This window comes from Sarcophilus harrisii, chromosome 2 (assembly GCF_902635505.1).
Source record: "Sarcophilus harrisii chromosome 2, mSarHar1.11, whole genome shotgun sequence".
NCBI lineage: Eukaryota > Metazoa > Chordata > Mammalia > Dasyuromorphia > Dasyuridae > Sarcophilus > Sarcophilus harrisii.
In genome coordinates, this window is record NC_045427.1 from 242,070,799 (window position 1) to 242,142,887 (window position 72,089).

At 38.1% G+C, this 72,089-nt stretch overlaps 1 protein-coding gene and 1 long non-coding RNA gene across 3 annotated transcripts; one reads left to right on the forward strand and one right to left on the reverse strand.

Moving 5' to 3' along the window:
• Positions 1 to 9,588: 9,588 nt before the first annotated feature.
• On the forward strand, positions 9,589 to 16,235 carry LOC116421525. Its single transcript, XR_004231913.1, has 2 exons — positions 9,589 to 10,393; positions 14,019 to 16,235. It is a non-coding gene; the product is annotated as an uncharacterized LOC116421525 (long non-coding RNA).
• A 4,038-nt stretch (positions 16,236 to 20,273) lies between these two features.
• LOC116421524 lies at positions 20,274 to 36,764 on the reverse strand. Of its 2 annotated transcripts, XR_004231912.1 has the most exons (3): positions 36,524 to 36,764; positions 25,344 to 25,492; positions 20,274 to 21,386 (listed from the first exon to the last, which is right to left on the reverse strand). XR_004231912.1 is itself a non-coding variant. In XM_031951728.1 (2 exons), exon 2 carries the CDS (start codon positions 21,054 to 21,056, stop codon positions 20,454 to 20,456), a length of 603 nt encoding a protein of 200 aa, XP_031807588.1. In that variant the 5' UTR covers positions 21,057 to 21,386; positions 36,524 to 36,764; the 3' UTR covers positions 20,274 to 20,453. The 2 variants fall into 2 exon arrangements, 1 of the variants encoding a protein (XP_031807588.1); XM_031951728.1 differs by lacking the exon at positions 25,344 to 25,492.
• Between the last annotated feature and the right edge of the window lie 35,325 nt (positions 36,765 to 72,089).

A 72,089-nucleotide genomic window follows, 5' to 3' on the forward strand; every position in this document is an offset into this window, starting at 1 on the left:
ACTCTGACACATTTCACTATAACCAGTCAGTAGAATTCCAGGAAACCAGGGCTATCAGACTACAGCCTCAGCTTTCAGATGTCCGGTCAGGACTTAGTATATTTCTGTGAAACTCTTGTATTTGTGTTCATAATTATCTGAGACTGTAGGAAAATCTTGAAATAAATGAGAAATAGTATATTCCTTCAGGGAGATTACTTTACAGAAATAGTGCCCAGGAGACCATAGCACCTCTAAAGCACTCAGGACAGAGGTTCTCCCCTTGTAATATATTTTTCATAGTAATCTGCCCTGTTGCTTAATGACTCTTGTAAAAGAAAGTTCTCCCTTATATCTAACCCCACTCTCTCTTGGACAACTAAGTGGCACAGTGGATAGAGCCCAAACACTCCAGGAGGAAATTATCAATATCTAGAATGTTTTCTTTGGGGTAGTGGATATAGTGGCTAGAGTTCCAGGCTGGAAGTCAGGAAGTCTCATCTTCCTGAGTTGAAATTTGAGCTCAGACACTTATTAGCTGTGTAAACCTGGACAAGTTGCTTAATCCTGTTTGCTGAATTCAGTTCCTCATCTGCAAAAATGGCAAACTGTAAATAGTTCTATACATATAGGTCCTTTTCCTTCTGATGCTTTTTTTTGCATATGTATCACACTTCTCCCCCCTTCCCATAATAGAGGGTCTCCCTTGTAATGAATATGTCTAGACAAGCAAAACAAACCCACACATTGGCCACATTGCTTATTTCATTTTGCATTAATTCTATCTTTCTATGCTTCCCTGTATTCTTCATACTCATCATTTCTCATGGTCTGTTGATATTTCATCACATTTATATATTGTAATTTGTCTAGCTATTCTTCAATAGCTAGTTCTTTTTTGTTCTGTACTTCTATAAAGCTGGTATAAATATATTAATCTATGCTGGACCTTTCTTTCTACTTTTGATCTCCTTATAGTCTATACATAAAAGAAGGATCTTTAGACTAAATGGTATGAACCTTATTGTTATTTTCTTAGCATAATTTGAAATTGTTTTCCAGAATCATGTGAAAATTCATAGCTCCACCAACAGTGCATTAGTGTTCCTGTCTTTCCTCCAACATTGACTATATACATTTTTTGCATTTTTGCTAATTTGCCAATTTGCTGAGAGTGAGGTAGACCTTCAGAATTATTTTGATGTGTATTTCTCTTAATTAGAACATTATTTCCTATGGGTGCTCATTGTTCATAGTTCTTTCAAGAACTATCTGTTTATGTTTGACCATCGTTTGACAAATTATCCATTAGGAAATAGCTGATCACATTCCTTTTACTCTCCTTTGTACACTCCCTATTTTTTAATCTATCACTTTCATCTGGGCCATCTTTAATTTCTTCCTGCTTCATACTAGGAGATATGTCATAATCTTCTAACATATATCAGACAGTGAATTTGGGTTTCAAATCTCAAGAAAATAGATTTCCTTGTGAACTTAGTCCATCCAAGTCTCATTGTGCCATGGAAGTTATTCTTTGCTCAAAAATGATGTTACTGCAGAACAGATGGGGAAAAATAGGAAAGGACAAACTGCAAGAAAGAAGTGAAAGTTATAGAGTAGCAGATTTCAGCTTGCTATAAGAGAAAACTTCCTGAATAGGTTTCTTTGTAAGATAGGCAGCTAGGTGACTCAGTGACTAAAGGACTGGATCTGGAGTCAGGAAGACTTAAATTTAAAACTGGCCTCAGAAGCTTATTAGATAAACAAGGCACTTAACATCTGCCTCAGTTTTCTCATCTATAAATGGGGATGATAACTATACCCATCTCCCAGGGTTCTTGAAAAGATACAATGAGATATTATTTGCAAAATATTCCACATACCTTGAAATGGTATGTAAATACTAGCTATGATTATTAGATAGGAGGGAGGCCCTAGAGGCAGGATGACCATTTTGAGAGATTGAAGAAGGACTTCTTCCCTAGTTATTGTTTGGATCCCAAAAGTTTCTCTTTTGATTTTCTGAAGTATCTTCAGAAGCTAAGATTCCGAGATAGTGCATGGTAAGATGCTGAAAAGGCTTTAAAAGTGTCTAGTAATAATTTGTAGGCCTATTATCTGAGCAACCAAACTAAATTCAGAGAGATTCATCATGAAAGGACTGGACACCAGAAAGGGCCCTCTCATTAGCTGGAATGTATGAGACTTCTTCTGGTTTTTGCTTTCAACCAGCAACCTTCTTGCCTTGGAAAATATCTCTTCCATGTGAACTTCTCACTGTGGAAAATGCCTCTGACACTATGGAACCTTCATACAATTGATGAGTTTCTCTTTTGAAATTCCACTTGAGAAAATGCCCTAGTCAGTTATATTCATTCTAATTGGTCTCCAAGCAAATCTCTTCCCCATTCCCCATCCTATACCAATGCTTTTCAGATTCTTTTCTTTCTGTTATCCTGTTCCATTAGAATATAAATTCCTTGAAAGCAACAAATATTTTTTTCTTTCTGTTTATATTTGTATTCCTAGCACTTATCATGGCGCAGGCACATGGCAATTACTTAATAAATGCTTTATTGATCTATGTATTTATCTGAGTTTGAATTCTAGTTCTGACACTTAATAGTCTTGTTACCTTGATCAAATTATTTAACCTCTCAGAACCTTAGTTTTCTTAGCTGCGAAATGTGATTATAATATTTGTCCTACTTCCATCACAAGGTTGGTGCAAGCAAAGAACTTGTGAACCTTAACGTGCTATACAAATGTGGAGTGGCTCATTGATATCATGCAATCAATTTTTTGGACAAAACAATTCAAGAAACTATCTGCTAAGGCATGTAAGTGTTGTGATTTGAAATGGCATTATCAGTGACCTTGATGATGAAATCATGGGGGTTGAAGCTTTGTGAAGCAAAAGTGATATTGCTATTTTTTCTCTCTTCTTGGTAACATTGCGATTGACAGAAACTGAGTGGATTCCCATAATTAGAGACAGGCTTAATAAGTTACATTATATAAATGTAATGGAATATTATTATTCTATAAGAAATGATGAGCAGGATGATTTCAGAAAACCCTGGAAAGACTGACATGAACTGATGCTAAGTAAAGTGAGCAGAATCAGGAGATCACTGTACAAAGTAACAGCAAGATTATATTATGATCAACTATGATAGACTTAGTTGTTCTCAGCAATACAATGATCTAAGGCAATTCCAATAGATTTGGGATGGAAAATGCCATCTGCATCCAGAAAGAGAACTATGGAGACTGAATGTAGATCAAAATCTTCTATTTCCACCTTTTCTGTTTGCTTGCCTGCTTTTTTATTCTCTTGGTTTTTCCCTGTTATTCAGATTTTTCTTTCATAACATGACTAATATGAAAATGTAAAATGATTGCATATGTATAACCTATATCAGTTGCTTGGTGTCTTGGAGAAAGGTAAGGTCAAGAGAGGGAAGGAGAAAAAAAATGGAACTCAAAATCTTATAAAAATGAATGTTGAAAACTCTCTTTACATGTAATTAGAAAAAAATCTAGGAAAAACCCCAAACAAGCAAACAACAAAAATCCAAGTATTTTTTTTTGGAGCCCTAAGCCAATGAAGGAGGAGCCATCTTTAATGAACTCACAGATTCCTGCTAATTCTAGTATTCTAAAACCCTTTCCTCTGATCCCTCTACTTTTGACTATAAATAATTGACCTTCTTCAGATAGAGACCATCCAAGAATCCTCATCCTTTATCTCTCTCTTTTTTTAATTTTGTTTGATTAATTTATGGAATAAATCTGTCCTTTTCATATAAATAAGATCTGTAAAGGGCAATTTCCATAGATTTTCATCTTCCCAGGAGCTCTTCTATGATTCCAGACCAGTACCTTCACTAACCCCCTGAAGCAGGGCTGAGAATAGTTTCTATTATGAACAAGAACAGTAAAAGTTAGTTTTTTAAATGGCTAAATACGGGCAGCTAAGTGGTGCAGTGGATAAAGCATGAGTCAGGAGGACTTGAATTCAAATCCAACTCCACATACTTGAGACTTGGGCAATTCATTTAAGCTCAATGGTTTTGCAAAAAAACAAAACAAAACAAAAAGGCTAAATGATCTCATAGTCATTTCCAGATTTTGCTAAATCCTCTGCTGCCATTAAGAGAGGGTTATTGAACGACCTGATTGATGAAAAGTCCTGTTTAGCATGATCTCATTCTTCACATTTGTGTTAATGCCATCATTATTTTAAAAAACAAAGCAAAACAAAAATAGTGCCTGAAAAATCTGTTCACACAGTCACTTCATTCTCTGAGTCTTTCCCTGTAATTTCTTTTTGGAGTCCCTTTGGTACAACACCAAGAATATTCATTTATTCATTCATTCCAACAAAATTTTCAAATGTAAACTCTATCTCCAGAACAATAAGTTTGGGAAACAAGGGGAGTACAAAGAGAAAAATAGCACCATCTTTGCCCTCAAGGAGATTATATTCTTTTTGGGGGGAAGGGGTTGGAAACAGACTGCCCAACATTCAAGACTAAATTCTGTACTTTCGATTTTTCTAACCTAAAACAAGCTAGGATGGTGTACTGATAAGATCCTTTAGCTAGAAGTCAGAAATCTTGGATACTAATCTTACCTCTACTACATGTTAATGTAAATTCCCCTCTCTAGTTTTCACATTCCTCAATAAGAAAATGAAAAGTTGAACTAAACCCATAATTCCTTCCAATTCTGATAGTCCATTATCAAGGTCTTGTAAATTACAAATAGAAGAAATAGACTATCTCTCTTCCCACTTCTCCTGTTCTATCCCTAATCACATTTAAGGAGGGAAAAGATAGAAAGGAGAGAGCAAAGAAGAATGGCAGAAGAGAAGTTGAAGTTCTGGAGGGCATTTAGAAAAACTTTTACCTGTTCAAAAGTGAAAGAACGTAAAAATTCTCTGACAAAGACAGTAAAGGTGTTCAACCTCCAATCTTATTCTGTGTCTTTGTTCACCACCTCTTCATCCATTAGAATAGTAAGTTTCCTTTGAAAAGACCGTCTTTATTATAATCTATATATGGTTTATCCCTTCTGTGTCATCTGTGGTGGATATTTGATCTTAGATTACTCTCTCCCTATCATTCAAGGTGTTCTAAAATCTGACCCTATTCCACTTTTCTAGATTTAATCCCATATTATTCCCTTTTATTATTTGATGTCTTGCCATACTGGACTATTTTTATTTTTATTTTTTTTTGTTCTCTGAATAAGCACTGTGCTTTTATGGCTCTGTGCTCTCTTTATTACATTTCCCCCTTTTCCTGGAATGCCCAATTTTTCCCCTTTACTTGTCGAATTCCTATCTATTTGTTTTTAAAAAGTTGTATTTATCTGTTTGTTTTCATATCATAGTCATGTCTGAATACACATCTCCCCTTTATTTTTCTTTCTTCATGCTAACCTACCAAGTCTTCCCTTATTACAAAGAAAAATAGTGAAATAAAATCAAGCAATGCAAAAACCTGCTATCATGTCATATGCAAACCCCCACAACTATAGTACCCCAAGTCTTCAAAGAAAGTGCATTTTTCTTCTCAGGATCAAGATTAGTCATTGCAATTATATAGTGTTTGGTGTCATTTATTTTTTTTTTTTAATTTACATCATTGTATTTACATCTGTACTTTTCTTGGTTCTATTTACTTCACTCTGTAACAATTCATATGAGTCATCCCATGTTTTTCTAATTTCCTCTTGTGCGTCTTTTCTCATAGTAGAAATATTCTATTCTATAGCATATTCATTCATTTCCAAATTGTTGGGATATATTTTGTTTTTACTACTTTTTTTCATCCCACTGTCTTATTCTGAGTATTTTGCTATGCATAGAGCTTTTTTTTCCTTTCTTTTTTCTTTTTTGACTCCTTGAGTATACTCCTGGCAGTGAGAATTATGAGCCAAAAGTTAAAAAGAAAGTGATTTTTTCACATAATTCTCAATTGTTTTGTAGAATGATGGAACCAATTAATATCACTAACAAAAGCAGATTAGTGCACTTTTTTTCCTGTAGCTTCTCTAACAATGATTTTTTTTATTTTGGTTAAATTTCTACATGTGAGATAAAACCTCAAAGATGTTTTAATTTGTATATCCCTTCTCAATGATTTGGAGCAATCCTTTTATGTGATTGCTGACAATTTACAATTTATAAAAACTTTTGGGTCATATTCTTTAACCATTTATCTATTGTACAGTGATTCTTGGTCATATATATTTGTGTTAATTCTCTATATTTTCTATATATTTTCCCTAGTATTACTGATTTTTGTTGATGTGAAACTGTTTAATTTTTTACTTTCTTGAAATTGCCTAATTTCTTTTTTATGATCAACTTTGTCACTTATTTCATTAAAACTTCATCCCTTAAAAAGTTGTTGACCAAACAAGAGATATAGGAGATCACAGCAGAGAAAATGGACAATTTTGATTTTTAAAAATCAATTTAAATTTTTTTCCATTTTAAAGGAATTTTAAGGGAAATATTTAACTGAGAAAAAATCTGTGTATCAAATTTCTCTAATAAATATTTCATATTCAAGATATGTAGGGCATTGATTTAGATAAAGCTAGGTCTCAATTAATGTAAATAATGAACTCTCTGAAAAAGTCACATTATTTGAATTCCCACTACATATTTCCATTAGAGTATAATCAATCATCAATTTCACATAATCATAACTTCAAATAATGTGAATTTGAATACATATTTAGGAACTTATTATTTGTACTAATTGGTACTTGACTATATATAACAACACAAGCCATTCCCCAATAGGTTAATGGTTAAAGATTTTTATACACATACATATGTGCATACATGTGCATGATAGTGCATAACTATCATAGAGTGAAGTGAGTAGAAAAGAAGAACAATTTATTCAATGATTTGTACAGTGATTGTATAGTTGGAAAAGAAAATAATTGTGAAAGACTTAAGGGCTTCTATAAATGCAATGACTTTAAGACACTGATCATAATGATCATACTTCTCATCTCTTGGCAGATGATGGACTAGAGGTGCAGAATGAGACATATGTATTTGCATTGCTTGATTATATTTTTTATTTTTTGGTGGGGGAAGAATTACAGAGGAAAAGTAGGGGTAGTAGTTATAATGATGCTGAAAAAATAGAAGAAAAAGAAAAGGGCATCAAAAATCATTTTGTCGTCTCTGGGAGGAAGAGCAAAAGGAAGACTTAAAATTGAGAACTCAAAACTTTAAAAATACATTTTAAAAATTGTTTTAATATATAATTAGGAAAAATAAAAATTGTACATTTTAGGAAAAGACCATATAAAAATTCATGATGTCATTTATAATTCTTTTTTCTATTCTTTGCATATGGAGATATTACTGTTTATAGTAACAAAATCAAAGAAAAAATAATTAAACTAACTATAGCTTTGAAAGATATAATTTTACATTTTCTCCTGTTTTTTTTTTAATAATAGGGCTTTTATGCATAGATGCATAGATATTTGGAAGTTATTTTGGTGTGTAGTATAATATCCTGCTATACTTTCTGTCAAACTTCTTTCTAGTTTTGCTAGCAACTCTATTCTAATACCAAGTAGTTAATGTTCTTGGATTTATCATACACTGAATTCAATTGTTTGTGATCCTACCCTTTGCTCTAATCCTATAATTCTTCAAGGTTCATAAGCCTTCCCATGCACTTATCAAGTAATATCGTGTATTATATTTTTCTGTATTGGTGTCTTTATTTTCCCCCATCAGAATAAAAGCTCTTTGAGGGTAGACACCATGTTTTTATTTGAACTTGGAATCTTCCTATGTCTAGTATAGGATTTTGTATAAACACAACTAAATATTATTTCTTCTTGACTTTGCCAGTAAACTAACAAGCTCCTGAAGAAAAGAGACTGCTTCATTTTTTAATTTGTAGGCCTACTGCCTGGAACAATGTCTTGTACATAGTAGGTCCTTAAAAAGTGGGTCAGATTGAATGTAGGTATTTTATCTCTTCTACCTAGTGTTCTTTGGGTGTTAACTTGAACAAAGGAAAATCAGGATGTTGGACCTGAAAAAGTCCCAAAACTAGCCCCATAATTATTCATGTTATTGTTTCCTTATTTAAAAATATTTCTGGATCCAGTACTCTAGATTTCAACAACAGGAAACCCTTCCTCTTAACCTACTTAACTGATTAGTTGAAGAATTAAAATTCAAAGAAAACACCCCCTTTTTTCAGCAACACCAAAAATGTCTTGAACCAGTAATTTCAAACTTAAATAGAAACAGGATCCACTGAGCTGTATATGAGGATCCTGCAAACTGCACATTGACTTATTAAACTACATATTATAATTTTTTTTATTTTGTTAAATATTTCCCAATTGTATTTTAACCTGGTTCTCACTTGGGAATATTGCAGGCAGTGTGTTTGGCAACTCTGCCACAGACCATTCATTTGCTCCTTAAACTAAAAAATTAAATAAAAGAAAAGCTGTGACTAGAAGACTTATTTTTTTTAAGACAAAAAGTAGAAATGAGTTGGTGGTTACCCAATTTCTCTGTTTCTCTCCCATTCCTTTGGTCTAGGAGAGTGAACTGAGAGTTGACTAAACTTTGAACTAAACATAGTCATCCGATCTGGACATTGAGAGAATCGATAGATGGCAGGGTATGTGTTGGCTGGTATAATCCCAATTATACAATTTAGCCCTGTGAAACACATTAGGGGAAAAGATCATTAGCTTAATGAGCAGCACAGATTTGGGGCTTTGTAAGCAAGCAAAGGCATCTTTCTATTATGCACGGTTCTCAGCAAATTTATTATTTTTGGTCACCAAGGTGACCTGGTGTCTTCCAGGTCGCTCAGCAAACCCAGAAAGTGACAGCCCCCTCTCATTTTCTCACCCCCAGAATCCCCAAAGGCAAAGCACAGACAGGGATCCGTTTGGCACCCAGCCTCTGTTCTTTGTGAACTTAGCATAAGGAGAGTGAGGAGGGAGGAGTGGGATCAAAGTTGGCACCAAGTGGTGGGCAGGAAACCCCCTTAGTGGAACACACTTGGCTCCCAAGGATAAAAATCGATATCTTTCAGCATCCTTCTCCTCTCTAAGAGCATTTCCAGCAGATGGGGGAGGAGCCCATAGGGGCCCTTCATGGGACAGGTCTCCCAAAATTGACACACTTTTCTGTCGATATCTCCCGGCTGTCTCTCACTGACCATACATAGTAGGGGCCTGGTGAAGGCCTGGGACAGCCCAGGCCTGTAAGCCTAGCTGCCTCTTTATTTGGCCTGTCTAAAAATAGCAATGGGGAGAGTAGGGGAGAGCAAGGGGGAGAAAGGGGGGCAGACTCAGGGCTCTGCAGGACTAGTAGTCAATGAGCTGAGAGAAGCGATTGAACTCCCAGCACTCCCTGTTCGGCTGTCCGCAGCTGACAGTCTATTTTTTCCCATGGTTGACTAAATATGGTCAGGGAGGGAATGGCATGAGAAGGAGCCACTTGGCTGGGACTGCATGTTTCAGATGCTTAGCTGGGTATATAAGCACTAGAAAGGTGAACTTGGTTTCTGATCAGAGGTTTCCCCTAAACCCCCCAATCCTCCCTCTTCCTACTAGGAAGCATCCCCCTCCTCCCCTCCCCCCCATTTGTGTGTGAGCATGCGGGCAGGCGATACTCTTTTGTTTCAACCTGACCTCTACCTCATGGTGACCCTATCTTGGGGGGGGGAGGAGAGAAGACGGGGTGAAGGGGAGAAAGAGGTGAGGGTGAGGGGAGACTTCTGCAGACACAGCCCTTATACATCAAGGTGTGCGGTAATCCCAGCACGCAAGGTTGCTTCTTCTTAACTCCTGCTTTCCGCTCCTTCTGCCTGTTCTCTTTCCTCCCTTCTGCTTTCTCCCTCTCCCTCTCTCCCCCTTGTTCACTCTCCTCTCTCTCTCTCTCTCTCTCTCTCTCTCTCTCTCTCTCTCTCTCTCAGTTGTAAGCTTTAAAGACCTCCCTCCCTTTGCTAAGTCTGCGCTGCAGCAGGAGGGCTGAGTGGTGGTGGTGTCTGGTGGGAGGGGAGGGGGAGCGGAGGGGATACAGAGGTGCATGTGGGGGAAGGGACCGTGCGTGTTAGGGGAAGAGACTGAGGATTTGTTAGCCTGTTCTTCTTTCGTGTGTGTATGTTTTCCCCCTCTCTCCAAGTGAGGACTAATGCCATCCCTGGGCCTGCTCTCTTTCCCTCCCTGCATTAGAGGTTGCCTATAGGAGGAAGCCGATGGCTGCAGCATCCAGCGCATTATTACCTTGCGATGCCATGACCCTCCTCCATGCATCCCTAACTCTTTAAAGCTGATTCAGCTAGCGCTCTGGAGGCTCCCCTGCTGCAACAGAATCTCCTCACTGGTATGTCTTTCTCTCTTTCCTCTAATGGCACCGGCTTGGCTCCGTTCTTTTTTCCCCTTTCTTTCTTTTTCTTTCTTTCCTTTTTCTCTTCCTTCCTTCCTTTCTTTTCCTCTTTCTTTCTTCTTCCTTTTTTTTTTTTTAACACTTACCAGCTCAGGCAGGACTTAAGGCTTCCAGCAAAGTTGCCCGGGATTGGGGAGGGGGACGGGGTTTGGAAGTGTGTGTGTGTGTGTGTGTGTGTGTGTGTGTGTGTGTGTGCTTGTGTGCTTCACTGCATCGGGGGCAGCGCGTGTGTGTGTGTGTGTGTGTCTTCCCATGGAGTAGGTTAGGAGTTTTCTCTTCGGCGTGCGGTATCCTCTGCATTTTAAAAACTGCAGAGCCAGCAATAGCTCGAATGCTTTAAACTCAAATGTAAGAACTTTGACATACAATCATTTTGTAAGGCTGCTGGCGGTCTGTGTTCCCTGGTTTAGAAGTGCAGGCTAGTGACAGCCGGAGGGATGTTTGGGGTTGTCATAGTGGGGGTAATGGGGGGGGGCGGTCAGGGGAGAGTATGATTAACGGGCTCTGAGCTCTGTCAGTTCCGCCCAGTGCTAGAACAGGAACGTGGTTCGAACTTAAGAGCCCAACTTGCAACATTCCTGGTACTGCGGTCCTTAACCATTGTAATGCCGATGAGCAGAAAGATTGGTAACCAATGAGAGACTGCTTAGAGCGGCCCCATCAGATCTGGAAGAAGGGCTCACGGCTTGACTTTAAAGAATGGTAAAGGCAAGGGATACCCCACTGCAAAGGGGATATGCCTTTTTTCTGTAGATTGAAGTGGGCCTCCGTCTTCTCAATCCACCTTTTCTGTAACAGCCTCGATTCCCTAAGCATCAAGTATGAAAAACTCATGTATTGTGGGGTGTAGGTTTTCAGTATGCTGGTGTATGTACAAATACAATCCTGTAAGGAAATGTTGCAAAGGGATCACATGCAAACACATGAGTGTTCACACACACACACACACACACACACTCCTCAGAACCAGATAGGTTTGATTTATATAGGGATAGAGGGTGTCTCTTTGACTTAGCATGACTCCCACATGCACAGAATGGAGTATATTTTTCAGTGAGTATTTATAGGCTAAGCAGCCTTGTGCAATTTAAAGGACATTGTAACTCTTGGGTTTATTGGTCCTTTTGATTACAGGCTAGGAGACCACTCAGAATATCTTTTATTTCAGGAGGTAGAACTTTGTTTCAAAAAACCCTCACAAAACTAGGTTTAGTTTGAAAATGAACAAGAGATTCATGTAGGCATCTTTCTGAAACTTCTGTTTTCCCCCTGGGTTAGGGGATATTCTCCTGCTTAGTCCGATCCCTCCAAAGTTTCAGCTGTCCTGGGGACATTTGTAACTAATCCTTGTCAATATGGAGGTCAGGAGTTGAGGGCACCGGAGAAATTTAGAGCTGGGAAAACATCTGCTCACTACTATTTCTCACACTTACTTACTTGACTGGTTTGCCTTCTCCACCCTCTTTGGCTCTGGGTTGTCTTCTCTGCCCTCCTTTGCCCCTCTGTTCTTGCACACTTCTCATTTGTCAGCAACACTGAGCATTTAGAATTCTTTCTCACCTAGACTTCAGCTCACATTATCATGCAAGGGTCTCTGCTAAATCATTGGAGATGCAGAAAGAAAAGTTGGGTAACAGGAACATGCTGTTTAAGTTGCCCTTTTTTATCCTTGACTGGATGAAAATGATAAATAACTGTGCCTAAATGTAAATGGGGCAGCAGGTCTTTTCTCTGTTCCATCCTGCCAAATGGCATTTTCCTTTTTAAATGGGAGGCAGAAGCGCCTTTCAGAGCCATAATCCATTCCCTCATCTCCTTCTTGTGTGAAACTCTGACTTAGTCATTCTAGATCATCCCCAGTTACTTGAAAGGTCCACCCTGTCCATTTCACACACTAGTGGAAAGACTTTACAGGAAAAACTCTATGGTTTGTTATACTGAGATATTTGTTTTTTATTGGAGAAGGGTGGTGGTATTTTTAATTTAATTCCTCACTGGAGGTGATAATGGTGAGAAAGATGTATTTGCTATCTAAGGATACTAGGGATGTGTGAGTGAGTGAGAGTGTGTGTGTGTGTGTGTGTGTGTGTGTGTGTGTGTGTGTCTGTACATTACATATATATTATATATATATATATATTATATATATAAATAGTGCAGGAAAAGAGTGGTTATTATACACACTAGATAGAGTAATTCTAGTGGAGTGACAATTAGGTTAATTCCCTTGACCTTCAAAACATTTCTAATTCCCTTATTGAATTTTCCTCTAATTAAAGCTAAAAAAGCCCAACTGCACTGGATTCTTGCTTTTGTCCAGTTATTTTCAGAATATAGCCTCCAAATTTCTGACCTAATCCCTGTTCCTAATAAGTCCCAGCCTTCCTCTCTCTTTTAATGAACTGCAGTCATACTTTTTGCTGTTAAGTGATTCTTTGGAATCACCTTCCTTTCCCCACCCTTTCGCAACTCCCTCCCCCCAAAGATCTAATATGACTTCATGCAATGAACAGAGAAGGTGATAACCATTTAAATCCCTTTGGGATTTAGTGTTATCACACACTTTGCAGTTTCCTTCTTTATTCTTCTCAATAAACTCCTAGATACCAAATTTACTTGGGGTTTGATTACTTTCTGGCTTGGTCAGGAACTAAGCTTGAGAATGAGAGTGAAACCTCACCCAGATCTCTTTTAGATGCTTCCCCTTTCCCATTTTATTTTTTATTTGGTTTTGTCAGAGTTTATATATGATGATGGAGAATGGGGGCAATATTTCCTCCTTTGCTCACAGAGAAATTTCAAAATGCAGGGGAAAACCCATCGATATAATTAAGTATTCCAAAGTGCTTAGTTTACCACTTGCTAAGTTTACTTAAACCCTCTTTAAAGGGTTCATTAGAAGACTGTGAGAAACGGTAAAATTCATTAACACTAAGGCAGCCATTCTGCATTTGCCTGTAAATTGGTATTGATCTGGAGGGCTCGGGCTGGGGTAGTAGGCAAATGGAGCAGGTGAGTGGACAGTCCGAGCATACTATTACAGCAATGCTGAATGAGCAGGAAGCGCCCCAAATGACCTCTTGGTTTGCTGGGCACCTAAATCCTGTCCATAATAGTCTTCTATTCAGTGTGATCATCATTTTCAGTGGGGCACTGGGGCTACATTGTTAGAAGAGCTTTAGAGCTCAGAGGGGTTAGGAGGCAATGAGTGAAAAGGGGCAAAGCGTGAGGGATGGTGAAGAAGAGAGGGAGAGGGAGGGGAGGAGGAGGAGGAGGAGGAAGAAGAGGAGGGAGGGCGGGAGAGGAAAAAAGAGGAGGGAGGGAGGGAAGGAGAGAGGGAGGGAGAGAGAAAGAGAGAGAGAGAGAGAGAGAGAGAGAGAGAGAGGGGCTGGGGGGAGGGAGAGGGAAGGGAGGTGCAGAGAGAAGAAAGGCACAGATGGGTGGGTGCACACAAGCACACACGAGTGCTTGAGGAGTAACTCCTTGACTTCTACTCTGGCCTAAGCTCACATATCCAGGTTTCCAGTTATCCCTATGAACCTTCGATTTGACAATTTGTCAGGTAAACCGCAACCATTCTCAACTGCTACAGAGTTCAACTGGATGGCTTTTTCCCAACACTGAAAGAAAGAAAGTCAAGACATTCTCTTTCTGGGGCTCTCCTCTTTGGGAGGCAGAAGAAATTCTGGATTTACTAGGTAAGAGCTTCTATTTACAATATCTAGTTGCCTTTTTAATAGCCTCTCTCTCCTCAGCCCCAGTTAATTGCTGAATGAATCCTTTGTCTTTAACAGAAGAGTCTTCTAACCTCAGTATGAAAAGGAGGCAGCTTGGTGTTGTTATCTAAGTTGTAAACTGGACATTTGAATTCCAGATGGACAAGCGCTAAGCTTTGCAGGAAAGAGGAAAGGAGCAGTCTTTATTTTATTCTTCTCTTTTTTCTAAGTCCTCGTCTGAGGAGTAGAAAGAATTGTAATTTTCTAGAATTTCTGGATCTTTTCTTTTAAACCTGTATTTCTGAGTCCTTCTAATTGTTAATGTGGGAGTGAGGGTAGGGTGGGGTAAGCATGGAGAGGATGTGTTATGGTCTATGTATATTTTGTGTATATATTCTGTGTGGTTAAAAGTTTCAGTACGAAATGTGTGTACTTTTCAGGGGGGAATAAGAGGTTTTGTCATGTTTCTCATCCTATTTATGTGAAAATTAGTTATGAAGGGGACAAACTGCTGGATTTCTCATACTTCTGTCAAAGGCAACACCTTCCTATTTCTCATGACTATGTATGTATGTTAGGACACAGAGACATATAGACATAAGAAAAAAAGAAAGTGAAAGAATAACTGATTTATTGGAGAAAAGAAAAGGGTGTGTGTGTGTGTGTGTGTGTGTGTGTGTGTAGCAGGAGGTTTTGAGGAAGATGTCATGAAAATGGGGCAGTAACTCAGCATCATTAACCCAAGCCACCACTAAGTACACATGGGGTTTGAATTCCAAAGCAGTTTGCTGTGTTCCTCTTCAAACATATAAATGCGCATATTGAAAACTACCTGCTTGAGAAACATACTACTTTATATGCCCATATGAACGTGCTAAGCTATGGAATGTAAAGAAGTATGTATTTCCGGTAGGGCATCTCTCTCATGGGAGCAGGGTGACCTGTGTTCAAGGGAGAAAGAGACAGACAGATTTTGTTTTTGGAATGCCTGACATGGCAGACTGACTGGGGAGTCAATTGATGATGGTGTTCCAGTGGCTGTATTGTTCTGTCACTTTGCCTGTGTCAGCAGGTGGAAATGCTCATCAGGACATTAAATATTCAACGTGCTGACTGCGGCAGGCGCTTGGAAAGGCAACACCAGAAGAAAGCCCGTTGTCCGCTTCTGGTGTGTGCAGGGGCTCAGGTCAAGTGCTAGATCTTGGGGGCTTGCAGGTTCCTGTCGTCTTCTTCCCTATCCCCTCCTACTTTTTAGCCTATAGAAGTCTAGGCATTAGCAGAGTGGGGTGAATTCTTCAATTAGTGGGAGAAATGTAGAATATAGAGTCAAACAGAAAAGGGAATAAAGTGGAGAGAGAGAGAGAGAGAGAGAGAGAGAGAGAGAGAGAGAGAGAGAGAGAGAGAGAGAGAGAGAAGTCAAAGAGTTTCAAAACCCAGAGCAATGTGTACTTATGCCTTTTACTCTTAACATTTTCAGACATGATCACTTTTCACCCTGGCAAAGACCCAACACAAATGAGTTGTGCCACTTAATGTCACACCTACCATACACTAGAAGGAAGTGATTAGGGAACCTAACACCCACAACCTCCAGAGTTTCTAGCTAAGACTCAATCACATCTAACTGTGTACTAATCACTGTACAAATCATTGCTTTTTAAAAAGCATTGTCATTTTTCACTATATATATATATATATATATATCCTATAGGGACACTATTAGGGAATACTCAAGACAGCTCAGAAGAATCTTAGCCATACACAGGAGCCTGAACTCCAGTATTCTGAAACTTTTTTAGACAAGAGTATTCTAAATCTAGAGCTTCCAAAATGATTTTCTCTCTACATTTCCCCAGATTAAACTGAGGTTGATTTTTCCCCCACCAACAAAGTATGGTGAGCCTTGCTTTCATTGGAATCAGTTTGGAATGATGTAAAATCTAAAGTAATGTTCCACACTCGGTGTGAAGATGCTGTCCTCAAATATTGATTGCCCCAGCATATATTGAGACAAGGAGAGAGAGAGAGAGAGAGAGAGAGAGAGAGAGAGAGAGAGAGAGAGAATAAGTTAAAAAAAATCAAGAGATTTCAATCACCAGGTTTAGAGATGGATTTCATGTGCATTCATAACAGAATTTTATACTATGGGTAGCACAATATTGCTTCTGAGCTGATCTGACCCAAGAGATAAACCCAAACTCAGGATCTAGATTTTGCTGAAGTGCCCCTTTTCCATTCAGTGGTCAGTTACTCTCTCTGTTTAAATAAGAGAATCTTAACTGAGAGAAAGAATCCCTAAAAGAGATAGAAAGAGAGGATCTTGCAGAGACAGTGTTCTCTAGGAAGAAATGAGCTGAGTTTCAGAAGGATTTTGCAGTTATCTCAACCGAACGTGGGAGAATTCCTGTCATTTCTTATGATCCCCAAGGTATTGCTTTTGCAGATCCTGGCTCCTATAGGAAAATGGTATACTCAGGTATGCTGGGCGGAGTGGGGTGCTAGCAGAGTAGGAAAGGGTCAGTTTTTTCAGCTTGGGGAATATTTGTCTAGCAATCATTAAGATCTTTTTAATTTTCATATCATGAGATCTTTCTTCTTTCACATGTCTAGCCTCTGGAACTTGCAACAGGTGTATCTGCCCTGTTTAGAATTGGGAACTTTTCATCAAATCCTGACTCCTATGTATGGAAATAGGTGGAGAGGGAGAAGGAATATCAGGGAATTAGCCCTCTTCTCTTCTTGTCCCTGGCGTGGGATGCAACTATATTGTCCCAATAACTAAATCCTTGGCTTAGGAATACATTAAAAAAGTACCATGTGTCCAGTCCAGTCTGACTCTTAAAATGCTTGACATGGCAGCCACAGGGCCCATCACATATCGTGCATAGTATGCTTTGTATATTACGTCATAGATCACAGCATATATATATATATATATATATATTCATATAACATATAGCTCACAGATGCCTTATATGTCCCACCTTTTCTAGCTTGCCTTATATATAACATGTTACATCACATGCACCATAAATTGTATTTCATATATTCCCTTTGATATGTCTTTTGAATGTCTTGTTCCATTTATAGGTATAAATATAACTATAACTCTATGCAGGTATTTTTTATCTTATGCCAACTAGGCGAAACTTAATAGGGAGAGGAGGCATCTGCTTTTTGGCCCCGCCATGGGTATGGGAGAGTTTGCATCTGATGGGTATTTGTCCCAGGAAATGGCATTTCTGTCCCCATTAGGGTAAAACTCCGGCCACAATGAGTAGAAATAGCAAGGCCACAGAAATAGGAGGCCACAGAGATTTGCTAACCGACCACAGAAATGCCGCAGCCTCCTCACTTCGATAAGTCCCTGTTTTACATTAAAGTTTTATTGCAGGATGTGGTGTTTAAATAAAAGCATTAGTGTTTTGAAATTAGGTTTGACTGAGCAGTAAAACAAGAGAGTTCACAGGGATAGTCACTGCCTTCTTTTTGTTATAAATCACCTCTATTCTCTTGATCTGCTGAATTAAAAATGAGAACAATCCTTACCCTTCTCAATATAAAATTAAATTTCCTTTTCTTAACATTTTTCCCCCACTTCCCACTCCCACCTTAAGCCTTTGACTGCTCACCACTACTCCAGCTTTGGAATTGGGGCTGATTTACAGTCCTAATGCAATTTTTATCTCTCTCTCTCTTCCCATCTCTCTCCCTTTCTACCTTTGGCATTCCAAGGTATGTGAATCAAATGGCATGGTTAATGGTAAGAAGTAACTAAGCTTGGATCTTTTCTGATGTAAGTGTTTTTTACAATACCAGCTGGGACTTTGGTCACCCTCTTTGTGACATTTTACTAGTTTAACATTTTAATGTAGAAGAAGAGAGAGGCTGACAGGATGGGGACCTGTATTAAGATTGGCTTGGATTTTGTGAGAAAAGAATTTAGCCAAGGTAACACACCTGAAGGACTGTGACTTAGTGAAAAAAAAGATTGTATTTAAACTCAGAGGATTTGATTTCAAAGCATGAATCCACCTGTATGACCCTGAGAGGCTGTTATCTTTCTATACAAAATCATGGGTTAAGGGTGGATTGGATGATCTTCATGTCCTCCTCTAACTCCAAATCTTATAAGTCCAGAGTGACTTCTGGAGGAGAAGTAAAAACACACCTCAAGGGTTTCTATTTGTTACTTTGCTTCACCAGAAAGCTTTTAAGAAGGAACAGAGAAGATTATACACCAGAGCACTTGAAATATTTTTAAGACCAGCCTCTTTTTCAGGGTGAGACTAAAATATGAACTTGTTCCTTCCACCAATTATCAGAGTGATGTTGCTTCGTGTAAGATTTTCCCTTAGCTTTCCTCGGGTTGTTTGTATAGAAAGCAACCCTGGAAAAGCAGGCAGTAGTCTTTATTCCAAGTTCTCTGGAGCATGTCCAAGCTGGTTCTAGAGAAACCTGAGGGCACAAGACGTGTCAGTATTGTTGTTGAGACCATTGGAGGGTTTAGCTACTATCAACCAAACAGCCAACTGATGGCACTTAAGTTCTAGGGGTAGAAAGAGTAGCTTTGAGAATTGCAGAACTCGTAAATTCAGCGGACCAAATTAGTTAAATTTTTCTATTCTATGGCTCACAAAATCTAGTCATTCTCAAAATGTATTTTCTGCATGTGAGGGAAACCAGTACCGTGTCAGAAATGGGGGGGAGAGAGAGAGAGAGAGAGAGAGAGAGAGAGAGAGAGAGAGAGAGAGAGAGGAAAGAGACCATTTGTAGAAGGGACATCAGTCCCATTATTTTGTTTGTTTGTTTATGTTGATGACGAGTTATTTTTTATTTTCCCTCAGCCAGGTGGCCAAATAAATTTCACTACCTCCTTCTAAAGAAGGGGCTGTTTGCAATTCCAGTTTAATAGTGCATTCATCAAGAGCAATAAAGCATTTTATTGCACAAGTATTTCAAAGCGTGTGCTGCCCCTGGTAAAAGCATTAGTAAAGGGGGGCATCAGCAATCTCATTTAAAACTGTCGACCCAACGTGAAAAATGTTGCGTTGAAGAATAAACTGCTATTAAGCATGATTAGATTGACCTGCAGGACAGATATTTTAGCTGCTGCAGCATGAGTCAATCACAGTGAGCATCGCTTGAATTGCAAATTTTTTTAAATGCCCTAAATTAAAAAAAAAATGGAGGAACCTAAGACTGTTTGGGACCCAGGAGTGACTTTGGGGGAGATACTTACAAAGTAGATTCAGAAGACTAAAGTGGTAGGACTAAAAGAGTAGGGATTGGGGGTTAAGGGTTGGGGGGGGGTGGTTTCTTAATTGCCGCCACCTTAGCATAAATGAAAACTATGTTCCTCAGACCAACCAATCAAAAAAAGAATTGTGCTGAGTCAGCCTTTGGACTGTGCACGTCCGATTGCAGAAAGGGACTCAGCACTGCAGTGCAGCATCTCTGCTTGCCTTTGACACCAGCCTGGCAGGGCATTGCTCCCCGTGTGTTTCCTAGGGCTGCCTGAGGCCTAGAAAGAGAGAGAAGCCCTCAGAAAAGGGAGGCTGGGGGAGGAAAGACAAACACGGCTTTCTTCCACGAGCATCCTTGCTTGCCTTGTTGTTCCTTGTGCTCAGTCAGCGATGGGAAACTCCCGCTCTCTGGATGAATTGGCCAAGGCCAAGGGGATGGCTATGAAAATGAAGGGTGTGGGAAAAGAGAAAAAGGAGGAGGAGGGGTGAGAGACTGAGAGAACTGTACGGATGCTCGCAGCCTCCAGCCTCCACCGGCCCTTTCATTTTGCTGTGCTTCTATCTGCTGGGGGGAGGGGGAGGTTGGTGCCTTTCCATCCTAGGAGTTCCAGGGCTAGAGGTCATGAGGATGAAGTGAGGTGTCCATCCACCCGACTCTCTGAGATAGAACTCTGGACCTCCCCGAGGCTACATCCCGACCTCCCCGAGGTTACATCCAGACCTCTACTGATTAGGAACTAATTATGACAAATTAGGCCCCCCCAAAAGAATTAAGAATGTCTCATGTGTCATTCTTATGTGCAAGGCTACCATCTTCCCGATTCCAGACCTTCGATGGAAATATTCATTACGAGGCTCAAAGCTTGCGGATTTATCTTTTGGGAAATTTACAGAGGGACCCCCAGGCTTGGCGGAACGGACTCCTTCAGGATGAGTCCAGGAGGACCTGGCGCAGATGGTAGACCTGAGCCGCTTTCTCCCAGTAGAGGGCTTCTCTTATCCCCTTCAGTCTCGCTCCAAACTTTTAAGGACAGACTACCACTTGTTGGGAGAAAGGACAAACCAAAGCAGCCCTGGGCGGAGCTGGGGAGCTGCAGGAGCTGTGGGGAGAGCTCCCGTTTGGTGCATTGTCCACTCCTGCAGTGCGGGGACGTGGAGGGCAGCGTGAGGTGAGGTGATTGCGCGGCAGCGGCGCTTCAAGGGTGCGCTAGGTATGCTCTCTGAGAAAGCCCCAGTGCCCCCGTCCAAAGTCAACCAGAAGAAGTAGCGACGTCCATACACTCTGTAAAGCGATTTTTCCCTTTGAGAGAGCGTTTGCTCCCTGGCTTCTTTAAATATCTGTATCTCCTTGGCACATGTAAAACCGAGCTTGACTTTGGGAGGAAATTCAGTCTGTACATAACTTTTCAGGATTGCTGATACTGCGCTAGACTGTAATTGGTTTGGGTCTTGCAAGTTGGTTGCTTTAATCTTCCTGGATTTCCATGAGTGTTTGTCAATAAGAACCACATAGGTGAAGTGCATATGGTTTGGAGAAGTGGTCTGATGAGCACAGTTGCTTAGGTGTCTGAATAAGGGATGTGTTTCAAGGGAGGTTATGGCTGATTGGGAAGATAGGGCTAACTCCCCCAGGCCCATCCCACCAGAGATTCCTCAGTCTCTTTCTGTACTCATTTTTTTAAAAATTAAGAGGAAAAACAGATACCGTGATTAAAAAAGAAAAAAAAAATGTAGGAGCTGTATTCTAGGTCCTTCAGGTGAGAACTCAGATGAGAAAGTTTGCTGTTTTGTAGACTTGTACCCAAGATACAGCCAAACTGCTTTCAAACTCAACTGGTCTGCTTGTTCATTGAGTTGAGCCTGTTTCCCTGAAGTTTCCCAGAATCCTGCCCTGTGAGCTTCTCTGCTTTATAGTGCGAAAGCCACACCCTTGTGCAAGTTGTCTTATGAGTGTGCTTGGGACAGCATCTATGTGTGTGAGAGAGAGAAAAGATAGTCTCAGACAACTGTAGGGACTGGGCGAGACATCAATCATGTGCTTTTGGGGGAATTAGGAGGGGAAAGGTCAGCAGAACTGAGTGCTTACTGGCTGGAGGATTCAGTACTGAGATAGTGCTGGCTTGTCCCCTGAATAAGGACTAGGTCCTCAAGGTCAGCGTGCTTTTCCTGCCTCCCTGTCTCCTCACCCCGTTACAGGGGTCACGGGTTTGGCTCGTCGTGCCCACATATGACTAGTGTCAGAAAGCTTGCCACCTTTCCAGGGCCAAGAGGACCGCAGGACCGCCGATATAAATAGCTGTCCCGACTACCCAACCTGACTCAGATGACACAGAGGACAGGAAAATTGTGTTGTGTCTAAGGCAGAAGTGTCACATGATTGGATCTGTGAACCTGGAACTTAATGGGTAGAATCTAGGTAAACTTTCTCTGTTCTTCCCCTGGTGAGTTGGTTGCTTCTTCTACTTCTCCCTTCCTAGCCAACCCTTTACTGCACCCTTGTACAGATATAAGGGATGACTCTAAGCAGGCCTCTGGTGCCCTTCTAACAAAGTCCTTCGCAAGGGCAGGGCACGTAGCCAGTGATGGCCATTATGGTTTGGGCTACCAGTTTCCTCTGGGATTTCTGTCCTTGAACCCTATTTGTCTTTTGAAGCAGTCTCAGAATGGCAAGGCTCATACCAAATTGGACAATGCTTTGGGGAGGGGCTTGAAGAGGGAACAATATATGTATAAGCTGCTAAATTTAGTTGCTATAACAACACTACGATAGAGCTAACCTGGAGCTAGAAAGCCTGAGTTCAAACTCTGGCCCTTATAATTCCTAACTGTGTGAACCTGGAAAAATCACCTCATTTTTCTAAGTCTCCTTTGTGAAATTAGAAGTCATATATATATAAAATATACACATATATACAAAATATAACATACACATAAAAATAGTTATATGCATGTGCTTTGTGGGCATAGAGGCAGCTGCACTTCAGACACTTACTAGCTGTGTGACCCTGGGCAAGTAACTTAACTCCTGTTTGCCTCAATCTACTGGAGAAAGAAATTGAAAACCATTTCAAGTGTCTTTGGCAAGAAAACTCCAAGGACAGTATTGACATGATATGCTCCATGGGGTCATGAAGAGTTGTGCACAATTGAATGACTAGAACAACATCAATAACACTACCAACACATATACATAAATGTATATGTATACAACCTATGGCATATAGGTATTGCACATATAATATATATCCTATGTGTATGTATCTATACATACATATACTACTTCCCCTTGTGAGGAAAGTTCCTTGTAAACTTAAAAATGTTAAAGAAATTTGAGATGATGATGACGAGGATGTTTTCACTTTTCCCTGAGCTTGCCCACTCAGCATCTTCTTCTCTCTCTTGAACTCCATTCTCATCTTGTCATGATACTTTCATCCATTCAGGAGTTTGATATTCATGGACTAATTTACTCCTGTACCATCCTAAGTCTCTCCTGAGGGATGCAAAAAGACCTCTCTTTATTTCTCTATACTTCCCATTCATCTTCTTTTTCATCAAAATGATTCCTCTTAGATCTGTTTCTGAGAACTGCTTCCAAGGGTAGATTAATTAATACTTAAAAACTAATAACTAAAAGAGCATTTCAGTGGATAAAATACTGGCTCTGAGGTCAGGAAGTCTTAAATCAGGCCTTAGATCTACATAAGCAGTGCCATGTTGGTCATGTCACTTAACTTCCATTTTCTTGTCTATAAAGACACTATAAAAATGTTACCTATTATTGCTTCCCTTTATAGAAAGATTTGCATCTGAACAGTACAGAAACTTAATCCAGGGAATGGAGTTCTACAGGTAGAACATCAGGCAAGGAAACTGAGGGGGATTTCAAAGGCAGGAAGAGGTTCTAAATGCCTTTCAAATCTTAGGGAAGACATCTATTTCATCTATGCACAAGACTGGCCTGAGTATCAGCAGTATCTTTTAATCAGTCCTTTGATTCCTACAAAACAATGATAAATATGGAGGCCTGGTTTGCCCTAGGATTAATGAACAAAAATCCATTACATTATTTAAAAACATACACATAAATAAACCTATTGATCAGCTCTGTTGGTTTTAGTTGTGAATTAATTTATGTAACACTGGATCCCAGTGAAGGCTGTTCTGTGAATAACTATAATTTGTGCTAATTTATCTTATTCCTATGATCATAGCTTACATATCTACAGTTCTTTAAGATTTACAAAATGCTTTCCCTCACAACAACATTTAGAGGCAAGTAGTAGGAGACAAGTATTGCTTCCCCCATTTTATAAAGGAGAAAACTGACTTGCTCAAGTTCACACAGATAGTGATGTTAGAGTGGAATTTGAAACTGGTTTTCTCCTAACCCTAAGACCCATGAACTTTTTCCCTGTAAACATGGTTGCTTCTTGCCTCTGGAATAACTATTTCAGTGACAAAACTTCAGGAATTATGAATCTTAGCCTTCCTTTGTAGAATATGGCCAATAGAAAGGATCATGGGATTTAGAACTGGAAGAGACTTTAGAGACCACTTTGCCACTGCCTTTTATTTTTTGGTTAAGATCAAGTGCTCAGATAAAACAAACAATCCACTAACACCTTCATAAACAAGTATAAAATCAAACCTGCTTGGTCCACATTCACAGGGGACTTTTTTCAAGTCTGTGAAGAGTAGGGGGACAACAGCCAGGGAATCCTTTTGGTTAGAAATGGCATTTTCTTATCTCAGAATGTATGTCATTAATTTAATCCACTAGGTTCCATACTCCCCTTTTTTCTTCAGGGGCACAGGACTCTTGGATGCACTTATAAGCTGAACATCTTTCTTTCCTTAAATGAAAGCAGCTTTACTGTTGTCCCTATCTTTGAAGTAATAAGACACAAAAATCTATTTTGCCATTTTTGCAAAGAACAGCAAAACTGGCCTCTACCTCCTCCCTCCTCCCTGTCCTCCACACTCATTTGGTCTATTTGAAGCCGAATTTATTTCTAGGAAGGGCCCCATCAATTTGCTTTGCTCTTTTGTTGACAAGTTTATTAAAAACCCAGGCAACTCCGTATTAAACTTTTATCAGTGTTGAGAAATAATACATTCTTTGAATAGACAGAAAAGTTATGGATTGAGTCTGAGCCTTTCTTGTTTAGAGTTTGGCTGAGTCAGCAGGACAAAGAGAAACCACTCTGATTTGGGGATGGCTTTCTCTTTTCCCTTCTCCATTTGAGGTCTTTGAGGTTAAGGAACAGAAGTAACAGTGGCTCTCAGTAGAGATTATATGTTTTAGGGAGCTACAATGGGGTAGAAACCATCATTTTCTAGTTTTCTATAATAATCAAAAGTCAATAGCTATGATTCTTTGCTATTGATTTTAATAATTAACTGAAATCTGGGGTTAAAAATTAATTTTATAGTAATTGAGTGTTAAGTGGTGAAATAATGCCACAGAATGTGACACTGGGTCATTTGTGTTTAAATTTTTAAAAGTATCATAGTAGAAAAATTGAAAAGGAAATGAAATATCCTTTGTTTTACCTGACTTTTTTCAAAGTCATGTTTTGTTGTAAAGGAAATTTGATCTATAGTGGGTTTAGAATAGGTGAGTATAAAGAAGAATTCTCAAGAAATTCTCTCAAGATCATTTCCTTAGTAGAAATCTGGGGCCTGGACAGCACCCAAGGTCCCTCAAGAAAACATAGTTCTAGGCAAACTTGGACTAAGCTCTGAATCATCCTGGTTGGTAGAAATCTAAGTTGCAATAGAATTGACTGAAAAGTGTTCCAAATAGGGTGAGAAATGAGTAATAAAATTAGCTCTGGAAGAGATCTATTAGGTCATTTTTAAATGTATACTTTTCTCATTTTATGGATAAGGAAACTGAGGCAAAGAGGTTAAGCAACTTACCTAAGCTCCCAGCTGGTAAATATCTTAGATGAAGTTTGAATTAAGTTCCTTCTGATTCTGTCTCCAGCACTTTATCTACTATACCATGGCATCAAGAATTATAATGGGAAAAGTCTGTTTTTCCTTTAAATCATTTGTGATTTAGAAGACTGTGATAAAGGTAGAAAGATTAAAAGAATTATTCAGAGAAGAATGCTAAATGGAGACTTTTAAAACTTTAAGTATATTCAGTTAAAAAATCCATTAAATCTAAATTCTCCGCTTAGTGCTAGAGATAAAATGATAAATATTAAACAGTTCCTGACCTCAAGTACCATACAGTCTAAGATAGGGAATATAATTTACATGTTGTTCAATCCTGTCCAACTCCTTGTAACCTTATTTCAGGGGGTTTTCTTGGCAAAGATACTGGAGTGGTTTGCCATTGCCTTCTCCAGCTCATTTAACAGATGAGGAAATTGGGGTTATGTGACTTGCCCAGAGTGTTATAACTAGTGATTGATACCAGAATTAAACTCCGTTCTTCCCAACTCTAGATCTGGTGCTCTATCTACTGCATCATGTAGCTGCCATAAGTGTAGTTAAAAGCAGGGGTAAAGAAGAAATCCCAAGAACAGCCCTAGGAAAATCTGAGGAGAGAGAATCCTCATTCATCTAGGCATGGAAAATTCACATCAAATTGTTGCTGGTTTTAAAAAAAAATAAGTTAATTTAATCATTTTTTAAAAGACTGGATGTCCCCATCTTACCTGGGATAGAAGTGTAGGAACTACTCACAAACCCAATCCCTCACTGGTTAGCCCAGAAGTTTGTTCTGCTCTACTTCTAGGATGGCTGATTCACTTCTCCTTTGGGAAACTCCTACTTCCAGTGTTTAGTGATATTAATGCTGAATTTGGGGTGATCAGCTTAGCCCATTGCAGGTCAGAACTCCCTGCCTTTGCCTCTATGGTAGTTGAGATGACAGGTGTGTACCTTCATGACAGACAGAGAAGGCTTTATAAAGGATCTGCTACCTGAGCTGGGTTTTGAGGGCAGAGAGACTCATAGAATCATAGATTTAGCATTTGGAGGAACCTTAGAGATGTTCAAGTCAAATTGCTTCATTTTACAAAAGAAGATGGGGGTCAGAAAGAATAAATAATTTGACCAGGAAGTTACAATTAATAAGAGACTTATGTCACTAGACAGAGGTGCTGAAGTACATTTTAGGCATGAGGGGCAGTTAATACAAATGCAAACAGGCTGCAGAAGACAAGACAAACATGTGGAAAAACTAGTATGGGATATCTGGAATATAGAAAATGTTCAAGAAAATAATGTAAAAAGGAAGGTTGGAGATTGATTTTACCAGGAGATTTAAATTTTAGGATAGTCTATTTTTATTTTTAAAAGTATGAATTTGGATGCATTTAAGATTTTAGCCTGAGAAAATGATATAATCAGATATATATGCATTTGAAAATATATAAAGGGGCCAAGTATGGTGGATGTATACCTGTAAAACCCTGCTATTGGGGAGACTGAGGCTGGTGGAGCTCAAACACAAGAGTTCGGAGTAGCAATGAGCTAAGCTGATTGGGTGTCTACACTAAGTCTAACATTAGCACAGTTAACTTCCCAGAAATAAGGATTTACCATGTTGCCTAAGGAAGGGTAAATCAGCCCAGCTCATAGAACAAGTCAAGTTCTTGTGTTGTTCATTAATAGATCAGGATCAAGTGTAAATAGCCTGGGTCTTGAAACATAGGAAGGGTCTTGTTGGGAATAGGCTGATCACATGTTTCTTATAAGAAAAAAAAGTAAAAATAAATCGGAAACATGAGCAGGAATAAAATATGAGTTGGATGGCCTGGTTCACATTCTATATGTGCCTGAGCATAAGAGATATTGCAGTCAGATATTAATTCACTACTTTTCTGACCATCAAGGTAACATCAAGGTAGGTGACCAAGGATGGCTGAGGAATTTTTGTCCCTCGAAATCTTCAGATAAGGAATTGACAACCATTTTTCTTGGAGAGTTTAGATACTTTCCTACCCAGAAACAGGAATCAGTTATCTTTGAAAGTATTTTCTTCCTTGAGATGAAAATGAATTTAGGAGACAAGCAGAGCAAGGCCTAAAAGAATTACTGTTTTTTCTTTTAAATTTTTTTAAATTAATAAGCATTTTTTCTCTCTCCACATTCATTGAAAAAAACAAAACCAAAAAAATCCACATTGACTACATTCAACATTCAATATAACATGTATCTCAGTCTACATATTTAATTCATCACCTCTCTGTCAGGGGTTGGATAGCATTCTTGATCATTGGTTCTCAGGAACCATAGTTATTATTACAATGTTTCTTCTTAAGAGAACATATAGTTTAATAGCAACAATAGCAATAATAAAAAAACAATGGCTAGAATTTATACAGAACTTTAAAGCTTAAAAAAAACTTTAAGAAATACCGTTTTATCCTTACAACAATCCTGGGAGATAGGCACTATTATTATCTTTCTTTTACAAATGAAGAAATTGAGGCAGATGGAAATTAATAGCCCAGAGTCACAGTTATTAAGTGTCTGAGGCTACATGTGAAATTCTGCATGCAAAATAGCTTCTTTGCTCTATGGTCACCACCATAGCAGGTGCTCTGAATTTTGCTTTGTAAAGAAATCTTGCATCTTTGGGCAAGGGGCACAAAAGGTGTCCTTGAATCAACTTTTTCAGGCAAATTCAGTTGAATTGAGTGTTGTAGGAGAGACAATAAATCTTCTCTCTCTCACACACATACACACACATTCAGAGGATGGAGAGAGAACTCAGAGACATATTGTTATACTGAGAAGATAAGAGATTCAGGAACTGGATAGACTAGTTTCTGTGAGTAATTGTGAGGAAGTAATATTGGGTAGGGAGGAGTAATATTGGGGAGGGAACAAAGCCTAAAAAATAAGGAGTTTTCTGCCATCTAGACACCTTATTTTCACTAAGTAAAATTAATTTCCTATTTTAACTAAATATTTTCTCCATTTACCAATGATTAGCTTGTGAAGAACAAGAATGTTTGTTACCACAAGATTAGCTATTAAGGGAGCACCTGTCTATACTGATGCAATTTCAGACTCTCCAAATACTGAAGTAAATGACTCTGAATACAAATACTTATTAGAGTCTCTAGGAAAGAGTGACATTTCACTCACAGCTCTATAGAAACTTAGTTAAATCAGTTCATATTTTTGGACCTCAGTTTCCTTGTCTATAAAAATAACAGGGTTGTTTTAAATGATCCTTAATACCCCTTCAATCTCAAAGTATATTATCTTATGTTTTTCTTTAAATCCCTTGGGGTTTGAATTCTGTTACTAACATCTCACTTATGGGCTAGGGGCGGCCACTGAGGGCAGTATAAAGAAGGATATAGTGTTGGATAAGAAAGACATTTCAAGTGGAAAAATCTCTCCCCATAACAGAGAATAATCCAATCAGGTATGAAAAAAATAGTTTCCAAAATGAATTCTGCTTTCTGTGAATGATTATTTGTGATTGGTTTAGTGGATGCTCTTTGCATTGACCTTTCTATTTTTAACATCCAACATCCCATCATGTGGCATCATCTAGTGTGAGAAAAGAGAAGGGGAAACACGGGATAGTATAGTTAATGTCTAGAGCACCAGATTTGAAGTCACAACATAAGAGTTTGGATCTCATTTTCAGTACTTACTAACTTAGGCGAATCTTTTAATATTTCTAAGCCTCAATTTCCTTATGTAAAAAAAACGAGGTAATAGGACTCTATGACTTCCTGGATCCTGTCCAGTTCTAAATTGAGGATCTTGTGATTCACTGTGGCCCACTAGCAATATGCTGTATTTTGCTCAGTTGAATCTGACTCTTTGTGAACCCATTTTCCCATTTGGGAAAGATAATAAAGCAGTTTGTCATTTTCTTCTCCAGCTCATTTTTCAAATGAGGAAACTGAGACAAAGAGGATTAAATGATTGGCCAGGGTCATACAACTAGTAAGTTGTATCAAATCTATGAGGCTAGATTTGAACTCAGGAATATGAGTCTTCCTGACTCTAGGTCCAATACTTTATCCATTTTACCACCTAGCTGCCTTATATATTCATATTATTCTCTTTCCCTCTGTCTCTCTATCTCTGTCTCTGTCTCTGTCTCTGTCTCTCTGTCTCTCTCTCTGTCTCTCTCTCTCTGTCTTCTTCTTTACATCCCTCCTTTCCTCCTTTCTTCCCTCTCTCCATCCTTTTCTCCCTCCCTCCATGTGTTTCTTGGTTTCTCTATCTCTGACTTTGTCTCTCTGTCTCTATCTTTCTTTCTCTCTTTTTTTCTCTCTCAGCTTTCTACCCATTCTATGTCATTAAGGTCCCACCCTTCTTCAGGGAACTATCTTCTGCCACAAGTATCTGATCCGTCTCTCTGATTCCTCCTCCTTATTACTCCTCTCCCTTTTTCTCTGGCAGGAAAGTGGGCTGGGAAAGTGAGGTGCTAATCAATGAGACTGAACCCATCCAAGGTTAACTGCCCTCTTCAACTAAATTTGCTTCAGAAGATTTTCTGGAAAAGGAGGTAGAGAAAGGTAAATAGAATATTGCATTTTCCCTTAAGAAACTTAGCAGGGAAGACAACAATAGTAGGCAGAATATGTTATGTCATAAACAAAGTATTGAGTTGAAATCAGAAGGACTTGTTCTCAAATTTATTTCTGTGATTTCCTAGCTGTATCACTATGGGCAAATCACTTGACCTCTCTGAGGGTCAGTTTCCTCATTTTTAAATTGGAGATATCTATATGATCTACCTCACAGGATTGTTGGGAACTCAACTGAGATAATTCATGCCATGGGCTTTGCAAATTTTAAAGTGACAGTGAAATATCAATTGTTTTTTGAAAGAAAGTATTAAGGGAATTTCCTTGAGGAAGGGATTATATGCAATTGGGAGAGATTAAGTATGGTTTCATGGAAGAGGTAATATTTATGTTGGACTTTGTAACATGAATAGTATTTCAAAAGGCAAAAACATAAGAGAGAGTATTCTAGAACAGAGACCACTATGAGACAAAGCTGGAGTTTGTAAAACTTGAGATATGGTAGGAGGAACTTCAAGTAACGTTAATCCAATTAGATTAAGTACATGAAAAAGGATGGTGGAAAGGCTGAAAACTGATTGTGGAGTATCTTAAATGTTAGGTTAAGAAAGTTGGATTTTATTCCATAGGCAATAATGATCCATTGAAGATTTTGTGAGCAGGAGAGAGATATGATAGAAGTTATGAATGAGGAAGATGTCTATGGCAAGTGTCTAGGAAACTTTGGAGAGAAATCGGCAGAAGCAAAGTAACTGAGAGTTGAAATCATCTTGGATAATTCCCAGAAGTTCTTGTTGCAACAAAAGGAAAGAATGAGAAGGAGGAAAAGGAGGAGAGAATAATTGCTCATTGACCGATAAGTCCCAGTTTAGGAAGCTGGTCAAAATTATGATTCTTTAAAAATCATACCCAGAAATGCCACTTTCCTTCAGCTGTTACCCAGCTGACTCTTTACTATTGGTCTTTCATCAAGTTTTTTAGAATAATTTGACAAATACATCAGGGGTTTCTCTGGTGAGACAAAGTCTTCAGTCCCTTAGTCTCCGGGTCTGCATGGAGGAATCTGAAAGGCTCTCCCTGTAACACCATAATCAGATAACAGTTACCATATGTGTATTAGCTGGCTCATCATTCATGTTATGAATACATCAGAAGAGGGGCCTGCCAGCGCAGCCCCGTGCAGAAAACAGGCAGGGAGAATTCTAAGCAAATGCATCTTACTCTGAGAGTTTATATACATCACCATTTGCTCCAATTATAACTAATTGGACACATATTGCATTTTCATAGCATCTAATTTTCTATTGATTTTAACAGGACTTCTGGTGTTTTGCAGCATGAAGCAGGATCTCGTATCAGTTGCTGTTTAAAAATGCTGAGTGTACCTCCCTGTATGGGATTATTCAGTCAGCAGATGTTTTAAAACCTATTTAATTGTTTGGTTCATAAAATGCACAAACTGTATTAGTGAACAGCTTCATTCTCTTTTAGTACCTTAGTTAAAATGAGAGAGAGAGAGAGAGAGAGAGAGAGAGAGAGAGAGAGAGAGAGAGAGAGAGAGAGAAACATTGCAATTGTGGACTGGGAGAAAAGACTTTCCCAGGATACAAACGTAGCTGCCTTTCAGATGAATGGTTTTTAAGAATCTTTTTCTTCTTGTCTGCCCCAGTCACATTGGCAAAATCCTGTGTTTGAAATTTCCTGAGGAAGCTGACAATGGAGAGGATTCAGCTACTAATCTCCCCTTTCTCCCTTAATGAGAGACAAATTGGTTAATGAATAGGTGGTGGGCTTCCTTTGCCTTATTCTCCACAGTGGTTTCAGATAGAATAAAAAGCTTTAAACAACCTCATAAAACTAAGGCCAGGGGTCTACTGCCCTCCAGCACCCTAGCACAGCTGCCAGCCTCAAATAGTCTCCTCTCTGCATAGTATCAATGTCAAGACTTTCAAGGGTGGGAACAGGAGAAATGATAAGGGATCGGGGAAAGCGGCATTTCAGTGGTGTAATTTTACCTTTGTGAAATGTCAAAAATTCAGACCTGAGGGCTGCTTGTCATAAGTCAGGGTAAGATGAACCAATGTGTTCTCTACCCTGAGAATCTAATCTGGCAACCAAGTTAGGAGCAGCTGATGGAAGAGAATGGAGATAAGAGTTAAAGCTTTTCCTGGGGTTCCCTGAAATGTAGCCTCATATATATTGTTGGCCAGCTAGAACAGAAACACAGGAGAGGTAAATGGAATTGAGTGTCTCAAAGATGCATTTCTTGGAAGGAAATGTTCCTGGGGGGGACAGCATTACAAGTAGCATGCTTCAATCAGGGTGTTAGAGTTGGACTGGGAGAAGCTTAATTCAAATACCTGTTCTATTTATTTATTTTCTGTGCAACATTGGGCAAGTCTTCAGGCCTCTCTAAGTCTCAATTTTATGACATTTAAAATGAGGGGATTAGACTCGATAACCTCTCTGGATGATATGAAAGTTAGAAAGCTATGATCCTGTGATCCTACAATCTGAGAGTTCGGTCACTTCTGTGTCTGGGACAAGGCTGTAAGTGATTTGTAGTCTTATTCCATTGAACAGAAGAAGGAAGAAATGCTGAAAAAAAAAAAGAGCCCATGGCATCCTTAAGAGGCCAGGGCTCACCTAATTAATTAAATTAAATTTGCAGAAGAGTATAGAGGCCTAGAGAAAAAAATTAGACCCAACAATTGGTATGAATTGAATAAGGACCACTGTGTCCTTGTCCAATGTTCTACCTAGCTTATTACTTGTTGGATTCAATGAAAACACATGATTTCAAGAACTAACTGAACTAAATAAAAAATATCCCCTTCCCTAATTACCCACTCTAAGAACAGGTTGTTGCAGGGTCTGACAGTTTGATAAGAGAAAGGCACTAAGGACATAGTCACTGGTGTCTCATCAAACACATGAAACAAATCACAGAAGCTAATTGATAGGTTGATTCAGAATTCAAACAATGGTCATATTCTCCAAATGAGTAGGAAATAGCTCCGCTATTCTCCAGCTGAAGACAGACAGACAGATAGACAGACAGATATACACATGCAAACACATATACAGAGATATTCATTCATTCAACAAACTTTTTGGGTGCTGTCTCCCAAGATTGTTGTAAGGTTCAAAAGAAATGGTGGATATAAAGGGGAAGAGGGAAGAAAAAAATGAGTTCCTTCTTTTCCCCCAAAAGTACTTTAAATATTTGGTCTTGGGGGAAAATATTTAGAGCTTTGGAAAAGACAAAGATGGCCTTCTGCATTTTTAGCCTTACAGGGGAAATAATGCAGCCACAAACACAAAACTGGTACTTTAAAATAGGATGCTAAAAAATTATCTTAGAGGGGAATAATCAGTAGATAAGAAGTTTAGAGGTGGCTGTGGGCCGTACAAAACATTTCCCCAAAGAAGTGGGGTTTGTATTGAATAATAAATGATGGATAGAATAGGTAGGATGGAAGAAGGGAAATCGTATGAGGAAAGACCTCACAGGAAGAGTATTCTAAATATATATATATATATATATATATATATATATATATATATATATTGAATATATGTGTATACATGTATATATCTGTATATACATACATGTTATGCGAAATACATGTTACACATACATTATAGACACACACACACACATATTCATTGGAGAATGAGACGACTAGGCTGCCTGGAGTGTAGGGCATATGTATGAAAATAAAACTAGGGAGATCAGATCAGAGAGTAGAAGCTAAGTAGCCTCAACCTTTTCAAAACTAGAAAAACAAAAACAAAAACCATATCAGAATCCTAACTTCAAGAAGATTTGGTTTTCGAAAACTAGAATTCCCTAGAAAACTAGGAGCAATGATTAGAAACTGCAAAGTAGAAAAGTTAAGCTTGATGTCAGGAGGGAAATACTTAAAAATTAGAACTGTCCAAAAGTGCAGTGGACTGCCTAGAGAGATGGTGGATCCCACCTCACTAGAGAGCTTCTAGATGAGACTCAATGACCATTTATCAGGCATGCTGTAGTGAGAATTCTTTTTTAGTTATGGTTTGGTGTAGAAGACCACTGAAGTGCCTTCCTATCTTGAAAGTGAAAGTCTATGTTTGTGTTTTTTGCCTTTCCCATTTTCCTTCTCTTTCTTCAAATAAATAGAATCAAGGTTTCCACAGTTCAGAAAAGGCAACTCGTTTAGCTCAGACAATCCCACTTACACAGGAGTTTGTTTTTGTTTTCTGCAGTAGTAAAATCAGGAGCTCTGCTAAAAAAAAACAAACACTTATTAAGCACCTATCATGTCCTTTGCTAAAGAATGGACAAAATGCATGAGATTGCCCTCTGTTTTTATACATCTTACAGGTTAGTGGGAACATGAGCTGGGACACCATACAACTAACAGGACAAGGGTGGGTCTGGAAAAAGGGGACATGGGAAGGGCAGAGACAATGAATGACTATCTGCAGCTAGCTCAAGGCCTCCAGTGGTGAAGAATTTGTTGGTAGAGAAGTCTAATTTATCTTGGCCACAATAATGAGATAGTGCCTAATCTCCGCCCCCAACCCCCATAATTGAAAGAAATCGATGACTCTGGGCACCAAATGCACATTAGTTTGCTTTCATTTATTTATTTATTTGATCATTTATTTTTTTATTTCTGCTCTTTTGGTTTCTAAATAGCTCAGAGTAGGGGGATGTAGGGCAGACCAGAGATTGATTCAAGTGTCATCCCAGCGACAGGTAGTATCTATCCAGAGATCCAGGAAGAAAGAGCATTTGGATGAAAAAAATCAGGCAGGGCATAAGAAATTTTACTGTATCACCAAAGGTCATTTCATTTTTGGGAAATTCCTTCAGGTTTAGCAATATTTGGATGGAAATCAAATAACGCATTAACTGTAATGGGGGAGGGGGAGTCCTGAAGCTAATTACTGAGGGGATGTGCACTTCATTAAGATAAAGCTGGAGAAAAATCAATGTTGGGTATGGCTGGGTTTTTCCTTCTGATTGGATTTGAGAATGACAAATTGTGAATGTGTCGGCCCTAAAGATGTCTTTTAAAAAAATTCAGATAAAGGCCAGTAGACTCTTCTGTGTGAGAAACCATCTTGACATGTGGAGTAGGGGAGAAGCATTATGGCCAGAGATGTGATGTGGCCAGGGAAGGCCTGAGTAGTGGTTCAATATGAGCTAATTCTATTGCATGTCAAATCTTCCGCTTCATTAGGAATATTGACAATTGGTGATAAATTCTTGGGCTTGACTGTGGTGTCTATAACACATCTTCATTAACATGTCCAAATAGAGAAGAAGCCCCTTGAAAGCTAGCATAGATCTGCACTGCAACCTCATACCTGGGCCTTGTCCCTCACCAAAAAAAAAAAAAAAAAAAAAAAAAAAAAAAAAAAAAAGGAGGTAGGTAAGTTCTCAGGGCCTAGGTTTTCATTCATCATGAACATAAACATCTCAAGATCCTTCTGAATGTACAAAATCTCATACCTTGAAACCAGGGCACAGTGATAGATCCTATAGAATGGGATTGCAAATTGCAATCATAGAGATCAAATGGAATTTAGAGGCCATCCAGTCTAACCCACTCATTTCATAATTTTTTTTTGCAAAGCAATTGAGATAAACTGACTTGCCCATGGTCACACAGCTGGTAAGTGTTAAGTATCTGAGTCTGGTTGTGAACTCAAGTCTGATGCTCTATCCACTGTGCCATCCAGCTGCCCCTCATTTCATAATTTTTTTCCCTGAGACAATTGAGGTGAAGTGACTTGCCCAGGGTCACACAGCTAGGAAGTGTTAAGTGTCTGAGATCACATTTGAACTCAGGTCCTCCTGACTTCAGGGTGCTCTATCCACTGTGCCATTCAGCTGTCCCTCATTTCATCATTTTAAGGAAGGATCATAGTGGACCTAATTCTAGCATGTTTAGATACTGAGAGATCAGAGGATGATATTTTAAGATGTTCTGACCAGTCACTGAAGGTCATTAATACTAATTGCCATGCCCTTTCTTCCTCTACCCAAGCACAACATTATGAGGGTTCTAGTGCATTCTGGCTAACATTAATACATTATGTGTTGGCCATGTAATATATCCTATGGTGTGGACTATAGAAAAAATGACAGTTTCTCCCCAACCTGACAGGGAGACTTAATTCATCTCCTTGGAGAGACAGCTTGGGGAAAAAAAGAGGTCAATGATGTAAGAGCCCTTAAAAACCATTATTGAAAAGTCCAGACTGAGTATGAGCATGAAGGAAATGTACTGTGAAACTGTCATCTAGATACTGGTATGGGGTGCAAGTTTCCTTACAATGGAGCATTTTAGCAGGATTTTGCAAAAAGGAAATTTTATTCTGCATAGATAGCAAAAAAGAAAGCATCGCAGGTAATGGGAATAATATGAAGAAAGGCATGGAAGTAGGAAAAGGCAAACCTTTCTTAGCTTTGGACTTGCCCAACTTAAGAAAAAACTAAAATCCAATCAGTAACTGGCAGCTTAGTTTAGAAAAGAACACTTAAGGGCTTAAAGTTAAAAGTTTGAAGGCTTTGAATCTTACCTTTACCATTTACCTAGCTGTGTGGCCACAGGTAAGTTACCTAGCTTTTCCGAGTCCTCATTTCCTCATCCACAAAAGCTATCAACAAGCATATATCAAATGTTTATTATCTTTCAGGCTTTGTGCTAGATGGTACCCACTGTTCAGAATTGTTGAGGTAATTGAATGATGTAATAATGTATGTCAAGTACTTAAAGGATTACTTAGATGTCTGGTATTATTTTCTTTGTTCAGCAGATATTTGCTGGGCACTTGCTGAGTGAAGGGCCCTCTCTTTGGTGCTATGAGGAATACAAAAGGGTTAGACATGAACTCTGTCCTCAGGGATCTCAGAAATGCAAGTGGGGTGATAAGACAGCAGTGTAGGAAGTTTCTGGTAACAGTACAAGAAATGCCACGAATCCGAATGTGAAAGCTTAGTGCAATCGCAGGGTTCTGACCAGGGACAGTGCCCGGAAATGATCAGAGAAGGCTTCTCATAATAAGAGAGACTCATACTAGACCTTGAAAGACAAGTAGGATTTGGATAGGTTGAGAAGAAGGGACATTCTCATGGAAGAGCCAGTTCAGAGTCACTTTTCTGGAACAGAAAGTAGATTGGCTCATCCTGCCAGACCAGTTTTAACCATTCTTTCTAACACTTACCAGTCAAGATAAAGGAGGGATAATGAAATCAGCTATTTCCCTGGCTCACATTCTCCTCTCTGCTACATAGATCAGGGAAATATTATACCCAGAGTGTCCCCTGACAGATTAATCCCTTTCTAGACCAATGAGAGGATGAGTATGATTTAACTCATGTTAATCAGCTGTCTTATTATAGTGGTGGCTTGTAAACCCAGTTGTTTAGAACTAATGAGGTCAAGGTTGTGGATTTGAACTCTTGACAACTTCCCTTTGTTCCTGCACTATAGAATTACTCTTCATGATGGTCTATCATCTCACATATGTAATCTCTTGACCTGAGGAAGGAAGTGAGGGTGTGGATACTTTTATGCAAACCATACCCACTGCTGGTAATATGATTCAAGAAAAATGTCCCCGCTGATGGTAGATCGATGGAAGCATTTGAGAGGTGTGGGGGAAAGAGAAAAGGAGGAAAATTTCTTCATGTAGTAATTTAAATCTGCTTTATCTTAAATGTGAAGTAAATACGTGCATGCTCTACCTCTACCTACCAAAATGCTGGTTTTTTTCCAAGGAAGCTTCAAGAGAAAGCTCTGTGAATGGGGCACCATGTCCCTACTGCTGCTGAAGTCTTTCTTCACCAAAACATCATTATTTTTGATGAATGGTGTATTGGGTAAGAAAACTAATTTTCTAAAAAGGAAATCTTACTCTGACTCAGTGCAGCTCATTTAAACGAATATGACCCTCAGTGTAGCCCCTCCCAAGTCCACATTGATTTCAAATATTTTATGCAGACGCTTCTAAGAGCCAAGTTTGCATTCTCTCAGCTTTTTCACTGTCTTTGTCCTAAACTCACAGCTATGGCTTTAACTCCTTAGCATCCAGATAGTTTGGAATTGAGGACCAGAATGACTTATGAGCAATCAGCCATATGCTGAAGGTATTAAAAGGTAGTCATTGATAGAGCTTGAACTAGAACTGAGGTCTCCTCTCTTTACATTTTCAAATATATCCTTGAAATATCCCCTACTGATCTGGCAAGGTCATTTCTATAGCCATTCCTCGTGGGTTTCTCTCCTTTATTCTCTGTCTTTTTAAATTTTTCTCCCCTGCAGATATGTCCTCTCTCCCCATCCATCCTTCTCTTTCTCTTTTTTTCCTTGTCTCTTCCCCTCTCTCTCCCTACCTCCCCCCTTTCCCTCCCCCCCTCTCTCTTTGTCTCTGTCTCTTTCTCTGTCTCTGTCTCTGTCTCTCTCTTTCTCTCTCTCCTTCTGTCATCTCTCTTCCCCTCTCTTTCCTTCTCTCTTTGTCTCTGTCTCTTTCTCTGTTGTGTGTGTGTGTGTGTGTGTGTGTGTGTCCCCTCATCCCCACACCCCATCCCTGGCTCTTTCTCTCTACTCCTCTCCATCCTTCTGAATGGTGATGGTGAGAAGGGAAAGTCAGAAAAATCTCTCTCTCAACATGAGGTATCTAGTATGTCAAAGAACCACAGCCTTCTTTATTGGTGATGTGTTTTGGAAGATAAAAGTGATAGTTCTCAGTCACCCTTTCTGATCTGTACCACACTGGACAGTGCATTTTCCTGGGGTAGCTGTCTTGCATTTCAATGATTCTAAAAGTTGTTTCTTCTCCTTGACTATATTCCTGGTATACAGGTATATTGGTGATTGAAGAAACACTTCTTACACCTTGTACATTATTATTCTAACTTTGTCTTTTGAAGGGACCCAGCACCCCCTCATAATAATTATTCACATTTCTGTAGTATTTTAAGGTTTGCAAAGTATTTGCTTACAAAACTGTATGGTAAATAGCACAAGTATTATCATACCTATTTTATAGATGAGGAGAATGATGTCCAGAGAGGTTGTGTCTCTGGCAACTAAGGCAGAAATCAAACCTAGTCCTCCATGATTCTATGCTGGACCTACTTTCCACTATACTTCATTCTCTCAAATCCCAATTCTGACCAGATATTGATGACACTGGTGTTTCTTGGTGAGTGCATATGGCATCTTCAGAAAGCCCAATCAACCAAGTTACTCCTACAAATGAAATGCTAACAAGTTAATTTTTTAAAATCTCACCTGTAAACCCAGATGCCCTATGTGAAAGTTTAGGGAGCTCAACCGGCAGTAATGTCAAGGAAGGGGCAACAGCAAGAGATGAGAGCTGAAAGCAGGTGCTAGAACTAAGTACAATGGATTCTTCTCACAGTCTTCTAGGATATCCCTGGTTCTGAAAGATGGTGGGCAGGGGCCTGGACATCTTCCAGGTCACATAAAAATGTAATGTCCATTAAGCCTTCTATTATGTACAGTTTCCCTGGTCACAAACCTAATGACCAAGTAGTTTATGTAAATCCCAGAACTCTGGAAAAGAAGCCATTTGGAAGCAACTCCATTGGGATATCCCAGCAATGGAAGATCCACGAAGGGGCCTTTCCCTCATGGCCTTGTCCCCATCCTCCTCCATGGATCCAGAAGCCCAATGCTTTGCTAAAGCTGGTAAAAAGGAACCAAATCACCTGTGCGATGGATTTGGTCCCCTTCAACCAGCTGTAGCTGTGCATTAATTGCGCCGGTGAGACTAAGAGGATGTTGTACTCCGGGTAGCCTGAGTATAAAGAGAAGTGGGGACCAACTTGGAGGATAATCGGCCAGGAGATGCATCACAGCAGCTCCAGCAAAACTGAATCCTCTGACTGCAAGTGCATTTCATATAGACAGACCCTGCGCTTCCCAACACTTCCCAGATAGCCTTCTTTCCCCTCACTCTCCATCAAGATGGACCATTCTGCATCTTTTCTCACTCATCCCCACTGGAATTCAAGATTATATTTCTGGGAAACATAACTTTTTTTAAGCCAATTAGTCTATCAACAAGCATTTGTTAAGCACCTGCTATTTTCTAGACAGAATGCTAAGTTCTGGGGATAAAAAGAAAAAATGAAAGACTCTTAGCCTTCAAAGGTGCTTACATTCTGTTGGAGAAGACAACAAAATGCAGGATAATTGGCGGACACTAGCAGCAAGGGATTCAGAAATCTCTTTTAGGTAGTGGCATTTGAGCTGAGCTTTGCAGGAAACCAATCTAAGAAGTGAAAGTAAAGAGGGTGTGTATTCAGAGAAGGCTGCAGGCTCTAAAAAAGGGACATAGCCAAGATTAGGAGATAGGTGTGAATGCTTTTCTACCCTCCCCCTACTCCAGCTAAATGGAAGCTAGCAAGAATGAATATAAAATGGATAGGATGAGTTGCTTGCAGAAGGTTACTCCTCTTCCACCCCACCCTCCAGCCAAGAGGTGGTTTATAAATGGAGCACTGATAAGATTGGTCAGTGCTCCATGGTAAGCTAAGTTTAACTATGTCTTGAACTAATGACAAATGCCAATAGAAGAGAACCGTTCATGAGGAATCTGGGGAAAAGAGTGGATGAGCAAATGATTATTTGACTATCTCTATCTCTGCCCAAGGACATGAGCTGTGTTTGTCCAGAACAGGTATTCCAGAACTCTCCAGAGAAGCAGGAAGATATTTATTTTTCTGTCATAAATAAAAAGCGTATTCTATAGTAGAAAAGGGATGATTCTCACTTTTTTTGTTCAATACACACATTTCTCACTAGAATTCGGTAAGGAATGCTTCACTCCCACCTGGACCATGGAGAGGGTTAGGCTATGAATAAAATCTCTTAGAGACCCGTGGAAATAAGTCTTTCATTTGCATTCTCATCAACTTATTATTAAAATGAATTTTCTTTTTTTTAAGAGACGGTTTTATTGAAACTGTTCATGGTGTTCTCATCTCTGTGGTAACCAACATGAATCAGAGTGCTGCTACAAGCAGCAACTCCAAGTCTTCAAGAGGCTGATGAAAAGAGAAATGAATCATAACAGTACCTCAGCTACTGGCTTTGCTCATGGATTAACCCTAAGCAGACAGACGCTTTTCCCTCCTTTCCTCCTTCATCCCACCCCCCACCATCCACCAACAAGATTTTCTGTTTCTCTCTTCCTTTAAAATGACCTTATGCTCTTAAAGAACTTGTCAGCAGGCAAAGCCCCCAATCTAGGTATAATGAGCATTGATGTTATGCTAATGACTTAAAGAAAATCACTGAGTTTTCTCATGTTATAATGATTTGTGGGAAAGGAATCCAAGTGTCATCTTTCCCTAACTTTACAGCAGAGCCATCGGGAATGGCCCAAAGACTGAGGCCAATGGATGTGTCACTTTCCCCTTTAAGACAGTTGGGTTTTCACAGATATGTTTTTCGAATTACATATTGAATTGAGGGAGGGGAGACTTTGCCCCCAATTTAATGCTCACATTGGCACTGCTCCCTTGTTGCAGAAAAGTATGAATTTCAAGTGGGGGAAAAGAAGCAGGAATTAAATTGTTCTATATAAAAATCTGCAGACTTTTTAAAAAAGGGGCAAGGGGGAGAGGGCTCCTTTCAGCAGAGAAAGAAGACAGTAGTATGTATCATTCAGAGAAGAAAGGAGTGTTTTAGAGGAGAATAACTTTATCAGCTTAACATGAAACCACCAGTCAATAGAAACAGCTGGAAGGGAAGATGGCTTTGGTTAACAAATTTCAATAAAGCAAGAATGACTCAAGTCCAAGGATCTTTAAGAAATAAAATATAAGTGCCTTCCCACACTGTGTAAGAAGGCAGGCCTTTATTTATTTGTTAAAAATTATAATTAGCCAGGATTTATGAGTAAATCTTCTCATAGAACTGTCTCCTGGTCCTGGAGTCTATGAGAAATATTTATGGTCCAGTCTTTTTTTTTTTTTTCTAAGAATATTTTTTAATTTTAACTTTCTTTTTTTTTTTTTATTTAATAGCCTTTTATTTACAGATTATATGGATGGGTAACTTTACAGCATTAACAATTGCCAAACCTCTTGTTCCAATTTTTCATCTCTTACCCCTCCCCCCTTCCCCCAGATGGCAGGATGACAGTAGATGTTAAATATATTAAAATATAAATTAGATACACAATAAGTATACATGACCAAACTGTTATTTTGCTATACAAAAAGAATCAGACTCTGAAATATTGTACAATTAGCTTGTGAAGGAAATAAAAAATGCAGGTGGGCATAAATATAGGGATTGGGAATTCAATGTAATGGTTTTTAGTCATCTCCCAGAGTTCTTTCTCTGGGCGTAGCTGGTTCAGTTCATTACTGCTCCATTGGAACTGATTTGGTTCATCTTATTGCTGAGGATGGCCAGGTCCATCAGAACTGGTCATCATATAGTATTGTTGTTGAAGTATATAATGATCTCCTGGTCCTGCTCATTTCACTCAGCATCAGTTTGTGTAAGTCTCTCCAGGCCTTTCTGAAATCATCCTGTTGGTCATTTCTTACTGAACAATAATATTCCATAACATTCATATATATGGTCCAGTCTTAAAGAAAGCACAAGAACACACAAAATGCATGGGCACACTATATGTCCTTTTCTTTGGAGACAGTCTGTGATTTCAATAGTACAGGAATTCTATCCACTTATACGGATTATCTTAGAGAGTTTTCTAGGATCACTGAGAGTTGAAACAACTCATCCAAAGTCACATTGCTATATTATGGCCAATTGGACTGGAACTGAGGTTTTTCTCTAACCATTTTGCCTTGTTGCCTCTCATGCCTAGTCTATCTATCTATCTATAATATCCATAGTTAATCTACATTTTAGAGGCAGTATTAGAACTTCCTCATTTTACAAATAAGGAAACGCAGGCTCAGGGAAGTGCTCAGCTAATGAATATAATTAAAATCCATTGTTTCACCATCATGAATTTCTGAGATTCAAATTCTAGCTTCACTGCTCCTGAGCAGTGACTTTGGGAAAAGTAACTTCTCTGACCTTCAGTTTCCTCATCTTTAAGATATCATCCCTACCATTATTACCCTCTTCTAATGCAGATGGCAACCCATTTATGACTTGGTAAATAAATCTTAGATATTTTATTGAAGCAAATCAGGGTTAAATGTTTTGCCCAGGAAAACACAACTAATAAATGATGTGGGGTTGAACACATGTTTTGTTGAAGTCAAATTCAGCATTCTCTCTACCATGACACACCAAATTACTCTGCATTCCTTCCTTCCTCCCCGACCAGAATGAAGGCAATTTTCAGTCTCTCAGAGACTGGGTTTGTACAAGCTGCTAAGGAAAGTCTCTTTTTAATTTGGTAAACAGACAACACTTTTCAGGCCATTGCAAACCTAATCCGTAAAAATAACTTTAGAAATGTTTTCCTAATAGGTTGACAGAGAAACAAGCATGTGACCTGATATACTACAGTGTCCCAATCATCACACTAGTTGCCTGCTGGTATTGACAAGCATTAACCCGTGAAGAGGGATAAACCTTTATATCATAAGGAAAGGGAAGATCCTAAGCATTGAAAAATACTCTTCTGTGTATTTTTCCCCTAACAGGCTGATGGTAGATATTCTGATATCCTATATATTCCTGACTCATGACCCCGCACTCTATTCACTGTTCCATCTTGTTGACTCTAAGATGTAGATTAAATATGGATATTATAGATAGATATAGATATATACAATGGGAAGGTGAGGACATACAGAAGAAAAAAAATTTTTGAACAAATACTTTTCTTGTCTGTGTACCTAGGTTTAGGGAAAGAAAAGACAGAAACCTAAACAAATCCTATCACCTTCTGTTCTTCCTCAATCTCAATAATTCTCTCTAATTCCCAAGAGCAGGTTCTAATGTAAACAACACCATTATTAAAATTCTTCCTTGCCTGATGATAATTAAGTTACTCAAAAAAGACAGAGAAGAAATCCAGCAAGAAAGCTCGAGGCATCATAATTTGCACAAAACACTGAATGTAAATGGATTTAAATCATTTTTTCTCTAAAAAATACAGAACTGGATCATATATATCTATGACAACTGCTTTGAGGATTTGGGGGAGGCAGGGGGAAGATTTATAACTCCCTAGAAAGATAATACAGTTAAAGAGTGAAGGGTTTGGGGGGAAGAAATATATAGACTACCTCAGAAATACTCCCGGGAATTCTTCCCAATGGTTCTCCAGGACAAGAAAGAATAGTGAGTTGGAGAAGGAAGCTCTATGGACCTGTTAACAAAACTGGGAAAATTTCCAGTGAAGAAAAGAAGACTGAGGGGAAGACCATAGTAGAGGTTGCTCCTAAGGGGAATTCCATCATTGGCAGCAAACTACAAGCACTTCCCTAGAATTCTCATTGCTTTCCTATATGTGTGTCAGGGGACAGAGGGAGGTAGAAATCTCAGCCAGAAACATGATTTTCCTTCCCTCCCCCACTCCTCTTTCCAGTGGGACTTTTCCTCTTTTTAGTGTTCCCCCTTTCTCCAGATCTCTTATTTCCCCTATTCTCTCAATGTTTACCAATCTTTCCCTGTTCACCTAATTACACAGAGTATAGACACACTCTCAACTTGATATTATTCTTCAGTGCGTCCTAGGAAATTCATCCACGGAGTAGAAATTTCTAAGGACAAAAGAGAACATTGGTTTAAAAAAAAAAAAAAAAAAAAGGAATCTCGCGTTCCCATGAAAAGGAGATAATGACAATTCCACATTGCTCAACATTCAGATTACAGATTGGAAAAGTCAATGTTAGCACTGGAATAAACTGTAGCAATCAACCTAGACCAAATTCATCATTTTAAAATGGCAGCAACTGAGATATAGGTAAATAGCCTTGATTCCACACTCAGAACTTTGACCAATCTAAAGCACTACATTCATCCTTTGACCTTTCAATGTCAATCAATTGAGATGGTCTGACATTCTTAGGAATCAGAAAATGGGAACATAGGATCACACATTTAGAACTAGGACTTTTCAAAATCATCTTGTCCAATCCCTTCATTTTGCAAATGAATGAACTGAAATATTAAGTGACTTATCCAAAGTCACACAGTTTTTTTCACAAGCTGAATTCACATCCAGACCCTCTGATTCCAGATTCAGCACTTTCTACAATACAACATGGAAGCAACTAGTGAAAGGGTTCAGATCATGGTCCTTTTGTATATCAATTGGGAGAGAGGGAATGTAATAATTTTGTAATAATGGTAGAGATAGGATACAGTTGTTTCCTATGACAGCAGATAATTGTTATCTGGATTCATAAATACCATGAGTAAAATTAGGTACTCCTTGAGCCCAATGAATCTATTTAGTATTTTAACACTATAGGATATCATCATTTACCACCAGTTTTATATACATTCTCTCATTTGATTCTTATAATGTCTATATGACGTAGTCAGGAAAGTTCTTATAGATGAGGAAATTGAGACTCAAGTGAAATTAAGCACTTTACCCAAAGTTATTCTGAGGAAGCATCAAAACTAAGATTTGGGTCTGGAGTAGGATGACTCACCTTCATGAGTTCAAATCTGGCCTCAGACTTTTCCTAGCTCTGTGACCTAGACAAATCACTTAACCCTGTTTACTTCAATTTTTTAATCTCTAAAATGAGAGGGAGAAGAAAATGGAAACTAATTCAGTGTCTTTGCCAAGAAAAATCTCCTGGGTTCAAAAAGAATCAAACATGACTGAAAATGACTGAACAATTTCAACCTCAAAATATGGTGTGAATTAAAACTGAATATTTATTAAAGCACTTTGAAAATCTTAAAATGCTTCATAAATGCTAGTTGTTGTTTTTATTGTTATTGTTCCCACTGCACCACAGCAGCAACCTCATTAAAAAACTGAAGCCATCTTCTGTGACTTACTACTTCTTTTCTCTTCTTTACATCCTATCACTTAGGTACCTTTCTGCCACTTTCTCCTCCTTTGCCCCTATCTCACATGATGAAGTAGCTTTACTACTTACAAAGGCTGATTCCTCTACTTATTCAAGTGATATATTCAATCTCATCTCCATCACTTGCCTCTTCTGTCATCCGCACTCTTTCATTTATTTTTTCCTCCCTCTACTGGCTCATTTCCTATTGCCTACAAATACATCCATGTCTCCCTCACTCTGAAAAAAAAATCCACACTTGATCCTTCTGTCCCTGCTAACTATTGTCCTATTTCTCTTCTGCCCCTTGTAGCCAAACTCCTAAAGAGGCTATCTACAATTAGATGCCTCCATTTTCTCTCCTTTCACTCTCTTCTTCACCTCTTACAATTTGACTTCCAACCTCATCATTTCTTTTTTTTATTTATTTAATAGACTTTTATTTATGGGTTATATGTATGGGTAACTTTACAGCATTGACAATTGCCAAACCTCTTGTTCCAATTTTTCCCCTCTTACCCCCCACCCCCTCCCCCAGATGGCAGGATGACCAATAGATGTTAAATATATTAAAATATAAATTAGATACACAATAAGTATTCATGACCAAACTGTTATTTTGCTGTACAAATAGAATCAAATAGAATAGCTTGTGAAGGAAATAAAAAATGCAGGTGGGCAAAAATATAGGGATTGGGAATTCAATGTAATGGTTTTTAGTCATCACCCAGAGTTCTTTCGCTGGGCGTAGCTGGTTCAGTTCATTACTGCTCCATTGGAAATGATTTGGCTGATCTCGTTGCTGAGGATGGCCAGGTCCATCAGAACCGGTAATCATATAATATTGTTGTTGAAGTATATAATGATCTCCTGGTTCTGCTCATTTCACTCAGCATCAGTTCGTGTAAGTCTCTCCAGGCCTTTCTGAAATCATCCTCCAACCTCATCATTTCACCAAAACTGCTCTCTCCAAAGTTATTAATGGTCTCTTAGTGGTCAAATCCAATGGCCTTTTCCCAATCCTCATTCCCCTTGACTGCTCTGCAGCCTTTGACTCTGTTGCAAACTCTTTCCTATAAGAAACAGAGAATCTATAGGTTTTTAGGACACTATTTGCTTCCAGTTCTCCTTCTGCCTATTTGAGCACCCCTTCTTAGTCTCTTTTGATGGATCCTCTTCCAGATCATGTCCTCTAACCGTAGGAGTCCCTCAGGGTTCTGTCCTTGGCCCTCTTCTTGTTTCTCTCCTACTACTTCACTTGGTGATCTCATGAATTTAATTACCATTTCTGTGCTGATAAATCTCGCCTCCCTATCATGCCCCAGGTTCTCTGCTGATCTCCAGTCTCAGATCTCCAACTTTCTTTGAGACATCTTGAACTAGATGTTCATAGATATCTCAAATTTGATATGTCCAAAAAAGAATTCAGTATCATTCCCCCTAAACCCTCCCTCTCTCCTACCTTACCTATTGTTGTAGAGGGTAATACTATCTTCCCACTCCCTCGGGCTCAAAATATAGGAGTCACCTTGGATTCCTCATTTTCTTTCACCTCCACATCCAAGTAGTTGCCAAGGCAATTTCACCTTTGTAGCATCTGTCAAATACACCCCCTTCTCCCTTCTGATCCTGCCACCACACCCTGTTGCAAGCCCTCAAAACTTCAAGGCTGGATTATTGTCAGCTTGTTGATGGGTCTACCTGCCTCAAGTCTTTCTTCACTTGAATCCATCCTCCATTCATTCACTGAAGTGATTTTCCTAGAGCAGAATGTGATCTTGTCATCCCCCTATTCAATAAACTCCAATAGTTTCCTTATATCTCTAAGAGAAAATGCAAAATGTTCAATTTCAAAACAAAATCAAAAAAAAAAATGTTTAAAAAGCCTTTCATGACCCAGCCCCCTCCTTTCTTTCCGGCCTTCTTACACTTTACTCCCAGCCAAGTAATCTTCAATCCAGTGACTCTGGCCTCCTGGTTTTTTCACAAACAAGACACTCCATCTTTAAACTACAGCCATTTTCTGTAGCTGTCTCCCATGCCTAGTTCTCCATTCTGCTTTCTGACTAATGACATTCCTTACTTCTTTTAAGGCTCAAATAAAATTCTACCTTGAACAGAAGACTTCCCCAACTCCTCTTAATTCCAATATCTTTCTTCTCTTAATTATGTCCTACTTATCTGGTATATAGCTTGCTTTGTTTTCGTGTTAAACTGTAAGCTTTTTGAGAGCAAAACTTTATTTCACCTTTTTGTGTCCCCAGTGCTTATTGAAGTGTCTGACACAAGGTAGGCATTTAATAAATGTTTATTGATTGATTAATAAGCCAAATATCATTTTCAAAACATTTTATACCTAGTATGGCAACATCCAGTCATTTTAAAAAGATTCATTTTTATTGAAAATAGATGTACCATTGCAGTAGGGAAGCAGGCAAACATTGCTCTGCCCCTAAAACCAAGGAGAGAAGAGGAATAAATTTATTATTATTATTAAAAAATGTATTATTGTTAAAGAAGAGGAATTCCATTTCCTTTAGAGCATGGTGACTCTGTCATTTATTCACAATGTGACCTTGAGCAAGTAAGTCACTTTTTCCCCAAGGGCCTCAGTTTCCTAATCCACAAAATGAGAAAGTTGGCTTGGAATATTTCCAAAATTCCTCTTAACTCTGAGTTTGTGAGACATTGAGGTAGCAACCATAGCAGCCCGGGAGAGTTAAAATCTCCTTGGGGCTACTTTCTCTTCCTTTTCTCAACACCTGCCCTGGCCCTGCCTGACAGTTGGCCTTTTGTGCCAAAGTGGAAATTCCCATTTGTAGTCCCATGTGAAATATTTCAGTCCAGTATGAGCTAAAGAGATTTCTGAGTCATCCTGAATTCAACATTCACCTTGTGAAGGGGGAAAAAATCTGACACTTTCTCCATCCCCATCCCTCCTCTTCACTCCTGAGACTAAAGTACTTGTTTATAAAACCCTTAAAAGTCAATCAATTAGCTTTTAAATTGATTAAATATAACTCACAGTCACCATACAAGAGTGAAAACACCAGAGTTCAGTAAATTCTCATCTTCTTCTGCTGAGTGACCATCTCAACTCCCCCTAACCTCCAGCACCCAATACTCTTCAGAATATAGCAGCAGCCCTCTTTTACTTCCCATGTAACCTTCCACAATCTCAGTTTGACTTTTAACATGACCTTTAAAATAACAGTGCACTCCCCTTATTGGACAGAGAAGGAGACTTAAGTTTTCTGACTGAAAATTCAGGACCTTATCATGGTGGGTCGCACATTAATCATTTGACTAACTACAATTGTTAGAGCACTCTCAATTTGTAAAGATTGTGCACTTTCTCCACATGCAGGTAACTGGCACAAACACAGATGGCTCTAATAAGACAGAGACGAACTGTGTCCACAGATGCGTCTCATTCTCTCTTACTGTCTCTCCTACCCAAGCTAATTTATTTTTATTTCCTTGCTTATTTTTCGGCTTTGCTTCCCCTCCTCCAGAACTGGCTGACCATTGGCTACATTTGTTCTCTAGCTGGAGTCCTCAAGATTGGATAGCATTTCACATTGACATTTTCAATATCCTAGCACACTGATCCAAGTGCATTTGCAAACAATCAATTAAAAAGCATTTAGTAAATTTCTACTATATTCCAGATACTGTATTGGGCACTGTGGATACCAAGGGGAAAAAAGTGAAATGGACCCTGCCTATTCTTAAGTGGTAGGAAGTGGAACAGCAGAAAGACTCATCTTCCTGAGTTCAATGCTGGCTTTTGACAATACAAGCTGCATTATCTCGAGCAAGTCATTTAACTCTTTTTGCCTCAATTTCTTTATCATAAAATGAGCTGGAAAAAGAACTGGTAAACCATTCCAATGTCTTTGCCAAGAAAACCCCAAATGGGGTCGTGAAGAGTTGGACGTGACTGAAAACTACTGAATAACAACAATTATATACAATAAATACCAAATAAAATTTGACAAGAAGTGTACTAGCAGCTGGTAGAGAAGGGAAGAGATTGGGACAAACCATTACCATGGCAGGTGGCAATATCCAAGAAGATAGAGTCCAGTGTCCAGCATCATCACCAAGGCATGATGTGATATTTCATAAAGAGTATCTGATTAGCTGGGAAATCCAGGGTCTATACCTGGACTTTGCTTTGACTCATTGCATGATGTTGGGCAAGTCACTTCCCATATATGATCCTTGATTTCCTCATCAGTAAAATGAGGGCATTGGGATAGACGAATTCTAAGGAAAATAACTCATGTGTTTAAGGGGAAAGAGTTCATGAATTTGCTAAGCCCTTTCCTCACAACAGTCCAATGAAGTATTTATTATTCCCATTTTACAGATGAAGGATCTAGAGCACAGGAATTTGAAATAATTTGCCCATGTTCTCTCTCACAGCTAGTAAGGAACAGTTCTATTGATTTAAATCTTGGCCCACATGCAGTGCTCTTTCTGCTGGATTTTATTGGGACATCTTATCATGTCAAAGGAATCTTTCTGCAAAAACAACAACAAAATGCAGTGATACTATATTATAAAAGAGAAAAATAAGACACTGAAAGGTTGGCAGTTTTCTGAAGGTCATACAGATAGAATTGATAGCACAGTCATGAATATAACTCAAGATTCATAACATTTAACCCAAGAGAATATTCCACTTTATAGAGTACTCCTATATACTAAGTGAGTTTGCACCAGGCCTAAAGGAACATTTGAGTTAATCTCAGTCTAATCTCAGACACAAATTATATGACCCTGGACAAGTCATTTTACTTCTCTCAATCTCAGTTTCCTTAACTGTAAAAATAGGTAAGAGTAGTATCTACAGTTCCTCTCAGGATTGCTGTGAGGATAAAATGAGATATTTGTAAAATACTTTGCAAACCTATATTTGATGCACTGTATCAATGATAAGTATCCTCATCCTCATCCTCATCATCACTGGTATGAACAAAAACAATATAAAAATTACCTGTGTTCCTGCTTGAATGTGTGTGCCACATTCTGTACCTGTGATGTTTGGGCCAGTTCCCACTAAATCTCCTTCTTGGCCTGATTTGCCTTCAAGATAAGTTACAATCTCATTGTAGCCATGACAACCTGCCAATGCCTGGCACAGAGTAGGTATTTTAATATTTTTTAAATTGTACTGAATTTAAATTGACTAAAGCAACAAGTGAAAAAATGGAAAATCATTTATTCAGTATTTACTATAAGCCAAGAAAAGCAAAGACATTTCCTGCCCTTGAGGAACTAACTCCTTGAAGTATCTCCTTGCCTTTGCTAAAATAACTGAGGGAGTCAAGTTGATGACTGTTTACTCTTTATAGAACCATAGAATCTCTGGGATTAAAGGAACTTTAGAGGTCATCTGACCTGATTCCTTCTGGAATATTACTGAAAAGTGGTTATCCAACTTCATCTGAACGGTCCTCAGTGATAGGGAACCTTCTAAGGCAACCCAATCCACTTTTGAATAGTTCTAGAAATTAGATTTTTTTTCTTAGATTCAACTGAAATTTACCTTTCTGAAACATCAATCCGTTGCTTCAAATTCTGCCTCTTAGACAAGTAGACCAAGTAAACTGTGGCGGACATGAAGTTCTTGACGCTTCAAAGCTTAGTCTCCCATCACAGGGTAAACATCACCAGTAGCTCAGCTGATCTTTCTGGGATCGGGTTTCTATTCAGACGACCACCCTAGTCATTTTCTTGTGGACACAGTTTCTCAATGTTCTTCCTGAACTGCAGGGTTTAGAAACACGTGGTTGTTCTGGACTTTAGTTTCCACATTTGCAAAAATGGAGATAATCATCCTTTCATTATCTTTTTCACAAGGTTGTTATGGGGCATCCGCTTTAACATTGTAAGGTGTTAAGAGAAATGTGAGCTATTATATGGGAGCTTCAATACTTAGTGGTTCTGAGATCTCATCAATGAAGACATTACCTCATACGATGTAGATTGCAGCCCATTCACTCTTCAGCCTGCATGGACTCTTATCCATGGGCTCTCATAAATCTTCTATATGGAGTCTGTCCAATGTTCTGGGAGCCTTCCATTAGTTCTTTTCATGCTCCCTGGCACATGCCAGGCTGTCTATCTGGCATCTCTTCCTATTGATAGATGACCACTCCATCCCCTTTCCTGTCGTACATCTTTTGAATGATATCTATTAGGTTACTTCTTTCATATAAGTGATTGTTTTTATGCTAACATTCTTCGATATAGCTGTGAATCATAAGATATAATCTCTGAAAAATTAAAATTGCAGGTGAGGGAAATGCAAAGACAAATGATGGGCACATGTAACTATTATTATTCATGATTATAGTTTCTAGTAGAGACTTCACTGGGAATATGTCCATGGAGTGGAGGACTTAGGGGTGAGTATCCCAGGGAATAAAGTTCTCCATTAGAAAATTGTGTTCTTCCTGATTTTAATGATTTTCTTTCTCTTTCTGCCAAACTCCCACCACCAACCACTGGGAGTCTTAGGTTAGGATAAGGATAAAGGAATGAAGACCACCCTCCCCTCTTTCAGGGAACTATTGGATAATAAACTCCCAGTAGGAAAAGAAGCAATTTACAATCAATGGTTAAAACCAGTTACATTCTAATTCAGCTGCACCATTACCAGCAACTCTCCATTATGGGCATGTAGTTAATGGGACAAGTTTTTCATTGCTGTTTTCATTCATTCCCTCTAATACCAAACTCTACTTTCTGAAGTCAGTCAATATGAGCTCAGATTAGGCAAATTTATTTGAAGAGTCATTTTTTGGAGGTGGGATGACACAATATCAAACAATTCTTTAAGAGTTCTTAGACCTCATCTAGCTCAAACTCCTCATTTTACAGAAAGTAAGTGGAGAAAAGGGAAGAGAGACCTGATGTCACATTGCTCATTTGCCTGAGATAAACATAAAGAGGAAGACAAACCTGCTACTAGAAACACAGACTCAACGGTGAGTCCCAAAGGCATCATGGTGTTATAAAAAGCAATCTTGCCTCAAAGTATGAATACCTGGTTCCTTGGGTTCATCCTGGTCCTGACCCTTGTAAACAAAGTGACTTTGAGCAAGTTAACTTACCTCCCAAGGTCTCAGTTTCCTTATCTGTAAGCTAGGAATGATCACTCATACAATCTAGCCCAAAGGATTAAATTTTGTAATCCTTAAAGTGATACATAAAACTGAGGTTTTCTCAAAATATATGTCAAATATTAATACCCTGCATCAATAACCCTATCAAATACCTTAGGGCTTATGCATTTTGGAGGCTATCCAGGTAACTAATGTATACTTTCATTGCTGTGAATAATTGATAACTGTGTCCAAACTTATTCCAGAGTTGTGTTATTTTTTTTAATATGGGTTGCAAACCCATAAGAGATCACATAACTGAATATGGGGATCACTAAAAATTTGGCAACAGTAAAAGATTTCTGAACACAATGACCAAAAAGTAATTCAAAATCAAAAATGAAATGAATCTGAGGTATTTCTGGCAGTGTTTGCTCATGTTTTATCATCTGAATTCACTTCAGCCTTGGTTCTGAATATATAACATTTGCATGTTGCAATGCACATGCACAGATGCTGCCAGAAACACCTAATCTCAGATTCAGGATAGATTCTCATAAAAAATTTTTCAGGAAAAAAGGATCAAGAGTGGAAAAAGTTTAAAAAGCCCTGCTTTAGTCCACTCAATTCTATTCAATCAACAAATGTTAGTGCCTACTCCAGGCCAGGTCCCATAGTCAGGCTTAAACAATTTCTGTCACAACTCACATTGACATATTGGTCCTCAGGGATCCATCAGAAGGAATCTAAGATAAAGGTGGCCAAGAAACGTTTTAAATTACTTTAGGCAAGAGTCAAGTGTTTGAGGATGTATCCTGATGACTCTCATTCCATCGGGAATTCTTGTCTAGGGTCACATATGTAATGGAAAGAATATTTGACTTGGAGTTAGAAAAGACATGGATTCAAAACTGGCTTTAAACAATTAATCACCATATGACCATGGGTAAGTCATAAAACTTGGCTGAACCTCAGTTTTCTCATCTATCAAATGGAGATCATAGTTTCTGAAGTAGCAATATCAAAGGGATTCTGTGAGCATCATGTGAAATAATGTAAGTACTCAAAATTCTTTGTAAAACTTAAAATGCTATAAAAATGTCAGCTATCATTGTGGTTTTTTGTTGCTTTTTAACAAGTTCCTTATTTAGAGCACACACAAGAAAATCTACTTTTGTGAACATATGCACAGATATAAAAGTACACCAAAAATGCAAATAACTCTAGCAAACTGCCCTCATCTTTCTGTCCTAGTGAATTATAGGCCCCAAGGCCTTGTTCATCATTGACTGATGATTGGGCTGGTCATAGAAGTAATCCATTCAATGTCTGGCTTTCTTTCTTGGAACTCTATTGAATGTCACTCCTATATCTCTGAAGGCTGCTAGTATGGCTAATCCTGACACAATTATCTCATTTGAAAGAGAATTGTGAATTTTGTGGCTGTATCCACTGAATATAGCAACTTTTGACTTGACACTTCAGCTTAATGATATGGGAGTCATTCTCTAGTATCTCTGGTGGAAAAGTAAAAGATAAGGGAAGGAGAAGCAGGAACAGAAATCAGATATGGCCCATAATTCTAGTGTCCGTGAGCTGTGTTATAGACAAAAGGTAATACGGAAGATATAGGTATAAGCAAAATTGTAAAAGTAGCACTTCCTGAAGTCTGCCAATGTGAGCTCAGATTAGGCAAATTTATTTGAGTATTTATTTGGGGACTTGGGGTATTTGGGGTGGGATGTTCTCATTCTTATCTTTTTCTCTCCCTCAGGGCCAAGAAAAGACCCTCAGTGGGTGTCAGTAAATGCTTGATGATAATGATGTTGATCATCTAAATTATTGGTGACAAATATTGACCCCATCATCTATTCAGAGGATTTAGTGTGTAATTAGTGTTATATCAATATATCAGTATTCTATCAATATTAGTAGTTCATATTCCACAGTTTGGTAACACAGTAGAAAGAAAATTGGATTTGGATTCAAGATGTTATTGATATATTCAATTCCTTGTGGTCCCATTTGGAGTTTTCTTGGCAGAGATAATGGAGTGATTGGCCATTTCCTTCTCTAATTCATTTTACAGATGAGATAACTGAGGCAAACATGGTTAAAGTGACATGGCCAGAGTCACAGAGTTAGTATCTAAGGCTGGATTTGAACTCAGGAAGATAACTCTAGGTTCTGCATTCTGTCCACTGCAGTTGTCCCTCAAAATTTCATACTCAACCATGTTGCTGTTCAGTCGTGTCCGACTTTTCATGATCTAGGACCACTTAGCAGAAATACTATAGTACTTTGCCATTTCTTTCTCTAATGGATTGAGGCAAACAAGGTTAAATGATTTGCCCAGGATAACACAGCTAGCATTTGAAGCCAAATTTGAACCCAGCTCTTCCTGACTCTATGTCCAGTGCTCTATCCATTGAGCCATTAAGCTGCACAGCAACTCTAAAGACTTAGAGTGAAGATGACTCAAGTTCAAATCTTACCTCAGATATTTATTATCTGTGTGACCCTAGGCAAGTGACTGAAGCTCTTTGTGCCTCGGTTTCCTCATTTGTAAGATTCAGATATGACTACCTTATAGGGCTGTTATGAGGATCAATTAAAATAACATATGTAAACACACTTTGCAAATCTTAAAGTACTATATCAATGTTAGCTGCTGTTTTGTTGTTAATGTTATTCATTCTATCCTCAGATGCTTCATTTTAGCCTGGAGGTGACCTCCCATAGCACAGTTCTAAAATTCTATCTTTCAGCTCACCATTTGTTATACCTATCAGTGTCTAATATTATCTATCACATGGGGAGCAGGGAGGAGAAGGCTGAGGGGAAGAGAAGAAAAAAAAGGGAAAAAAAGTAATTTATATGATAACTTCATTACCTATTTAAATGAAATAGCAAATTGTACATAATAGATTTGCATTTTCATGTGCAATCATCTTTTTTTATAATACAGTGTTATATAAATGCTTGTTTTATTCCATAAATTTTTTAAAAAAAGACTTCTAGCGGAACACAATCTCTGACAGGTTCCCATCAAACTGGAAAGGTTGTGAGTATAGTCCTAGCTGTGGAGTAGGCACTTGTTGTTCAAGGACATCTCTTAGACATGTTCAGATAGACTCATTAGCACATTGACTGCAAAAGGAATATATATATATATATATATATATATATATATATATATATATATTCAATGTCTGGCTTTGTATTGACATGTGTGTTCTTTGAGAGAATACTCACATAGAACTCTGAAGTATGAAGTACCATCAGAGCTGATATTATTGTAGAACTTTGTAAAACACATCTCATCTGTGAGCTTACCTCTATCTCTTAGAACTAGTATGACCTTAGCCCAGTTATTTCTAATTTCTAATTTCAAGTTGTAAGAATCATTGTTACATCATTTGTTATATTTGTTATATCATTTGATTCCAACAAGAACTCTGGGAGCTATTATGATCTCTATTTTACAAATGAGGAAACTGAGCTTGGGAGTCGTTAAGGAGATGTTTTGCCCAGGGTAACAGAGCTCATAAGTATCAGAGGCAAATTGGAATTCAGTTTTCCTGACTGTGATTCTATCTACTGTGCCATGGGCTGCCTCTCAGCTTTAGTTTTCTCATCAGTAAAATGAAATTAGAGTAAGTTGCTTCTAAGTTCCTTTCCAGATCTAATTATATGATTTCATTTGATTCTCAGAGCATCTCTTTGACAGGATTTAGACCTGGAAGGGATCATGGAGATCCAATATCTTGCTTAAAATAAGGAGAAGAGTTTGGATTTGAATCCACTTTCTCTGAATCTCAATCCAGTGCTTTTGGTGCTATATCATGACTACCTAAATGTCCTATTATACCCATTTAACAGAGGAGAAGATTAAGACCCAGATAAAAGTGATTTACTTATAGTCCCATAGCTATTGTCAGAGTAGGATTTGAATTTATCTTGCTTGAATTCAATTCCAGTGTGATTTCTACTGCACCATGCTCTTTTCCCACATTTATACGAACTCAGGTTAATGTGCTACTTTACACTTTACAAAATAATTCCTATGTGATAAGCTGTTGTTGAGTTATTTTAGCTATGTCCTACTCTCCATGATGCCATTCAGGGTTTTTTTGTTTGGGTTTGGTTTGGTTTGTTTGGTTTGTTTGTTTGTTTGTTTGTTTTTTGTTGTTTTTTTTGGCAGAGATACTTAAGAGGTTTGACATTTCTTTCTCCAGCTCATTTTATAGATGAGGAAATGGAGACAGAATTAAGTGGCTTATTCAGGGTCACACAACTAATGTCTGAGGCAGGGCTTGAATTCAGGTTCTTCTGACTCTAGGATCAGCGTGCTAACCATTATGCCACAAGTGATAAGTAGTGCAAGTATTAATCTCCTGATTATACAAATGAGAAAAATGGATATCATAGTAGGCTTCTCAAGGTTTTGTAGGAAGTTGCAGAAATCAGAAGTTAAACTTCATTATTGTCTTTTTATTTTAAATATATTTCAATTCTTCCTTCCACACTAGAAGCTTTTTATCACTTCGGGGCATGATTTACCCCCAGTTATACAGAGAAGATGCCTGGTTATTGTCTTGAAGCTCCCATCCTCCACTATGTGAACCAGAGTCAGAAAATCTCACCTGACCTGGTACTTTCACATGTAATTTCAACCTGTGCTTTCTCTGAAACACGAATATCAGGTGTTTTTACTGGCAAAAAGGTCTTAGACCACAATTTCCTTGAAAAAGGGGACTTTTTTCCCCTTTCTTTATAAGCCCTGTGCTTAACATAGGAGCCTAGCATATAGTAACTGGTGCTTAATGAATGCTGATTGTCTGATTAACTTCAAGGCCCTTACACTGCAAATGTGAAGAGACTGTTTCATCTCCCCAGGTCCTAGAGAGGGACCTCTCATGCAGGAAATAGTAAAATCTAGGGATGCTATGGGATGATTGTGATTAACTTTCAGAAAAAGACAAAATGAACTCAAATGGTAGTTTCTGGTCTTGTCCAGAAAGTATTGCTATCAACATTCAGTTCTGATTTTCTACCCAGGAAGGAACTATGATCTTTAGAGCCAGCGTGGCACAATAAATAGAGTTTGAGTGTTAGAGGCAAGAGCCCTCGGCTTAAATCCCTTCTCTGAGGTTTCCTAGTTATGCGGCTATGGGAAAGACACTTAAACCTCCCATTCTCGTTTCCTCATCTGTAAAATAACAGCAATGATACTTGCATGAGGCACCTCACTGATGTGTCATGAAGGAAGTGTTTAGTAAACCTTATAGTGCTATGGAAAGAAATGTAAAAATCTTAACCTCAAGACATAATGATTCACATGTTGTAATATATTATCTATGTATATTTATGGGCTTAAATGCAAATTAAAGATTTAAATTGTATTCACATTTTTAAGGCATTGCCCTTAAAATCCCAGCAGATGATATTTTTAAGTGCATTCAGTCCCACATAAACATAGAGGACAACTGTAGTTTTTAAAAATTCATTTTCCCCAATTTCTTAAAGAAAAGGATGTATCTCTACTTGGGATATTTCTATGTCTGAATATTTCTTCTACCTCTCCTGGGACTTGTTTTAATAAAATGCTCTCACAGGTTCAGGGGGATTTAGCAACAAGATCACATTTGTTAAAGGAAGCTTTTCCCTGTTTCCAGTCAGGGCTCTTTCCTTCAAATTACTTTGTCTCCTGTGAGATGACACCAAAGCTTCCTTTCAAGTCATGAAATATCTCTAACCCCTATTTAAGTAATGAAGTGAAAAAGGCTAGTTTGAAAGAGAAATCTCCCAGAGATTTGGCTCTCTATAAGAAACACAATCTTCCCAATCCTCCAACGCCTATTTGAAAAGAATTGCGAATTACCCTTTTTAAAAAAAAAAAATTGCTTAGTAACCATTTAAACCTAAAATAATTCATTTCAGTGGATAAAATATCTCAACTCTTTAGTTATTCTTTCTAAGTCTCCAACAGGATTTTTCTTGCTTTGTTCTTTCTTATTCGTTTTTCTTCTTATACGGTCAGTTAGTGGGTATTTTTAATTCCATTTTTTTTCTTTACATTATTTCATGACAGCTTTTTGGTTATTTTTTCACATTTGTTCTATTTGCTGGTCTTAATTGGAAAGTATATTATGGGGGTTGTCCCTGGTCCCTCCCAGGCAATAATGAATTTTCATGCCTTTTCAGACTTTACCAACTTTTTTTTTTTTTTTTTTGGTATCCCTCTTTTGAATGTATTTTAAGTTGTATTATACTTATCTTTGGGGCACCTAAGTGGATAGAGTGCCCAGCCTGAAGTCAGAAAGACTTCTCTTCTTGAGTTAAAAGCTGACTTCAGACATTTACTAGCTGTGTGATCCTGGGCAAGTCACTAAATCCTGTTTGTGTTATTTTCCTCATCTGTAAAATGAACCAAAGAAGAAAATGCCAAACCACTCCAATATTTTTGCTAAAAAACAAAACAAAACAAAATTCTGAGGTTGCAAAGACAGACATAATTGAAAAATGATTGAACAATAACAACAGTTATCCTTGTTTTTGTCATTTCTTTCCATTAAACTGTGAGCTCCATGAAGGCAAAAACTGGGTCTTAGCTAAATTGGGTAACCTCTAACATTGAACATAGTCCATTGTTGTAATTTACTTCATACAGGAGTATTTTTTAGTTTCTTTACTTGGAGAGTTCAAAGCCCTGTTTCTCCTCCTAAAATTATTGTCTTCTATGTGCACAACAAAAACTTAGATTGTCTAATACTATAAATGAAATGGATTTTTAAAAAATTTTTAAACTGTCACTAGAAAACAAAGTTATATGAAGTCATCATCTTTCCTCCAAAATTATCCCCCCTCCCAAACTTTCCCATTGCTATCCAAGTTACTAAGCTCTCAAACTAAATGCTGACCTCAGTTTCTCACTCTCCCTCACTACCACATAGTTTGTTACCAAGATCTACTGATTTAACATTTATAATATCTTTCACATATGCATTATTCTCTCTGCTGCCAACACTCCAAGCTCTATCACCTCACATATTGACTACTGAAATAGACTTCTGTTTGACCACTTTGCCACAAGTCCCTCTCCACCTCAGTCCATCCTCTATTCACCTTCCAAAATGTTCTTCTGACCATGTCATCTCTTCCTATCCATGCTTTGCTATTCAGCCAGGTTCAATTCTTTGTGACCCACTACTTATGGACATGGGGAATTAAAGGGAGCACATGGGCATTAGTCACCTTACAAAAAAATAATCAATGAAGTTAAGTGACTGATGAAAGTGGGTGATGAAGAAGAAAGGAGGACACCAAAGTGAAACTGAATAAAATATGAAAGACAGATCCATCACCTTCAATACACTTCATCTGACTAAATATGGATAGAGTTAATTTGCATTTCTCTAAACAAAAACGAGTTAGAGCAGTTTTTCCATATGACTGTAGTAGCTTTGATTTCTTTGTCCAAAAACTGCTTGTTCATATCCTTTGACTATTTATCAGTTGGGGAATGATTTATATTCTTATAAATTTGACTCAGTTCTCTATATACTTGAGAAATGAGGTCTTTATCAAAGACACTTATAAAAATTATTTCCCAGTGTTTTTCTTTCTGTCTAATCTTGGTTGCATTTGTTTTTTTGGTGCTATTTAATGTAATCAAAATTATCTATTTTACATACTGTAATGCTCTCTATCTCTTCTCTGGTCATAAATTCTTCCTGTCTCCATAAATGTGACAGGGAAACTATTCTGTGATCTTCTGATTTGCTTATGGCATTATATTCTATGAATAAATCATATACACATTTTGACTTTATCATGGCATATGTTGGTCTATACCTGGTTTCTGCCATATTGTTTTCTAGTTTTCCCAGTAGGTTTTGTCAAATAGTGAGTTCTTTTCTCAGAATCTGGAGTCTTTGGATTTATCAAATAATTGATTACTATGGTCATTAATTACTGTGTCTTGTTTACCTAATCTATTCCACTGATCCACCACGATTTTTTAACTTGTTCCAAAGCAGTTTAATGATTGCCACTTTATAATATAGTTTGAGATTTGATATGGGTAGGCCACATTCCTTTGCATTTTTTTAATGAATTTCCTTGAAATTCATGACCAAATTTTATTTTATCAGATAAATGTTATTATTTTCCTAGCTCTATAAATAATTTTTGTAGTTTTGTTGATATGGTAATGAATAAACATAAATTAGTTTAAGTAGAATTATCATTTTTATTATATGGGCTTGGCCTATCCATGAATAATTGATATTTTTATCCATTTGGTGAAAAGTAGTTTATAATTGTGTTCATTTGGGGCTTGTCTTGGCAAATAGACTCCAGGTTACTTTATACTGTCTATGATTATTTAATATGGAATTGTTCTTTCTATCTCTTGCTGCTGGGCTTTGTTGGTAATATGCAGAAATGCTGATGATATATGTGGGTTTATTTTATACCATGAAGCTTTGCTAAAGTTGTTAATCATTTCAAAGAGTTTTTAGTTGATTCTCTAGGTCTGTCTAAATATACCATCGTATCAACTGCAGTTTTGTTTCCTCATTGCACACTCTAATTTTTTACATTTCTTTTTTCTTCTCTTATTGCAAAGATAACATTTCTCAGTATTGAATAATAGAGGTAATAATGGACATCCTTATTTCACTCCTGATTTTACTGGGAAGGCTTTTAGGTTAACTCCATTATAGATAATGCTCGCTGGTGATTTTAGATAGATACTACTGATCATTTTAGGGAAAGCTCCATTTATTCCTGTTAGAGTGGGGATTCCTTGAATATGAGTTGAATTAAATGGTTGCTGAGGTCCCTTCCATCTCTCCTAAAAATTCTATGAATTGGCTCCTATGAGTTTCTGGAGAAAACACATACTTAATTAAGATACTTTCATGGTCCTGCAGTTATATTGGTCCTTTTCACATATATCATCATATCATGAAAGTATTTGTAAATTTCTTACCATGTCAAAAGAAAAGTTAAATTAATCATTGTCTCAGGCAGGCCAAAATAACATATCTAGAATATGATGTCTAGTTCTCAAACTTGGGTTTTCAGGAAGATATTGATGAGCTTAGAGCCCATATAGAGACGGATGACTGGGATGAGAAGGAAGTTCGAACTCATTTCATATGTGGATCGTTGAAAAATATTTAGTCTGGAGACTAGAAGTCTTATTAAAGACCTAATAGTTGTTTTCAAGTATTTCAGGTGTCGTTACATGGAGGAGGGATTAGCAGGGTCCCAAGACCTCTGGTTGAAAGACTCCCAAGACTTGTGTCATAAGTACACCTGAAAGAACAGCAAAAGGCTCAACTAGTGTGATGGAGGATATAGCTGACTCTGACACAGTAAAGTTATCACTGCCACATTTTTAAGTGTTGTCTGTGCATAAGACCTTGTGCATCTCAAGGAATAGTACAGCACAGAGGATATCCCCAAAGGCATATACAATACACATGAAACCAGAAGCTTTCAGGGAAAGTTACCTCAGGAAAACAGACCATATTCTGCAGCAATCTGGCTGACTCTGACTTCCTCTAAGACCCACATTCCTGAAACAACAATAGAATATGATAGACTTATCAACGTCAATGAAGTTTCTTTTAAAAAAAACTGTCAATGCTATAAAATTACCCATGCATATAACATAAATAAAAAGCTATTAAAAATAAAAAAAATAAATAAATACTATCTAATTTTTTAAATTTTATATCTTGTTTTATAAAAAGTTACTTTGTTTTTGTCTGCTGCTTAGAGGCAGTTCTAGTGTGGAAGATATATTGGTCCCCTCAGCCATTTCCTGGACAGCTAAGTGGTACAGTGAGTAGAGTGCTAGGCTAAAGTCAGGAACTCATTTTCTTGAGTTCAAATGTGGTTTCAGGTACTTCCTACTTGTGAGATCCTGGGTAAGATCTCAGTTTGCTCATCTATAAAATGAGCTGGAGAAGGAAATGACAAACCATTTCAATATGTTTACCAAGAAAATCTCAAATACAGTCACAGAGGCAGATGTGACTGAAAACAACTGAACAACAGAAGCCATTCCCAACTATAACTGTCTTTTTTCCCTCCCCCTCCACAGCAAAGCAGCCTTAGCCTCCTATACATGGTAACACATTCTGTGCAGGGGCAGAAGTAGAACTAGCTGGCAGAAGTTACAAGGAAGAACATTTTGGCACTGAGTAGAATGGATCTCCCTAACTATTAAAGCAAACAAAGGAACGAGGTAGTAGATTACCGGTCACAAATTGTGTACTCAAGAAAAGATTGGAAAATTTTCAAATGTTGTAGAGGGATTTCTGCAAGTTTGGACTCAGCTATCTCTAAAATCACATCTAGTTCTTGAAACTAATGTGAAATTTATACTTAAGTATAAAACTTCCTGATGACTTTGTATTTATGATTATTAAGATATGAGCTATCTTGATCTACCTTTGAAAAAAAACTTTCAAAAAGAGGTATATTAACAAAGAATATGAATGTAGGATCTTAGATTTAGGAATAAACCTTAAAAATAATTTTGTTAATCTTTTCCATTTTGCTTGGGGGAAAAGGAAACTGAGATCCAGAGAAATTAAATGTTTTGTCCATAGTCACAAAGATAATAAAGACACAAATCAGTATTTAAACCCAAGTCCTCTTACTCCAAATGTCATATTCTTTCCAGTATATTATACCACTCTCTTAATTGAGCAAAAAATGTTTTGGGGCAGTTAGGTGGTACAGTGGATAGAGCACTGGCCCTAGATCAGGAGGATTTGAGTTCAAATCCTAAATCACTTAACCCCAACTGCCTCATCAAAAAAGAAAAAGAAAAGCTCCAGGTCTTCTTACAAACAGCGCTGCAAGGTAACTGTTTTGTCACATTTGTTTAGTCATTCATTTGTGTTACGATGTATGAATACAAATAATATGCCTTGCCATATTTACATGCTGTCTCCTCAATAAATGCTCAGAGTTTGTAGCACTACCTACCTAATCCCTCTCCATCCCCAGCCCCCAGGAGAGCCCACAGAAAATGCTCACTCAACCTTTGATGTTGTTGATGGCCTGCATTTCTTTTAGACTCTTCTTTAATTTAGACTTTTCACTAAATAAGACTGCCATGCTTCCCATTTGTCTGAGTTAGAGAGGCTGGGCTATGGGCCAGTTTTCTAAAAATAGCAGTCTCCAAGTGGAATAAAGTAGGCAAGAAATACTTGTGCATGGTTACCTTAGGCTAGAGAGAGTTTGCCTTAGGGTAGTCCAGCCTCCTTCTGGACCAGTTTAGAGCTGAGTTGTTTGCTCACATGTGGCAAATGCTCTTGTAGATCAGGTAGTGAATGAATTTTTTTTAAAAATAGAGAAAAGACTGACTCACACATCTCTCAGAGTGTGATTTAGCTTCAGATAAAAGTGAGTTCTAACCTGATTGATTTGCTGAAGCACTAAATTGCCCAGCAGTACTTGATCTATCCTTGATTGTAAATAATTAGCTTTTTTGTGATAGTCATCTAAGAGTAACTTTTTTTTTGGGGGGGGGGGACACAGAGAGGAAGAATGTTTGCTTGTTTTGTTGAAATAACCAAAGTAACGTTTTAACAAATTGATCTTAACATGATCTGATGACATTTTAGGCATTAGAGAATTCAGTATCCCTTTAACCCCACTTTCTTTTTTTAGTTACTAGCAATATATATATATATATATATATATATATATATGTATGTATATAATTACCTGTCTTATTATTTCTGCACCACTACCACCACCTACTAGGTGATATCCTTTAGGACAAGGATTGCTTTATGGAATTTTAGACAATAGGATCTTAATAAATGTTTATTCAATTGAATTGAACTAAATCAAATTCCCTCTCTGATATGTGGCACTGCAGAATCTCACATCATAAATGCAGATAGTAACATTTTAAAAGTGGAAAGTCATTTGGTATTCGCTTGTGCTATTGCAATTCTGGACATTCAGTCCAATGTGCTATTGGACTCTAAGGCTACATTTGGTTTTAGTCTGACAGTCCTAGGGTCCTTTTGGCTCTTGCTCAGAAATGAAATAAAGTATGTAATTACATAGTAATTAAAGGATGCTTACTGATTACTAAGAGCGGAGTCATTGGGAGGAAGATTCTCCATAAATTCCTAAGCAATGGAGCATATAGATTTGCTATTTTCCTCATTCATGTCATAGTTCAAAAGGGACTATCATTTTGCTATCTATGGATTTAATAGGAAGGAACTTCTCCTATTTGAGATGGTAATGAAAACAGCTAAATGATCAGTGTAAATTTTTTTCTTTTGGACAAAAATGTACCCTTCCCATATATGCCTCATTTCTCTACTGTGGCAGGGATTGGAGACTCTTTCTTTACTTTTTCCACTGAAGAAATGGGCATTCAAATTAAAGCTATGAGAAATTCTACACTGGAAATTTTTAAAGTGTTACTATATCTTCAAGCTTGAATAAGTTGATTCAATAACTGAATAAATCAGATGCCTTGTGCAAATGCAAAACTGACATCATTTCCAACAGCTATCCGTTAATAAAGCATATTCATCTGATAATCTGTGCCTTCCTGCTAAGTGCCCCTCTCATGCATAAAAGTATCAAATCAATAGCCAAATGCTATGGTAAAGTGAATGTGAGCTATTAGAAATATTGTTATCACCATTTCCATAAATTGCTTTTTTGTTGGCTTAGCTTTCTTTCTCTTTTGCTTTCTTTAAACCTTGCATGTTACTGGCTTTTCTCAGACCCAAATCTTAAGTCCAAAGGGGAAGCAACTAGATCAGCAGCTGTCTCAGGTACTGGGAAGAGAAAGCAGGTGCACAGGACACCTGGCGTGAGATGTACCTGGCCTTCCTGCAAGCGAGTCTCTTTTCCCCACTTCTATTTTGGGAAGTTCTGTGCTTCAGACCTGATTTGAATCCAGTTGGGGCAAGCAGAGAGGTAAAGTAGAAAGAGGAGAGCCTCTGATTTTTCCCGGGCAATAAGCAATGAAGAAAGCACAGGAGAGCTTTTAAAAACCAGGTTTTGCAACTGCTTCTGTATAAAGCTGCAGCTGCCTTCATCATTCAGGAAGCCTCAAGTCCTCGCCTCTTCTCCAGTCCTGAACTTGATCTCCAGTCCAGTTCTAAGCCCAACTCATTATCTATTTGTAAGCTGATCGATAGAATTTTCTCATGTGGTCAAATTTAATAAATGGTTGTTTGTAGGCTGGAGAAAATTGTCTTCTAATAATTCTGCTAAGTTGCTTAACTTTCGCAGATTGTGAAGAGCTCTCTTCTCCAACAGAGATTTCTAAAAAAAAAAAAAAAAAAAAAAAAAAAAAAAAACCTAGACAATTTCTCACAGAAGGGAGGGGAAAGGAGAATTAATGACTTTCACACAAGGTCTTTCATTGCTGACCTTTGAACCATAGTTCAGACTTGAAAATGAAAATAGGAATCTGGGTTCTATTTCTTGAAAGATTAAGGACTTACATCCCTGGTAATTATTCCAATGTTATGTCTTCCATAAATTAGTTAACACTCTTTTTTAGACCCTGCTGGTGCCTTTCTCGTTGATATTTTGATGGGCCTGTGAGCTCATCAATGTGGATACCGTATTCACTAGAACAGATCTCAATCCTTCCCTACTATCCTGCTCTTGTACAATTCTATAATATGTTTTTCTAGAAATTCTTCAGTGCACTGCATATATTCCTCTTAATCTTTTTTTAAAAAATTTATTGTTGGTATCTTGTGTTTTTATATTATCTTCATTTTCAAATACATCTTTTCCCCTCCTGTGCTTGGAGAACCAGATTACAAAGAACTAAAAAGAAAGAGAAGGAAAAAGCAATACCAAAAAAAGATCAACAAATTAACTAAGTCTGGAAACAAATATAATATTAGACACTTATAGCTTACTACCTCTTCAAAGAAGGGAGGGATATGAATTTTCTCATCTCTTCAAGGAAGATCTTGTTCATTATAATGACAAAGTTCAGTTTTGGTTTAGTTTGGTTTTCTATTTACATTGTTCTGAGTCACTGTGAATATTGTTTTCCTGGTTTATTTTATTTGGTATCAGTTCACAAATAACTTCCAGTGCTTTTTTGAATTCTTCCTATTTACCTTTTCCTATGGCACAGTAATTTTCCACTACACTCACATACCCTCAGGTTCTTTTCATGGCTTAAAGTTTCTAATATAACATTGGAACTGTCAATCTATTGGCTTTTTTGTGTCCCCAGCTCCCAGAGCAGTTGTTCTCTTTAGACAACATTCACCCTTGTAGCATGGCTATTTATATCCACATCATAACTCTTTTAGTGGAATGTAAGCTCCTTGGATAAGAATTTGTGTCATATCTATTTTTACAACACCAACTTCTAATACAAGTTTCTCATCTTCACTACATGATTATTCTTTCTCTTTTTCTAGTCTTGAATCACATCATTTATCAGTAAGTCAGCAGTCAACAAGCACTGATTAAACATTTCCTGTGTACCAGACACCATATTAGCACTAGAGATAGAAAAGGAAAAAAAAATCAGGCCCTCTTTCAAGGAGCTCACAGTCCAATCAGATGCAAATAACTATGCACAAATAAGATATATAGAAGAGAAACTGAAGGTAATTTTAGGAGAATGGCTCTAACAGAGGGATTAAGAAAGGCTTCCCTCCCCCCACAAGCACAAACCCAGAAATTGAGATTTTAATTGAGATTTGAAAGAAACCAAACATTTCAGGGGACAGAAATAAGAAGGTGGAATATGCCAGAGATAGTGAAAAACTACAAGAGTCCAAAATGACTGAAAAGTGGCTGAATAAAGACAACAAGCTCCTTGAGGACAGGGACCGTCTTTTGTCTCTTTTGAGTGTGTAGCACAGAATCTGACATAATAAATGTTTCTTAAAAAAAAAAAGGAAGGAAGGAAGGAAGGAAGGAAGGAAGGAAGGAAGGAAGGAAGGAAGGAAGGAAGGAAGGAAGGAAGGAAGGAAGGAAGGAAGGGGGTTGTAAGAGGATCTCTCTAGCTCCAATCTAAGGAGGAGACCTAGGAGCAGAGGATATTCCCTAGGTATGAGATTCAGGGAAGAAGTGATCTTTGGGGTGAAGAGGTTTCTGGGATGTGATAAGGAAGATCAGAGGAACACAGCCCCATGGAAAATGATCGCATGCTTATACCAATGTATACCCACTGTGTCCTTTTCTTGCAATTTTGGCTTACTTGCCATTTAGACTCTTAAAGATCATCTCATTTAATGGCTCACTGCCATATAACATCAATAGGAAATTGTTGATGTCACAGAAATGCATTTTGGTGCGGTCTGCAATTTAGGACTGCAGAAAACGGTACACATTCAACTTGATCTCCAGTTCAGTTCTAAACCCAACTCATTATTTACCTGTAAGCAATTGAACAAAAATGTTTTTAACATGGCCATCCAGGAAAACTAGGTTATATTTACCTAAGTTGCTAAAAGCCTACCTGGAACAAACAACTCACCTCAATATTTACTAAATGTATCAAAACACTCTGCAAAGTTCTGGGGACCCTATGGTCCCAGAGCAGACTCTGCTCTCAAATAGTGTACAATTTAATAGAAGTCAGGACAAGTATGTGAATAACTCTACTGCTATCAAGGAAGGTCACATAAGTGCAAAAGAGAGGTCTAGGTTAAGTACTATGAGAAATTTGAGGAAGGAAAAATCATTCTCTTCATTGGGGTATTCAGTAGAATAATTATAATAATAACGGAAAGACATGTGGTGTGGTAGATAGAGACAACCTGAAATCTTCCTATTTAGGTTGCCTGTGTTGTCCATGGGATCTTGGGCAAGTTTCTTTTTTTTTTTAATTTTTATTTTTATTTAATAGCCTTTTATTTACAGGTTATATGTATGGGTAACTTTACAGCATTAACAATTGCCAAACCTCTTGTTCCAGTTTTTCACCTCTTACCCCCCACCCCCTCCCCCAGATGGTAGGATGACCAGTAGATGTTAAATATATTAAAATATAAATTAGATACACAATAAGTATACATGACCAAACCGTTATTTTGCTGTACAAAAAGAATCAGACTCTGAAATATTGTACAATTAGCTTGTGAAGGAAATAAAAAATGCAGGTGGGCATAAATATAGTGATTGGGAATTCAATGTAATGGTTTTTAGTCATCACCCAGAGTTCTTTCTCTGGGCGTAGCTGGTTCAGTTCATTACTGCTCTATTGGAAATGATTTGGTTGATCTCATTGCTGAGGATGGCCAGGTCCATCAGAACTGGTCATCATATAGTATTGTTGTTGAAGTATATAATGATCTCCTGGTCCTGCTCATTTCACTCAGCATCAGTTTGTGTAAGTCTCTCCAGGCTTTTCTGAAATCATCCTGTTGGTCATTTCTTATAGAACAATAATATTCCATAATATTCATATACCACAATTTATTCAGTCATTCTCCAACTGATGGGCATCCACTCAGTTTCCAGTTTCTAACCACTACAAAAAGGGCTGCCACAAACATTCGTGCACATACAGGTCCCTTTCCCTTCTTTATAATCTCTTTGGGATATAAGCCCAGTAGTAACACTGCTGGATCAAAGGGTATGCGCAGTTTGATAACTTTTTGAGCATAGTTCCAAACTACTCTCCAGAATGGTTGGATTCGTTCACAACTCCACCAACAATGCATCAATGTCCCAGTTTTCCTGCATCCCCTCCAACAATCATCATTATTTTTTCCTGTCATCTTAGCCAATCTGACAGGTGTTTAGTGGTATCTTAGAGTTGTCTTAATTGGGCAAGTTTCTTAATACCTCAATGCCCCCAGGCTCTTTCAATCCTATCTGACTCTTCCCCGTACCATTCAGGGTTTTCTTAGCAAAGATACAGGATTCGTTTGCCATTTCCTTTTCTAGCTCACTTTACAGGTGATGAATTGAGGCAAACAGGGTTAAGTGACTTGCCAAAGGTTACACAGCTAGAAAGTATCTGAGGCTAGAATTGAATTCATGAGGATGAGTCTTCTTGATTCCAAACCCATTACATCACCTAGCTGCCCTAGGAGATTTTCAGTAAAGTGTAAAAACTAGAAAGGTGTTGGGGAAGGTTATGGTTGGCTTTGAATCTCAAAGAGGATTTCTTATTTAACCCTGGAGATGACAAGGAGCCACCCGAGTTTATTGAGTAGAGGAAGGATGACATGGTCAGATTTGTCCTATAGGAAGATCACTTTGACAGCTGAATGGAGGATGAATTGGAGTGGAGAGAATCTTGTACAGAGGAGTAGAACCAGCAGTCCTGTCTATAGACTGGATATTGGGGTGAGAAGTCAATGATAACAATTAGGTGAAAAGCCCAGAAGACTAGAAGGGGACAGGTGAGGGTTCCCAGCATAAAGTCTGTTAGAAAACTATAAAAGTAGCCCCAAATCCCTAACTACATTTCCTAATAAGCTTGTTATTCTGTTTTTCTGCCCTTATAGTCCCAAAACTATGAGATTTTACTTTTTTAATTTATGAAATGAAATAAGCATTTCTATAACATATAAAGATGATTGCACAAGAAATTGCAAATCTATTATTACAATTTGCTATCCCTTTTAAATATATAATAGTTATCATGTAAATTTCTTTTTTTCTCCCCACCCACCCCAGAGAATACATTCAGAATCTATATGTTTTCAGGTGTTTATCACTTCTCACTTAACATTCCTGTATCAGTCCTAACTGGGATTCTTGCCTCTAACCTTGTATCTTCAATTGGTCTGCTGCAAAATAATCTCCTAATTTACAGGTGTGATATTACTTTGTTACACAGAAACCTTCAATAGCTCCTTTATTACTAATAATACAATAGAAGCCTTACCCTGGCATTTAAGATATTCTAGCTTGATCCAACCTTTTCATATTTGTTTCATGGTACTTCCCTGTATAAGCACTAAGTTTAGCCCAACTGAAATTCGAAAAAAAAAAAAAAAAGATACTTCTCTATTCTATAAAGGCATAATTTATAATGTGTAGGTACAGGGAACACCCACATTGATCAGATATTTCAAAATATAGAAATAACTTTTGTCTTTGAATGACAAGGAATCATTTTACTACCTAATCAAAAACTTGTATGATCAAGGTATAGAGTTGGGAAAGCCCTTTGAGGTCATTTATTCCAACTCCCTAATTTTGTTGTTCAATTGCTTCAGTCACGTCTGACTCTTTGGGACCCCATTCAGGATTTTCTTGGCAAAAATACTGGAATAGTTTACCATTTCCTTCTCTGGCTCATTTTACAAATGAAAAAACTGAGGCAAATAGAAGTAAGTAGCTTGTTCAGGGTCACACAGTTAGGAAAAGTCTGAGGCTGGATCTGAACTCTTGAAGATGAATCTTTCTAACTCTGCGCCTGTGCTCTATCCAGCATACCACCTACCTGCCCTTCCTAATTTTAGAGAGAAAGAAACTGAGACCCAGGCAGAGTTGTTGACTTTTCCTAAGTTTCACAGTCCTCTGACACCAGAACCAGAATTCTTCCCACTGTGCCAAGGATTCTCAAAGCAACAAACTCACTTGAATCATTCATTTTATCAACTAAAACAGAAACCAGCTCAATTGCAGGACCTTTCTAGTGCTTGATTGATATTGAATAAGAACTCCAGGCCCAGGGCTACAATTTCATTTAACATAAAGGAACCTTGCATCCAAAACATTTTCCACATTTTAGGTCCAGGTAAGAGCTGAGGAAGGATTATATGTATCTCTAGTGAGGAGATATGCTTTAAGCAAAATACAAAATACAATCAGTTCAACATAAACAGTTCATACTGCTCATCATACCCTTTCTTGCCCGAAGGGCCAGACCAGGCACTGTGCCAGACCATCATTTGATCCTCTCCATGCAACAAGGGACTTTCATGCTGCTGTCTGCATGCATAACCAACTTTTTATAAGATATTTCCCATAGCTTTAGTCTCAGTCACCATTAACACTTAGACCTATTACTGAG

What these genes read in the sequence shown, in the direction of transcription:
- LOC116421524 (XM_031951728.1), bottom strand. Translation starts at nt 21,056, where the DNA reads ATGGGCCTGGGGGAGTTAGCCCTATCTTCCCAATCAGCCATAACCTCC.